Here is a 72,089-nt window from a genome sequence, read left to right on the forward strand (position 1 = left end):
TGAGAGCTCACCTGGAGTACAGGGGTGAGGAAGTCTGACTGTAATTGGAAAGGGACTTGGTGAGAGCTCACCTGGAGTACAGGGGTGAGGAAGTCTGACTGTAATTGGAAAGGGACTTGGTGAGAGCTCACCTGGAGTACAGCGGTGAGGAAGTCTGACTGTAATTGGACAGGGACTTGGTGAGAGCTCAACTGGAGTACAGGGGTGAGGACGTCTGACTGTAATTGTACAGGGACTTGGTGAGAGCTCACCTGGAGTGCAGGGGTGAGGAAGTCTGACTGTAATTGGACAGGGACTTGGTGAGAGCTCACCTGGAGTACAGGGGTGAGGAAGTCTGACAGTAATTGCACAGGGACTTGGTGAGAGCTCAACTGGAGTACAGGGGTGAGGAAGTCTGACTGTAATTGGACAGGGACTTGGTGAGAGCTCACCTGGAGTACAGGTGTGAGGAAGTCTGACTGTAATTGGACAGGGACTTGGTGAGAGCTCACCTGGAGTGCAGGGGTGAGGAAGTCTGACTGTAATTGTACAGGGACTTGGTGAGAGCTCACCTGGAGTACAGGGGTGAGGAAGTCTGACAGTAATTGCACAGGGACTTGGTGAGAGCTCACCTGGAGTACAGGAGTGAGGAAGTCTGACTGTAATTGGACAGGGACTTGGTGAGAGCTCACCTGGAGTACAGGTGTTAGGAAGTATGACTGTAATTGGACAGGGACTTGGTGAGAGCTCACCTGGAGTACAGGGGTGAGGATGTCTGACTGTAATTGGACAGGGACTTGGTGAGAGCTCAACTGGAGTACAGGGGTGAGGAAGTCTGACTGTAATTGTACAGGGACTTGGTGAGAGCTCACCTGGAGTACAGGGGTGAGGAAGTCTGACTGTAATTGGACAGGGACTTGGTGAGAGCTCACCTGTAGTACAGGGGTGAGGAAGTCTGACTGCAATTGTACAGGGACTTGGTGAGAGCTCACCTGGAGTACAGGGGTGAGGAAGTCTGACTGTAATTGGACAGGGACTTGGTGAGAGCTCACCTGGAGTACAGGGGGGAGGAAGTCTGACTGTAATTGGACAGGGACTTGGTGAGAGCTCACCTGGAGTACAGGGGTGAGGAAGTCTGACTGTAATTGTACAGGGACTTGGTGAGAGCTCACCTGGAGTACAGGGGTGAGGAAGTCTGACTGTAATTGTGCAGGGACTTGGTGAGAGCTCACCTGGAGTACAGGGGTGAGGAAGTCTGACTGTAATTGTACAAGGACTTGGTGAGAGCTCACCTGGAGTACAGGGGTGAGGAAGTCTGACTGTAATTGTACAGGGACTTGGTGAGAGCTCACCTGGAGTACAGGGGTGAGGAAGTCAGACTGTAATTGTACAGGGACTTGATGAGAGCTCACCTGGAGTACAGGGGTGAGGAAGTCTGACTGTAATTGTACAGGGACATGGTGAGAGCTCACCTGGAGTACAGGGGTGAGGAAGTCTGACTGTAATTGTACAGGGATTTGGTGAGAGCTCACCTGGAGTACAGGGGTGAGGAAGTCTGACTGTAATTGTACAGGGACTTGGTGAGAGCTCACCTGGAGTACAGGGGTGAGGAAGTCTGACTGTAATTGGACAGGGACTTGGTGAGAGCTCACCTGGAGTACAGGGGTGAGGAAGTCTGACTGTAATTGTACAGGGACTTGGTGAGAGCTCACCTGGAGTACAGGCGTGAGGAAGTGTGACTGTAATTGTACAGGGACTTGGTGAGAGCTCACCTGGAATACTGGGTACAATTCTGGTCTCCTTATCTGTGGAAACATGTACTTGGCTTCGAGGCGGTACAAAAAAAGTTCACTGGATTAATCCCTGGGATGAGAGGATTCTCCTCTGAGGAGAGATTGAGTAGAATGGGCCGATACTCTCTGGAGTTTAAAATAATGCGAGGTGATCTCATTTAAACATCGAAGATTATGAGGGGGTTTGACAGGGTCGATGCTGAGAGGCTGTTTCCCCTGGCTGGAGAGTCTCGAACAAGGGGGCATAGTCTCAGGATAAGGGGTCAGACATTTTGGACTGAGATGAGGATGAATTTTTTCACTCAGAGGGTTGTGAATCTTTGGAATTCTCTGCCCCAGAGGGCTGTGGATGCTCAGTCATTGAATATATTCAAGGCTGAGATCGATAGATTTTTGGACTCGAAGGGAAATTAAGGGATATGGGGGTCGGGCAGAAAAGTGGAGTTGAGGTTGAAGATCAGCCGTGATCTGATTGAATGGTGGAGCAGGCTCGAGGGGCCGTGAGGCCGACTCCTGCTCCTATTTCTTATGTTCTTATAGATCTCACAGGACCGTAGAATGAAACACTAACCGACCATAGAATCTGAAATCACAGGATGATAGATCGTAGAATCACATATCACAGAATCATATCGAATCTTAATCATAGAGATTTACGGCCCAGAAGGTTGCCATTCGGCCCATCGTGCCTGCGCTGGCCGAAAATGAGCTATCCAGCCTGATCCACTATCACTGAAAGTGTTAATACTCCCCACTCCATTACTGACAGTATCAATACTCCCTGTTCCATCACTGACAGTTTTAATACTCCAACGCTCCATTCCTGACGGTGTTAATACTACCCCACTTTATTACTTGCGGTATTAATAATCTCATGCTCCATTACCGAGGTAATTAATACTCCACCACTCTAATCCTGATGGTATTAATACTTCACAGCTCTAATCCTGACAGTATTCATACTCCCCATTCGATTCCTGACAGTAGTGATAATCCGCTGCTAAATCAGACTGTATTAACACACTGACAGAATGAATACGCCCCAGCTCCATTCCTTAAAGTATTAATATTAAACTGAAGAAATGTTGACGGTTTGAATACTCCCCCACTCCATTCCTGACAGTATTGATCTTCCCCGCTCCATTCCATCAGGTATCAATACGCCCCAACTCCATTCCTGACAGTATAAATACTCCCTGCTCCATCACTGACAATATTAATATTCCAACGCTCCATTCCTGATGGTATTAATACTCCCTCACTCGATTTCTGACGGTATTCATACTCCCTCACTCGATTTCTGACGGTATTAATACTCCCTCGCTCGATTTCTGACGGTATTAATACTCCCTCACTCGATTTCTGACGGTATTCATACTCCCTCGCTCGATTTCTGACGGTATTAATACTCCCTCGCTCGATTTCTGACGGTATTAATACTCCCTCACTCGATTTCTGACGGTATTAATACTCCCTCGCTCGATTTCTGACGGTATTCATACTCACTCACTCGATTTCTGACGGTATTAATACTCCCTCACTCGATTTCTGACTGTATTAATACTCCCTCGCTCGATTTCTGACGGTATTCATACTCCCTCGCTCGATTTCTGACGGTATTCATACTCCCTCGCTCGATTTCTGACGGTATTCATACTCCCTCGCTCGATTTCTGACGGTATTAATACTCCCTCGCTCGATTTCTGACGGTATTAATACTCCCTCGCTCGATTTCTGACGGTATTCATACTCACTCACTCGATTTCTGACGGTATTCATACTCACTCACTCGATTTCTGACTGTATTAATACTCCCTCGCTCGATTTCTGACGGTATTCATACTCCCTCGCTCGATTTCTGACGGTATTAATACTCCCTCGCTCGATTTCTGACGGTATTCATACTCCCTCGCTCGATTTCTGACGGTATTCATACTCCCTCGCTCGATTTCTGACGGTATTAATACTCCCTCACTCGATTTCTGACGGTATTAATACTCCCTCGCTCGATTTCTGACGGTATTCATACTCCCTCGCTCGATTTCTGACGGTATTAATACTCCCTCGCTCGATTTCTGACGGTATTCATACTCCCTTGCTCGATTTCTGACAGTATTAATACTCCCTCGCTCGATTTCTGACGGTATTCATACTCACTCACTCGATTTCTGACGGTATTCATACTCCCTCGCTCGATTTCTGACGGTATTAATACTCCCTCGCTCGATTTCTGACGGTATTCATACTCCCTTGCTCGATTTCTGACGGTATTAATACTCCCTCGCTCGATTTCTGATGGTATTAATACTCCCTCGCTCGATTTCTGATGGTATTAATTCCACCCGCTCCATTCCTGACAGTTACATTACCCCGCTCTGTTACTGAGAGCATTAATACTCTCCCTCTCCATCACTGACTGTATTAATCAAATCAAATATCACATGTCACAGAATTATGGAAATTTATGACACAGGAGGCCATTCTGCCCATCGTGCCTTTGCTGGCCGAAAATGATCAACCAGGTGACAGAAATCATCCGCGCTCCCGGCTCGCGCGGTTTCGGTTTAACGGCCGCGCAGTTTTAAAATCAGCCGTCGCGTGATCGGGGCCGCACCGCCCCCCTCGCGGTCAGTTCATCGAGCTCCGGGCAGGGGGCCGAGCCCCGATTGGTGAGCGGGGATGTCAATCAGCGGGTTCTGACCCAATCGCACGGGCGGACTCTGGTTGGGGCGTTAATTCACGGTTAATGTCCGCCGTGCGCATGCCCCGGCCTCCAATCCCCGGATGAAGCGCCGTCGGTGGAGAAGAAGGCGGTTGGAAACAAAATGGCGGCTGAGGCGGAGCGGGTGAAATGGAGAGAAAAAAAGAGTAAATGTGGGGGCCGCTCCGAGTGAGTGAGTGAGGCTGTATTCCCCTCACCCCCCGCGGACGGCCCGAGGCGCCGCCCTGTGGATGGAGGGAGCGGGCGGGTGAGTGAGGGGAGCTTGAGATGAGCGGTCGGTCGGTCTCGGTGATCTCCCCCCTCCCTCCGGAGATGGCGGGGCGCGGGGAGATCTGTGGATCGGAGATTAGATCAGCCCGGGTCCCGGGACTGAGAGCCGGAGCTCCTTTAATCAAAACCCCCGCCCCCGGGGATTGAATAAACTCCCGGGGAAAAACAATCAGAGAGAAGAAGGAACGGGGGAGGGGGGAGGGGGGATGGAGGGGGGAGGGGGGGTCTCAGTATTTGATGAACTGAGGGGGGGGTCTCAGTATTTGATGAACTGAGGGGGGGGGTCTCAGTATTTGATGAACTGAGGGGGGGGGTCTCAGTATTTGATGAACTGAGGGGGGGGGTCTCAGTATTTGATGAACTGAGGGGGGGTCTCAGTATTTGATGAACTGAGGGGGGGGGGGTCTCAGTATTTGATGAACTGAGGGGGGGTCTCAGTATTTGATGAACTGAGGGGGGGTCTCAGTATTTGATGAACGGAGGGGGGGGTCTCAGTATTTGATGAACTGAGGGGGGGGGTCTCAGTATTTGATGAACTGAGGGGGGGGGTCTCAGTATTTGATGAACTGAGGGGGGGGTCTCAGTATTTGATGAACTGAGGGGGGGTCTCAGTATTTGATGAACTGAGGGGGGGGGGGTCTCAGTATTTGATGAACTGAGGGGGGGTCTCAGTATTTGATGAACCGAGGGGGGGTCTCAGTATTTGATGAACTGAGGGGGGGGGTCTCAGTATTTGATGAACTGAGGGGGGTCTCAGTATTTGATGAACGGAGGGGGGGTCTCAGTATTTGATGAACTGAGGGGGGGGGGTCTCAGTATTTGATGAACTGAGGGGGGGGTCTCAGTATTTGATGAACTGAGGGGGGGGTCTCAGTATTTGATGAACTGAGGGGGGGGGTCTCAGTATTTGATGAACTGAGGGGGGGGGGTCTCAGTATTTGATGAACTGAGGGGGGGTCTCAGTATTTGATGAACTGAGGGGGGAAGGGTCTCAGTATTTGATGAACTGAGGGGGGGGGGTCTCAGTATTTGATGAACTGAGGGGGGGGGTCTCAGTATTTGATGAACTGAGGGGGGTTCTCGGTATTTGATGAACTGAGGGGGGTCTCAGTATTTGATGAACTGAGGGGGGGGGTCTCAGTATTTGATGAACTGAGGGGGGTCTCAGTATTTGATGAACTGAGGGGGCGGGTCTCGGTATTTGATGAACTGAGGGGGGGTCTCAGTATTTGATGAACTGAGGGGGCGGGTCTCAGTATTTGATGAACTGAGGGGGGGTCTCAGTATTTGATGAACTGAGGGGGGGTCTCAGTATTTGATGAACTGAGGGGGGGGTCTCAGTATTTGATGAACTGAGGGGGGGTCTCAGTATTTGATGAACTGAGGGGGGGTCTCAGTATTTGATGAACTGAGGGGGCGGGTCTCGGTATTTGATGAACTGAGGGGGGGGGGTCTCAGTATTTCGGATAGCTGGGGGGCGGAATCTCTGTGTTTTTCAGTCAATCGAGCGCGCGGTGGATTCCGAGTCCCGAATGGTGAGCGGGGATTTCAATCAGCTGCTTCTGACCCAATAGCAGGGGCAGACTCTGGGAGGGGGCGTTAATTGAAGCGGGTATAATGGTGACAGAGAGAGTGTGAGTGTCCTGGACTAGGGCCACTCGGAGGGAAGGATCAGGATCAGACTGTGCGGAACTGGGGGCCACTCGGAGGGAAGGATCAGGATCAGACTGTGTGGGACTGGGGGCCACTCGGAGGGAAGGATCAGGATCAGACTGTGCGGGACTGGGGGCCATTCGGAGGGAAGGTGGCGGATCAGAATCCAGAGCCAAATGTGATCCTAAAAACGGGCGGGACATGGAGAAGGAATTGCCTCAAACTGGGGAGGAGAATGAAACGATCACATATTGTGGTCGAGGTGGTGAAGGGACATGGAGTGTGGGAACAGAGTTCATCAAACAGTGTGTTAAATTTAATATTGAAGGAAAAGTGCTGATTAGATTCTCCTTCACACCGTCAATATTGGTCCCATTTTCTGCCCTGCCATAATTAGATCTCCCGGTGAATGACGGAGTGATTGAGAAAAGTCCACAGTTGGAAGTAAACAGGGATTGTAGACTGAGGAACAACAGCAGGTGAATCAGCACAGGATTGTGAGAGCAGCAACCAGAGAGAACCCTTCCGATTCAAAGAGCTTCCATAGATCGACTGGGGAGAAAGGTAAGAGAAAGTCCCATTTGCTCAGATAAACACTGGTCCTTTAGACAGTCCACAAAGGTTACAAGGTAAGGGGGGAAATGGTGAGAATGAGACTGGGAGAGTCTGATCACCGAGTACAATTATCCAGCATGAGGCCGTGCAATGAAACGTGAAGTGAGATCAGTTTCTGTCTCAAAACAGGCAGTCACAAATGAATCTTGTGTGCTTCAGAGAAAAGAGGTGACTCTAGTCCGAGGCAGAGCCCAGCAGATATACAGTGTCTCCCCGCCCCCAGCACCAACTTTATGGCCCCCATAATATCGTTATTATACCATGTGTTAATGTTGTACCAGACAGTGTTATGGAATTCAAATATATTTCATATCCAACTATCAAAATCAATCATCTTCCAATTCTGAACTGGATACTGAGTTTTACTTAATGTTATTTCCTATTCGTAAATCTATTTCTGGATTTCACAATTGCACTTGAATTAAATGATAATTTAAATATAAACTGGTGATAAAATAATACGTAAATTGTATTCTAATAATGATTTGTAAAATTTCTTCCAATTGATTATTTTGTGTTTTGCATCAGAATAATGTTCTGGGTGATCACCTGATCCAGCTCCCGGCCTCGGCTGATGGTTCTTTTTAATAAACTGAGAGCGATGTTTGTCCCGATACAATCTACATTCATTTCCATGCTCTTTCAACACAATTACCTGATTATTATGGGGATCTGCTTTTAGTAGAAAATATAAACACTGTCTTTCAGCCCTTTAAACACTAACTGGAGTTTGCAGAAATGTCGTTTATCCAAATTTTGTAACATTCCAGATGTCCAAAGAATGTGACGATCAGATGTTTCTCCATCGAATTCAATATTGTGGCAGTAATTGAAATGGTCACTTTTAATAGTTACAGGTTTAGATGATTTAAGACAGTCAGATTTACAGAGCAGACGCGGTCTGTTTCTAATAATGTGACTGTTTTATCCATGTCCTTCTGTAGATGCGGTGCCGCTTAATGTTCTGTAGAGTTGGAACTGATGGTGAATTCAGTAAATCCCCAGTATCAGGTCTTGTGGTGTAAAAAATCCGTTACTGGAATCGCAGCTTCATGGTTAGAAAAAGTGTCTGAATGTTCAGGGTTAATCTTAATCTGAACTAAACTCCAAACATGTGATGGTGGTTTTTGTTATTTCCGTTTTGTTATTTTCGTTGAGTGATTTCCTCGATTGCCAGGGTAACAATCTGCCAGATCTCAGTACAAGAGGCATTGGTACCAAATTATATCCGAAAGACCATGAAACATTCAGTGTAAACTCCTATCGATATATTCAGACCATGAAACATTCAGTGTAAACTCCTATCGATATATTCAGACCGTAAAACATTCAGTGTAAACTCCTATCGATATATTCAGACCGTGAAACATTCAGTGTAAACTCCTATCGATATATTGAGACCATGAAACATTCAGTGTAAACTCCTATTGATATATTCAGACCATGAAACATTCAGTGTAAACTCCTATCGATATGTTCAGACCATGAAATGAGGATGCCCAAATCTCTCTCAGCACCAACATTCAATAGTTTCTCATCATTTAAAAAATATTCTGTTTTTCTATTCTTCCTGCCAAAGTGAATCATCTCGTTTCCCCACAGACTCTGTGTCCTCCTCACAGCTTACTTTCCCACCTTCCTTTGTATCGTCAGCAAACTTGGATACATTACACTCAGTCCCTTCATCTGAGTCATAGAATGGTTCCAACACAGAAGGAGGCCATTCGGCCTGTCGACTCTGCGCCGGCTCTCTGCAAGAGCAATCCAGCTAGCCCCACACCCCCGCCCTATCCCCGTAGCCCTACAATTTTTTTCCCTTCAAGCGTTTATGCAATTCTCTTTTGAAGGCCATGATTGAATCTGCCTCCACCACCCCCTCGGGCAGTGCATTCCAGATCATAAACACTCACTGCGTAAAAAGGTTTTTCCTCATGTCGCTTTTGGTTCTTTTGCCAATCACCTTAAATCTATGTCCTCTGATTCTTGACCCTTCCGCCATTGGGAACAGATTCTCTCCATCCACTCTATAGACACTTCATGATTTTGAATACCTCTATCAAATCTCCTCTAAACCTTCTCTGTTCCAAGGAGAATACCCCAGCTTCTCCATTCGATCCACGTAACACTAACATAGATTGTTAATAGCTGAGGCCCAAGCACCGATCCCTGCAGCATCCCACTAGTTACAGCCTGCCAACCTGAAAATGGCCCATTTATCGCTACTCTCTGTTTTCTGTGTGTTAACTTGGGTAACAACCTTTTATGTGACACCTTATCAAATGACTTTTGGAAATCCAAGTATACTACATCCACTGGTTCCCCTTTATCTACCCTCATAGTTACATCTTCAAAGAACTCTTAGGAAAATCGTGTTTAACAAATTTATTTTCATAAAACCATGTTTACTCTGCCTAATCATGTTAATGATTTTCTAAGTGCCCTGTTATCACTGCCTTAATGAATTCCAGCATTTTCCTGATGACTGATGTCAGGCTAACTGGCCTGTCGTTCCCTGTTTTCTCTCTCCCTCCTTTCTTGAATAGCGGGGTTACATTTGCTACCTTCCAATCCGCTGGGACCGCTCGAGAATCGAGGGAATTTTGGAAGATTATAACCAATGCATCCACTCTCTCTGCAGCCACCTCTTCCAGAACCCTCGGATGTAGGCCATCAGGTCCAGGGGATTGATCAGCTTTAGTCCCATTAGTTTCTCGAGTACTTTTTCTCTACTGATATTAATTGTTTTAAGTTCCTCACTCTCATTTGCCCCTTGGTTCCTCACTATTTCTGGTATGCTTTGTGTGTCTTCTGCTGTGAAGACAGATACAGATTATCGACGCATATTAATCTTAAAAGCATTTAATAAATATATTTAATTTTACTTAGGTGTAAATAGAGGACCGTGCTTTAATGTGATTTCAAAACATCAGTGAGCGACAGGCCCTTTAGATTAATGTACAAGTCTGGCATGTCATGTAACTTTCATATTACAAAGTGATCATCATAAGTAATACCATTGTTGAGAAATGGCGGGGTTATACTATGTTCTATGGAAAACAAGTATAATTGCAGAGACACAAAGTTCAAAACACTTTTTTCCACTTGGCGTCTGTCAGTTGTCAGCAAGCTTAGGGAACAGAAATGAGATTCTGGGTGGAAACCAGATGGTGATCAGAATTAAAGATAAAACCTAATGCAGAGAATTAATCAACACCAAATGCGGGTGACCCCATTATTCTCAGATGGATGTTAGGATCGAATTGAAACCCAGTGCTCCTTTAATCAAAAAACACTGGGATTGAATAAACCTGGTAAAAAAATCAAACTGTAGGGGGAACTGAGTGGGATTCAAAATGTCTGCCCCTGAGTGACACAAATTAACAGCAAAATGCTGAAACTTGCAGAGACAGAAGCAAACGGTTTCCGTTTGTGGGAACTCACTTCCTCAAACTTTGGGTTGATATGATGAAGAGCTTTCTGCACTTTGCACATTGACACCACTTGCTGTGTCTGATCCAACCTGTGATGTGGACACGTGTCTTCTGGCAATTCAACTTGTTCAGTCCCAGTCTGTGGCGGATTTTACAAGTTGTTGATGGTTAAAGGTCAGGTTTCATCATCATGCCGCTTGTCCCCAACACAAAATACACACGGATACTCAGTCACTCACTGGTAAAGAGGCATCCTCTCTCTCTCTCTCTCTCTCTCTCTCTCTCACACACACGCACACACACACTCACTTATAAACAGAGGCATCCTCTCTCACACTCACTCACAGTCACTCACTGATGGACAGAGGCATCGTCTCTCTCTCACACACACTCACCGATATACAGAGGCATCGTCTCTCACACACACACTCACTCACTGATTTACAGGGGCATCCTCTCTCACAAACTGACTCACTATGAGTCACTCACTGATGTACAGGGGCATCCTCGCTCACACTCACTGATACACAGGGGCATCCTCGCTCACACTCACTGATATACAGGGGCATCCTCGCTCATACTCACTCACTGATATACAGGGGCATCCTCGCTCATACTCACTCTCTGATATACAGAGGCATCCTCTCACACTCACTCAGTGTCACTCACTGATGTCCAGAGGCATCCTCTCTCACACACTCACTCAGAGGCACTCACTGATATACATAGGTATCCTCTCTCACACACTCACTCAGAGCCACTCACTGATACACAGGGGCATCCTCTCCCTCACACTCACTCAGACTCACTCACTGTTCTTCAGAAGCATCCTCTTTCACACACCCACTCACTGATATACAGAGGCATCCTCTCTCTCACACACTCACTGATATACAGGGGCATCCTCTCTCTCTCACACTCACCTGAGTCACTCACTGATAGACAGAGGCATCCTCACTCACACTCATTGACATGCAGGGGCATCCTCACTCACACTCATTGATATGCAAGGGCATCCTCGCTCACACTCACGGATATGCAGGGGCATCCTCGCTCACACTCATTGATATGCAGGGGCATCCTCGCTCACACTCACTGATATGCAGGGGCATCCTTGCACACAATCACTGATATGCAGGGGCATCCTTGCACACACTCACTGATATACAGCGGCATCCTCGCTCACACTCACTGATATGAAGGGGCATCCTCACTCACACTCACATATACAGCGGCATCCTTGCTCACACTCACTCATATACAGGGGCATCCTCGCTCATACTCACTCTCTGATATACAGGGGCATCCTCGCTCATACTCACTGATATGCAGAGGCATCCTCGCTCACACTCACTCAGAGTCACTCACTGTTCTTCAGAAGCATCCTCTTTCACACACCCACTCACCCAGAGTCACTCATTGATATGCAGGGGCATCCTCTCACACACACTCACTGATATACAGGGGCATCCTCTCTCACACACTCACTGATATACAGGGGAATCCTCACTCACACACTCACTCACTGATATACAGGGGCATCCTCACTCACACACTCACTCACTGATATACAGGGGCATCCTCTCTCTCACACTCACTCACCCAGAGTCACTCACTGATATACAGGGGCATCCTCTCTCACACACACACTGATATACAGGGGCATCCTCTCTCACACACTCACTGATATACAGAGGCATCCTCTCTCACACACACACTGATATACAGGGGCATCCTCTCTCTCACACTCACTCACCCAGAGTCACTCACTGATATACAGGGGCATCCTCTCTCACACACACACTGATATACAGGGGCATCCTCTCTCACACACTCACTGATATACAGGGGCATCCTCACTCACACACTCACTGATATACAGGGGCAACCTCTCCCTCTCACACTCACTGATATCCAGAGGCATCCTCTCTCTCACACTCACTCAATCAGAGTCAATCACTGATGCACAGGGGCATCCTCTCTCACACACTCACTGAATCACTCACTGATACACAGGGGGCATCCTGTCTCTCACACACTCACTCACTCAGAGTCACTCACTGATATGCAGGGGCATCCTCTGTCACACTCACTGATGTACAGGGGCATCCTTGCACAGACTCACTGATATACAGGGGCATCCTCGCTCACACTCACTGATATGAAGGGGCATCCTCACTCACACTCACTGATATACAGGGGCATCCTCGCTCACACTCACTGATATGAAGGGGCATCCTCGCTGTCACTGACTGTTATGCAGGGGCATCCTCGCTCACACTCACTGATATACAGGGGCATCCTCGATCACACTCACTGATATGAAGGGGCATCCTCGCTCACACTCACTGATATACAGGGGCATCCTCGCTCACACTCACTGATATACAGGGGCATCCTCGCTCACACTCACTGATATACAGGGGCATCCTTGCACTCACTCACTGATATACAGGGGCATCCTCGCTCATACTCACTCACTGATATACAGGGGCATCCTCGCTCACACTCACTGATATACAGGGGCATCCTCGCTCATACTCACTCACTGATATACAGGGGCATCCTCGCTCATACTCACTAACTGATATACAGAGGCATCCTCTCCCTCACACTCACTCAGAGTCACTCACTGATATGCAGGGTCTTGCTCTCCCACTCACTCACTCACTGATAAACAGAGGCATCGTCTCTCTCTCACACACACTCACCGATATACAGAGGCATCCTCTCTCACACACTCACTCAGAGGCACTCACTGATATACATAGGCATCCTCTCTCACACACTCACTCAGAGCCACTCACTGATACACAGGGGCATCCTCTCCCTCACACTCACTCACTGATGTGCAGAGGCATCCTCTCTCTCACACTCACTCAGTGAAAAACAGAGGCATCCTCTCTCACACACTCACTCAGAGTCACTTACTGATATACAGGGGCATCCTCGCTCACACACTCACTGATACACAGGGGCATCCTCGCTCACACTCACTGATATACAGGGGCATCCTCGTTCACACTCACTGATATACAGGGGCATCCTCTCTCACGCTCACTGATATACAGGGGCATCCTTGTTCACGCTCACTGATATACAGGGGCATCCTCGCTCACACTCACTGATATACAGGGGCATCCTCTCTCACGCTCACTGATATACAGGGGCATCCTTGCTCACGCTCACTGATATACAGGGGCATCCTCGCTCACACTCACTGATATACAGGGGCATCCTCGTTCACACTCACTGATATACAGGGGCATCCTCGCTCACACTCACTGATATACAGGGGCATCCTCGCTCACACTCTGATATACAGGGGCATCCTCGCTCACACTCACTGATTTTCAGGGGCATCCTCGCTCACACTCACTGATATGCAGGGGCATCCTCGCTCACACTCACTGATATACAGGGGCATCCTCGCTCACACTCACTGATATACAGGGGCATCCTCGCTCACACTCACTCACTGATATACAGGGGCATCCTCGCTCACACACACTCACTGATATACAGGGGCATCCTCGCTCACACACACTCACTGATATACAGGGGCATCCTCGCTCACACTCACTCACTGATATACAGGTGCATCCTCGCTCATACTCACTCACTGATATACAGGGGCATCCTTTCCCTCACACTCACTCAGAGTCACTCACTGATATGCAGGGGCTTGCTCTCCCACTCACTCACTCACTGATAAACAGAGGCATCGTCTCTCTCTCACACACACTCACCGATATACAGAGGCATCCTCTCTCAGGCACTCACTGATATACATAGGCATCGTCTCTCACACACTCACTCAGAGCCACTCACTGATACACAGGGGCATCATCTCCCTCACACTCACTCAGACTCACTCACTGTTCTTCAGAAGCATCCTCTTTCACACACCCACTCACTGATATACAGAGGCATCCTCTCTCTCACACACTCACTGATATACAGAGGCATCCTCTCTCTCACACACTCACCTGAGTCACTCACTGATAGACAGAGGCATCCTCACTCACACTCATTGATATGCAGGGGCATCCTCGCTCACACTCACTGATATGCAGGGGCATCCTCGCTCACACTCATTGATATGCAGGGGCATCCTCGCTCACACTCACTGATATGCAGGGGCATCCTCGCTCACACTCACTGATATGCAGGGGCATCCTTGCACACACTCACTGATATACAGGGGCATCCGCACTCACACTCACTGATATGAAGGGGCATCCTCGCTCATACTCACATATACAGGGCCTTCGTTGATCACACTCACTGATATACAGGGGCATCCTCTCTCACACACACACTCAATCACTGATAAACAGAGGCATCCTCTCCCTCACACTCACTCAGAGTCACTCACTGTTCTTCAGAAGCATCCTCTTTCACACACCCACTCACCCAGAGTCACTCATTGATATGCAGGGGCATCCTCTCTCACACACTCACTGATAGACAGGGGCATCCTCTCTCACACACTCACTGATATATAGGGGCATCCTCTCTCACACACTCACTGATATACAGGGGCATCCTCACTCACACACTCACTCACTGATATACAGGGGCATCCTCTCTCACACACACACTGATATACAGGGGCATCCTCTCTCTCACACTCACTCACCCAGAGTCACTCACTGATATACAGGGGCATCCTCTCTCACACACACACTGATATCCAGGGGCATCCTCTCTCACACACTCACTGATAAACAGGGGCATCCTCACTCACACACTCACTGATATACAGGGGCATCCTCTCTCTCTCACACTCACTGATGTGCAGAGGCATTCTCTCTCTCACACACTCACTCAGAGTCACTCACTGATATACAGGGGCATCCTCTCCCTCACACCCTCTCTGAATCACTCACTGATACACAGGGGGCATCCTGTCTCTCTCACACTCACTCACTCAGAGTCACTCACTGATATGCAGGGGCATCCTCTGTCACACTCACTGATGTACAGGGGCATCCTCGCTGTCACTCACTGATATACAGGGGCATCCTCGCTGTCACTCACTGATATACAGGGGCATCCTCGCTCACACTCACTGATATACAGGGGCATCCTCGCTCACACTCACTGATATGAAGGGGCATCCTCGCTGTCACTCACTGATATACAGGGGCATCCTTGCTCACACTCACTGATATGAAGGGGCATCCTCGCTGTCACTCACTGTTATACAGGGGCATCCTTGCTCACACTCACTGATATACAGGGGCATCCTCGCTCACACTCACTGTTATACAGGGGCATCCTCGCTCACACTCACTGTTATACAGGGGCATCCTCGCTCACACTCACTGATATACAGGGGCATCCTCGCTCACACTCACTGATATACAGGGGCATCCTCGCTCACACTCACTGATATACAGGGGCATCCTCTCTCTCTCACACTCACTGATATCCAGAGGCATCCTCTCTCTCACACTCACTCAATCAGAGTCAATCACTGATGCACAGGGGCATCCTCTCTCTCTCACACTCACTCACTGATGTGCAGAGGCATTCTCTCTCTCACACCCTCTCTGAATCACTCACTGATACACAGGGGGCATCCTGTCTCTCTCACACTCACTCACTCAGAGTCACTCACTGATATGCAGGGGCATCCTCTGTCACACTCACTGATGTACAGGGGCATCCTTGCACACACTCACTGATGTACAGGGGCATCCTTGCACACACTCACTGATATACAGGGGCATCCTCGCTCACACTCACTGATATGAAGGGGCATCCTCACTTACACTCACTGATATACAGGGGCATCCTTGCACTCACTCACTGATATACAGGGGCATCCTCGCTCATACTCACTGATATACAGGGGCATCCTCGCTCACACTCGCTGATATACAGGGGCATCCTCGCTCATACTCACTCACTGATATACAGGGGCATCCTCGCTCATACTCACTAACTGATATACAGAGGCATCCTCTCCCTCACACTCACTCAGAGTCACTCACTGATATGCAGGGTCTTGCTCTCCCACTCACTCACTCACTGATAAACAGAGGCATCGTCTCTCTCTCACACACACTCACCGATATACAGAGGCATCCTCTCTCACACACTCACTCAGAGGCACTCACTGATATACATAGGCATCCTCTCTCACACACTCACTCAGAGCCACTCACTGATACACAGGGGCATCCTCTCCCTCACACTCACTCACTGATGTGCAGAGGCATCCTCTCTCTCACACTCACTCAGTGAAAAACAGAGGCATCCTCTCTCACACACTCACTCAGAGTCACTTACTGATATACAGGGGCATCCTCGCTCACACACTCACTGATACACAGGGGCATCCTCGCTCACACTCACTGATATACAGGGGCATCCTCTCTCACGCTCACTGATATACAGGGGCATCCTTGCTCACGCTCACTGATATACAGGGGCATCCTCGCTCACACTCACTGATATACAGGGGCATCCTCGTTCACACTCACTGATATACAGGGGCATCCTCGCTCACACTCACTGATATACAGGGGCATCCTATCTCACGCTCACTGATATACAGGGGCATCCTTGCTCACGCTCACTGATATACAGGGGCATCCTCACTCACACTCACTGATATGAAGGGGCATCCTCGCTCATACTCACATATACAGGGCCTTCGTTGATCACACTCACTGATATACAGGGGCATCCTCTCTCACACACACACTCAATCACTGATAAACAGAGGCATCCTCTCCCTCACACTCACTCAGAGTCACTCACTGTTCTTCAGAAGCATCCTCTTTCACACACCCACTCACCCAGAGTCACTCATTGATATGCAGGGGCATCCTCTCTCACACACTCACTGATAGACAGGGGCATCCTCTCTCACACACTCACTGATATATAGGGGCATCCTCTCTCACACACTCACTGATATACAGGGGCATCCTCACTCACACACTCACTGACTGATATACAGGGGCATCCTCTCTCACACACACACTGATATACAGGGGCATCCTCTCTCTCACACTCACTCACCCAGAGTCACTCACTGATATACAGGGGCATCCTCTCTCACACACACACTGATATACAGGGGCATCCTCTCTCACACACTCACTGATATACAGGGGCATCCTCACTCACACACTCACTGATATACAGGGGCATCCTCTCTCTCTCACACTCACTGATGTGCAGAGGCATTCTCTCTCTCACACACTCACTCAGAGTCACTCACTGATATACAGGGGCATCCTCTCCCTCACACCCTCTCTGAATCACTCACTGATACACAGGGGGCATCCTGTCTCTCTCACACTCACTCACTCAGAGTCACTCACTGATATGCAGGGGCATCCTCTGTCACACTCACTGATATGAAGGGGCATCCTCACTTACACTCACTGATATACAGGGGCATCCTCGCTCACACTCACTGATATGAAGGGGCATCCTCGCTGTCACTCACTGATATACAGGGGCATCCTCGCTCACACTCACTGATATACAGGGGCATCCTCGCTCACACTCACTGATATGAAGGGGCATCCTCGCTGTCACTCACTGATATACAGGGGCATCCTTGCTCACACTCACTGATATACAGGGGCATCCTCGCTCACACTCACTGATATACAGGGGCATCCTCGCTCACACTCACTGATATACAGGGGCATCCTCGCTCACACTCACTGATATACAGGGGCATCCTCGCTCACACTCACTGATATACAGGGGCATCCTCGCTCACACTCACTGATATACAGGGGCATCCTCGCTCACACTCACTGATATACAGGGGCATCCTCTCTCTCTCACACTCACTGATATCCAGAGGCATCCTCTCTCTCACACTCACTCAATCAGAGTCAATCACTGATGCACAGGGGCATCCTCTCTCTCTCACACTCACTCACTGATGTGCAGAGGCATTCTCTCTCTCACACACTCACTCAGAGTCACTCACTGATATACAGGGGCATCCTCTCCCTCACACCCTCTCTTAATCACTCACTGATACACAGGGGGCATCCTGTCTCTCTCACACTCACTCACTCAGAGTCACTCACTGATATGCAGGGGCATCCTCTGTCACACTCACTGATGTACAGGGGCATCCTTGCACACACTCACTGATATACAGGGGCATCCTCGCTCACACTCACTGATATGAAGGGGCATCCTCACTTACACTCACTGATATACAGGGGCATCCTCGCTCACACTCACTGATATGAAGGGGCATCCTCGCTGTCACTCACTGATATACAGGGGCATCCTCGCTCACACTCACTGATATACAGGGGCATCCTCGCTCACACTCACTGATATGAAGGGGCATCCTCGCTCACACTCACTGATATACAGGGGCACCCTCGCTCACACTCACTAATATACAGGGGCATCCTTGCACACACTCACTGATATACAGGGGCATCCTCGCTCATACTCACTGATGTACAGGGGCATCCTCGCTCATACTCGCTCACTGATATACAGGGGCATCCTTGCTCATACTCGCTAACTGATATACAGGGGCATCCTCGCTCATACTCACTCACTGATACACAGGGGCATCCTCGCTCATACTCACTAACTGATATACAGAGGCATCCTCTCCCTCGCACTCACTCAGAGTCACTCACTGATATGCAGGGTCTTGCTCTCCCACTCACTCACTCACTGATAAACAGAGGCATCGTCTCTCTCTCACACACACTCACCGATATACAGAGGCATCCTCTCTCACACACTCACTCAGAGGCACTCACTGATATACATAGGCATCCTCTCTCACACACTCACTCAGAGCCACTCACTGATACACAGGGGCATCCTCTCCCTCACACTCACTCACTGATGTGCAGAGGCATCCTCTCTCTCACACTCACTCAGTGAAAAACAGAGGCATCCTCTCTCACACACTCACTCAGAGTCACTTACTGATATACAGGGGCACCCTCGCTCACACTCACTGATACCCAGAGGCATCCTCGCTCACACTCACTGATATACAGGGGCATCCTTGTTCACACTCACTGATATACAGGGGCATCCTCGCTCACACTCACTGATATACAGGGGCATCCTCGCTCACACTCACTGATATACAGGGGCATCCTCGCTCACACTCACTGATATACAGAGGCATCCTCGCTCACACTCACTGATATACAGGGGCATCCTCGCTCACACTCACTGATATACAGGGGCATCCTCGCTCACACTCACTGATATACAGGGGCATCCTCGCTCACACTCACTGATATACAGGGGCATCCTCGCTCACACTCACTGATATACAGGGGCATCCTCGCTCACACTCACTGATATACAGGGGCATCCTCGCTCACACTCACTCACTGATATACGGGGGCATCCTCGCTCATACTCACTCACTGATATACAGAGGCATCCTCTCCCTCACACTCACTCAGAGTCACTCACTGATATTCAGGGGCTTGCTCTCCCAGTCACTCACTCACTGATAAACAGAGGCATCGTCTCTCTCTCACACACACTCACCGATATGCAGAGGCATCCTCTCTCAGGCACTCACTGATATACATAGGCATCCTCTCTCACACACTCACTCAGAGCCACTCACTGATACACAGGGGCATCATCTCCCTCACACTCACTCAGACTCACTCACTGTTCTTCAGAAGCATCCGCTTTCACACACCCACTCACTGATATACAGGGGCATCCTCTCTCTCACACTCACTCACTGATGTGCAGAGGCATTCTCTCTCTCACACCCTCTCTGAATCACTCACTGATACACAGGGGGCATCCTGTCTCTCTCACACTCACTCACTCAGAGTCACTCACTGATATGCAGGGGCATCCTCTGTCACACTCACTGATGTACAGGGGCATCCTTGCACACACTCACTGATGTACAGGGGCATCCTTGCACACACTCACTGATATACAGGGGCATCCTCGCTCACACTCACTGATATGAAGGGGCATCCTCACTTACACTCACTGATATACAGGGGCATCCTTGCACTCACTCACTGATATACAGGGGCATCCTCGCTCATACTCACTGATATACAGGGGCATCCTCGCTCACACTCACTGATATACAGGGGCATCCTCGCTCATACTCACTCACTGATATACAGGGGCATCCTCGCTCATACTCACTAACTGATATACAGAGGCATCCTCTCCCTCACACTCACTCAGAGTCACTCACTGATATGCAGGGTCTTGCTCTCCCACTCACTCACTCACTGATAAACAGAGGCATCGTCTCTCTCTCACACACACTCACCGATATACAGAGGCATCCTCTCTCACACACTCACTCAGAGGCACTCACTGATATACATAGGCATCCTCTCTCACACACTCACTCAGAGCCACTCACTGATACACAGGGGCATCCTCTCCCTCACACTCACTCACTGATGTGCAGAGGCATCCTCTCTCTCACACTCACTCAGTGAAAAACAGAGGCATCCTCTCTCACACACTCACTCAGAGTCACTTACTGATATACAGGGGCATCCTCGCTCACACACTCACTGATACACAGGGGCATCCTCGCTCACACTCACTGATATACAGGGGCATCCTCTCTCACGCTCACTGATATACAGGGGCATCCTTGCTCACGCTCACTGATATACAGGGGCATCCTCGCTCACACTCACTGATATACAGGGGCATCCTCGTTCACACTCACTGATATACAGGGGCATCCTCGCTCACACTCACTGATATACAGGGGCATCCTATCTCACGCTCACTGATATACAGGGGCATCCTTGCTCACGCTCACTGATATACAGGGGCATCCTCACTCACACTCACTGATATGAAGGGGCATCCTCGCTCATACTCACATATACAGGGCCTTCGTTGATCACACTCACTGATATACAGGGGCATCCTCTCTCACACACACACTCAATCACTGATAAACAGAGGCATCCTCTCCCTCACACTCACTCAGAGTCACTCACTGTTCTTCAGAAGCATCCTCTTTCACACACCCACTCACCCAGAGTCACTCATTGATATGCAGGGGCATCCTCTCTCACACACTCACTGATAGACAGGGGCATCCTCTCTCACACACTCACTGATATATAGGGGCATCCTCTCTCACACACTCACTGATATACAGGGGCATCCTCACTCACACACTCACTCACTGATATACAGGGGCATCCTCTCTCACACACACACTGATATACAGGGGCATCCTCTCTCTCACACTCACTCACCCAGAGTCACTCACTGATATACAGGGGCATCCTCTCTCACACACACACTGATATACAGGGGCATCCTCTCTCACACACTCACTGATATACAGGGGCATCCTCACTCACACACTCACTGATATACAGGGGCATCCTCTCTCTCTCACACTCACTGATGTGCAGAGGCATTCTCTCTCTCACACACTCACTCAGAGTCACTCACTGATATACAGGGGCATCCTCTCCCTCACACCCTCTCTGAATCACTCACTGATACACAGGGGGCATCCTGTCTCTCTCACACTCACTCACTCAGAGTCACTCACTGATATGCAGGGGCATCCTCTGTCACACTCACTGATATGAAGGGGCATCCTCACTTACACTCACTGATATACAGGGGCATCCTCGCTCACACTCACTGATATGAAGGGGCATCCTCGCTGTCACTCACTGATATACAGGGGCATCCTCGCTCACACTCACTGATATACAGGGGCATCCTCGCTCACACTCACTGATATGAAGGGGCATCCTCGCTGTCACTCACTGATATACAGGGGCATCCTTGCTCACACTCACTGATATACAGGGGCATCCTCGCTCACACTCACTGATATACAGGGGCATCCTCGCTCACACTCACTGATATACAGGGGCATCCTCGCTCACACTCACTGATATACAGGGGCATCCTCGCTCACACTCACTGATATACAGGGGCATCCTCGCTCACACTCACTGATATACAGGGGCATCCTCGCTCACACTCACTGATATACAGGGGCATCCTCTCTCTCTCACACTCACTGATATCCAGAGGCATCCTCTCTCTCACACTCACTCAATCAGAGTCAATCACTGATGCACAGGGGCATCCTCTCTCTCTCACACTCACTCACTGATGTGCAGAGGCATTCTCTCTCTCACACCCTCTCTGAATCACTCACTGATACACAGGGGGCATCCTGTCTCTCTCACACTCACTCACTCAGAGTCACTCACTGATATGCAGGGGCATCCTCTGTCACACTCACTGATGTACAGGGGCATCCTTGCACACACTCACTGATGTACAGGGGCATCCTTGCACACACTCACTGATATACAGGGGCATCCTCGCTCACACTCACTGATATGAAGGGGCATCCTCACTTACACTCACTGATATACAGGGGCATCCTTGCACTCACTCACTGATATACAGGGGCATCCTCGCTCATACTCACTGATATACAGGGGCATCCTCGCTCACACTCACTGATATACAGGGGCATCCTCGCTCATACTCACTCACTGATATACAGGGGCATCCTCGCTCATACTCACTAACTGATATACAGAGGCATCCTCTCCCTCACACTCACTCAGAGTCACTCACTGATATGCAGGGTCTTGCTCTCCCACTCACTCACTCACTGATAAACAGAGGCATCGTCTCTCTCTCACACACACTCACCGATATACAGAGGCATCCTCTCTCACACACTCACTCAGAGGCACTCACTGATATACATAGGCATCCTCTCTCACACACTCACTCAGAGCCACTCACTGATACACAGGGGCATCCTCTCCCTCACACTCACTCACTGATGTGCAGAGGCATCCTCTCTCTCACACTCACTCAGTGAAAAACAGAGGCATCCTCTCTCACACACTCACTCAGAGTCACTTACTGATATACAGGGGCATCCTCGCTCACACACTCACTGATACACAGGGGCATCCTCGCTCACACTCACTGATATACAGGGGCATCCTCTCTCACGCTCACTGATATACAGGGGCATCCTTGCTCACGCTCACTGATATACAGGGGCATCCTCGCTCACACTCACTGATATACAGGGGCATCCTCGTTCACACTCACTGATATACAGGGGCATCCTCGCTCACACTCACTGATATACAGGGGCATCCTATCTCACGCTCACTGATATACAGGGGCATCCTTGCTCACGCTCACTGATATACAGGGGCATCCTCACTCACACTCACTGATATGAAGGGGCATCCTCGCTCATACTCACATATACAGGGCCTTCGTTGATCACACTCACTGATATACAGGGGCATCCTCTCTCACACACACACTCAATCACTGATAAACAGAGGCATCCTCTCCCTCACACTCACTCAGAGTCACTCACTGTTCTTCAGAAGCATCCTCTTTCACACACCCACTCACCCAGAGTCACTCATTGATATGCAGGGGCATCCTCTCTCACACACTCACTGATAGACAGGGGCATCCTCTCTCACACACTCACTGATATATAGGGGCATCCTCTCTCACACACTCACTGATATACAGGGGCATCCTCACTCACACACTCACTCACTGATATACAGGGGCATCCTCTCTCACACACACACTGATATACAGGGGCATCCTCTCTCTCACACTCACTCACCCAGAGTCACTCACTGATATACAGGGGCATCCTCTCTCACACACACACTGATATACAGGGGCATCCTCTCTCACACACTCACTGATATACAGGGGCATCCTCACTCACACACTCACTGATATACAGGGGCATCCTCTCTCTCTCACACTCACTGATGTGCAGAGGCATTCTCTCTCTCACACACTCACTCAGAGTCACTCACTGATATACAGGGGCATCCTCTCCCTCACACCCTCTCTGAATCACTCACTGATACACAGGGGGCATCCTGTCTCTCTCACACTCACTCACTCAGAGTCACTCACTGATATGCAGGGGCATCCTCTGTCACACTCACTGATATGAAGGGGCATCCTCACTTACACTCACTGATATACAGGGGCATCCTCGCTCACACTCACTGATATGAAGGGGCATCCTCGCTGTCACTCACTGATATACAGGGGCATCCTCGCTCACACTCACTGATATACAGGGGCATCCTCGCTCACACTCACTGATATGAAGGGGCATCCTCGCTGTCACTCACTGATATACAGGGGCATCCTTGCTCACACTCACTGATATACAGGGGCATCCTCGCTCACACTCACTGATATACAGGGGCATCCTCGCTCACACTCACTGATATACAGGGGCATCCTCGCTCACACTCACTGATATACAGGGGCATCCTCGCTCACACTCACTGATATACAGGGGCATCCTCGCTCACACTCACTGATATACAGGGGCATCCTCGCTCACACTCACTGATATACAGGGGCATCCTCTCTCTCTCACACTCACTGATATCCAGAGGCATCCTCTCTCTCACACTCACTCAATCAGAGTCAATCACTGATGCACAGGGGCATCCTCTCTCTCTCACACTCACTCACTGATGTGCAGAGGCATTCTCTCTCTCACACACTCACTCAGAGTCACTCACTGATATACAGGGGCATCCTCTCCCTCACACCCTCTCTTAATCACTCACTGATACACAGGGGGCATCCTGTCTCTCTCACACTCACTCACTCAGAGTCACTCACTGATATGCAGGGGCATCCTCTGTCACACTCACTGATGTACAGGGGCATCCTTGCACACACTCACTGATATACAGGGGCATCCTCGCTCACACTCACTGATATGAAGGGGCATCCTCACTTACACTCACTGATATACAGGGGCATCCTCGCTCACACTCACTGATATGAAGGGGCATCCTCGCTGTCACTCACTGATATACAGGGGCATCCTCGCTCACACTCACTGATATACAGGGGCATCCTCGCTCACACTCACTGATATGAAGGGGCATCCTCGCTCACACTCACTGATATACAGGGGCACCCTCGCTCACACTCACTAATATACAGGGGCATCCTTGCACACACTCACTGATATACAGGGGCATCCTCGCTCATACTCACTGATGTACAGGGGCATCCTCGCTCATACTCGCTCACTGATATACAGGGGCATCCTTGCTCATACTCGCTAACTGATATACAGGGGCATCCTCGCTCATACTCACTCACTGATACACAGGGGCATCCTCGCTCATACTCACTAACTGATATACAGAGGCATCCTCTCCCTCGCACTCACTCAGAGTCACTCACTGATATGCAGGGTCTTGCTCTCCCACTCACTCACTCACTGATAAACAGAGGCATCGTCTCTCTCTCACACACACTCACCGATATACAGAGGCATCCTCTCTCACACACTCACTCAGAGGCACTCACTGATATACATAGGCATCCTCTCTCACACACTCACTCAGAGCCACTCACTGATACACAGGGGCATCCTCTCCCTCACACTCACTCACTGATGTGCAGAGGCATCCTCTCTCTCACACTCACTCAGTGAAAAACAGAGGCATCCTCTCTCACACACTCACTCAGAGTCACTTACTGATATACAGGGGCACCCTCGCTCACACTCACTGATACCCAGAGGCATCCTCGCTCACACTCACTGATATACAGGGGCATCCTTGTTCACACTCACTGATATACAGGGGCATCCTCGCTCACACTCACTGATATACAGGGGCATCCTCGCTCACACTCACTGATATACAGGGGCATCCTCGCTCACACTCACTGATATACAGAGGCATCCTCGCTCACACTCACTGATATACAGGGGCATCCTCGCTCACACTCACTGATATACAGGGGCATCCTCGCTCACACTCACTGATATACAGGGGCATCCTCGCTCACACTCACTGATATACAGGGGCATCCTCGCTCACACTCACTGATATACAGGGGCATCCTCGCTCACACTCACTGATATACAGGGGCATCCTCGCTCACACTCACTCACTGATATACGGGGGCATCCTCGCTCATACTCACTCACTGATATACAGAGGCATCCTCTCCCTCACACTCACTCAGAGTCACTCACTGATATTCAGGGGCTTGCTCTCCCAGTCACTCACTCACTGATAAACAGAGGCATCGTCTCTCTCTCACACACACTCACCGATATGCAGAGGCATCCTCTCTCAGGCACTCACTGATATACATAGGCATCCTCTCTCACACACTCACTCAGAGCCACTCACTGATACACAGGGGCATCATCTCCCTCACACTCACTCAGACTCACTCACTGTTCTTCAGAAGCATCCGCTTTCACACACCCACTCACTGATATACAGGGGCATCCTCTCTCTCTCACACTCACTGATGTGCAGAGGCATTCTCTCTCTCACACACTCACTCAGAGTCACTCACTGATATACAGGGGCATCCTCTCCCTCACACCCTCTCTGAATCACTCACTGATACACAGGGGGCATCCTGTCTCTCTCACACTCACTCACTCAGAGTCACTCACTGATATGCAGGGGCATCCTCTGTCACACTCACTGATATGAAGGGGCATCCTCACTTACACTCACTGATATACAGGGGCATCCTCGCTCACACTCACTGATATGAAGGGGCATCCTCGCTGTCACTCACTGATATACAGGGGCATCCTCGCTCACACTCACTGATATACAGGGGCATCCTCGCTCACACTCACTGATATGAAGGGGCATCCTCGCTGTCACTCACTGATATACAGGGGCATCCTTGCTCACACTCACTGATATACAGGGGCATCCTCGCTCACACTCACTGATATACAGGGGCATCCTCGCTCACACTCACTGATATACAGGGGCATCCTCGCTCACACTCACTGATATACAGGGGCATCCTCGCTCACACTCACTGATATACAGGGGCATCCTCGCTCACACTCACTGATATACAGGGGCATCCTCGCTCACACTCACTGATATACAGGGGCATCCTCTCTCTCTCACACTCACTGATATCCAGAGGCATCCTCTCTCTCACACTCACTCAATCAGAGTCAATCACTGATGCACAGGGGCATCCTCTCTCTCTCACACTCACTCACTGATGTGCAGAGGCATTCTCTCTCTCACACACTCACTCAGAGTCACTCACTGATATACAGGGGCATCCTCTCCCTCACACCCTCTCTTAATCACTCACTGATACACAGGGGGCATCCTGTCTCTCTCACACTCACTCACTCAGAGTCACTCACTGATATGCAGGGGCATCCTCTGTCACACTCACTGATGTACAGGGGCATCCTTGCACACACTCACTGATATACAGGGGCATCCTCGCTCACACTCACTGATATGAAGGGGCATCCTCACTTACACTCACTGATATACAGGGGCATCCTCGCTCACACTCACTGATATGAAGGGGCATCCTCGCTGTCACTCACTGATATACAGGGGCATCCTCGCTCACACTCACTGATATACAGGGGCATCCTCGCTCACACTCACTGATATGAAGGGGCATCCTCGCTCACACTCACTGATATACAGGGGCACCCTCGCTCACACTCACTGATATACAGGGGCATCCTTGCACACACTCACTGATATACAGGGGCATCCTCGCTCATACTCACTGATGTACAGGGGCATCCTCGCTCATACTCGCTCACTGATATACAGGGGCATCCTTGCTCATACTCGCTAACTGATATACAGGGGCATCCTCGCTCATACTCACTCACTGATACACAGGGGCATCCTCGCTCATACTCACTAACTGATATACAGAGGCATCCTCTCCCTCGCACTCACTCAGAGTCACTCACTGATATGCAGGGTCTTGCTCTCCCACTCACTCACTCACTGATAAACAGAGGCATCGTCTCTCTCTCACACACACTCACCGATATACAGAGGCATCCTCTCTCACACACTCACTCAGAGGCACTCACTGATATACATAGGCATCCTCTCTCACACACTCACTCAGAGCCACTCACTGATACACAGGGGCATCCTCTCCCTCACACTCACTCACTGATGTGCAGAGGCATCCTCTCTCTCACACTCACTCAGTGAAAAACAGAGGCATCCTCTCTCACACACTCACTCAGAGTCACTTACTGATATACAGGGGCACCCTCGCTCACACTCACTGATACCCAGAGGCATCCTCGCTCACACTCACTGATATACAGGGGCATCCTTGTTCACACTCACTGATATACAGGGGCATCCTCGCTCACACTCACTGATATACAGGGGCATCCTCGCTCACACTCACTGATATACAGGGGCATCCTCGCTCACACTCACTGATATACAGAGGCATCCTCGCTCACACTCACTGATATACAGGGGCATCCTCGCTCACACTCACTGATATACAGGGGCATCCTCGCTCACACTCACTGATATACAGGGGCATCCTCGCTCACACTCACTGATATACAGGGGCATCCTCGCTCACACTCACTGATATACAGGGGCATCCTCGCTCACACTCACTCACTGATATACGGGGGCATCCTCGCTCATACTCACTCACTGATATACAGAGGCATCCTCTCCCTCACACTCACTCAGAGTCACTCACTGATATTCAGGGGCTTGCTCTCCCAGTCACTCACTCACTGATAAACAGAGGCATCGTCTCTCTCTCACACACACTCACCGATATGCAGAGGCATCCTCTCTCAGGCACTCACTGATATACATAGGCATCCTCTCTCACACACTCACTCAGAGCCACTCACTGATACACAGGGGCATCATCTCCCTCACACTCACTCAGACTCACTCACTGTTCTTCAGAAGCATCCGCTTTCACACACCCACTCACTGATATACAGAGGCATCCTCTCTCTCACACACTCACTGATATACAGAGGCATCCTCTCTCTCACACACTCACCTGAGTCACTCACTGATAGACAGAGGCATCCTCACTCACACTCATTGATATGCAGGGGCATCCTCGCTCACACTCATTGATATGCAGGGGCATCCTCACTCACACTCACTGATATGCAGGGGCATCCTCGCTCACACTCACTGATATGCAGGGGCATCCTTGCACACACTCACTGATATACAGGGGCATCCTCACTCACACTCACTGATATGAAGGGGCATCCTCGCTCACACTCACATATACAGGGCCTTCGTTGATCACACTCACTGATATACAGGGGCATCCTCGCTCACACTCACTGATAAACAGAGGTATCCTCTCTCTCTCACACTCACTCACTGATGTGCAGGGCCATCCTCGCTCACACTCACATATACAGGGCCTTCGTTGATCACACTCACTGATATACAGGGGCATCCTCTCTCACACACACTCAATCACTGATAAACAGAGGCATCCTCTCTCTCTCTCACACTCACTCACTGATGTGCAGAGGCATCCTCTCCCTCACACTCACTCAGAGTCACTCACTGTTCTTCAGAAGCATCCTCTTTCACACACCCACTCACCCAGAGTCACTCATTGATATACAGGGGCATCCTCTCTCACACACACTGATATACTGGGGCATCCTCTCTCACACACTCACTGATATACAGGGGCATCCTCTCTCACACAAACACTGATATATAGGGGCATCCTCTCTCACAAACTCAATGATATACAGAGGCATCCTCTCTCTCACACTCACTCAATCAGAGTCAATCACTGATGCACAGGGGCATCCTCTCTCTCACTCTCACACTCACTCATTGATGTACAGAGGCATCCTCTCTCTCACACACTCACTCAGAGCCACTCACTGATGTGCAGAGGCATTCTCTCTCTCAAACTGACTCACTATGAGTCACTCACTGATATACAGGGGCATCCTCTCTCACACACTCACTGAATCACTCACTGATACACAGGGGGCATCCTGTCTCTCACACACTCACTCACTCTGAGTCACTCACTGATATGCAGGGGCATCCTCTCTCACACACTCACTCACTCAGAGTCACTCACTGATATCCAGGGGCATCCTCGCTCACACTCACTGATATACAGGGGCATCCTCGCTCACACTCACTGATATACAGGGGCATCCTCGCTCACACTCACTGATATACAGGGGCATCCTCGCTCACACTCACTGATCTTCAGAAGCATCCTCTTTCACACACCCACTCACCCAGAGTCACTCACTGATGTACAGAGGCATCCTCTCTCTCACACTCACTCACTGATGTGCAGAGGCATCCTCTCTCTCACACTCACTGATATACATGGGCAGCCTCGCTCACACACTCACTGATATACAGGGGCATCCTCGCTCACACTCACTGATATACAGGGGCATCCTCGCTCACACTTACTGATATACAGGGGCATCCTCGCTCACACTCACTCAATCAGAGTCAATCACTGATGCACAGGGGCATCCTCTCTCACTCTCACACTCACTCATTGGTGCGAATTCAAATACGGGCAGTAGAGTTTTGGATGAGCTGAAGTTTATGGAGGGTGGAAGATGGGAGGACGGGCAGGAGAGTATTGGAATCGTGGAGTCTGGAGGTGAGAAAGGAATGAATGAGTCTGATTAACCGTCTGATTCACACCCCCACCCGGGGGAGGATGTCGGTGGATTGAGATGATGGAGGTGGATTGAGATGATGGCGGTGGATGGGGACCGGTTGATCCTCTCCAGGGGGAGGATGGCGGTGGATTGAGATGATGGCGGTGGATGGGGACCGGTTGATCCTCTCCAGGGGGAGGATGGCGGTGGATTGAGATGATGGCGGTGGATGGGGACCGGTTGATCCTCTCCAGGGGGAGGATGGCGGTGGATTGAGATGATGGCGGTGGATGGGGACCGGTTGATCCTCTCCAGGGGGAGGATGGCGGTGGATTGTGATGATGGCGGTGGATGGGGACCGGTTGATCATCTCCAGGGGGAGGATGGCGGTGGATTGAGATGATGGCGGTGGATGGGGACCGGTTGATTATCTCCAGGGGGAGGATGGCGGTGGATTGAGATGATGGCGGTGGGTGGGGACCGGTTGATCCTCTCCAGGGGGAGGATGGCGGTGGATTGAGATGATGGCGGTGGATGGGGACCGGTTGATCCTCTCCAGGGGGAGGATGGCGGTGGATTGTGATGATGGCGGTGGATGGGGACCGGTTGATCCTCTCCAGGGTGAGGATGGCGGTGGATTGAGATGATGGCGGTGGATGGGGACCGGTTGATCCTCTCCAGGGGGAGGATGGCGGTGGATTGAGATAATGGCGGTGGATGGGGACCGGTTGATCCTCTCCAGGGGGAGGATGGCGGTGGATTGAGATGATGGCGGTGGATGGGGACCGGTTGATCCTCTCCAGGGGGAGGATGGCAGTGGATTGAGATGATGGCGGTGGATGGGGACCGGTTGATCTTCTCCAGCGGGAAGATGGCGGTGGATTGAGATGATGGAGGTGGATGGGGACCGGTTGATCCTCTCCAGGGTGAGGATGGCGGTGGATTGAGATGATGGCGGTGGATGGGGACCGGTTGATTCTCTCCAGGGGGAGGATGGCGGTGGATTGAGATGATGGCGGTGGATGGGGACCGGTTGATCTTCTCCAGCGGGAGGATGGCGGTGGATTGAGATGATGGAGGTGGATGGGGACCGGTTGATCCTCTCCAGGGGGAGGATGGCGGTGGATTGAGATGATGGCGGTGGATGGGGACCGGTTGATCCTCTCCAGGGGGAGGATGGCGGTGGATTGAGATGATGGCGGTGGATGGGGACCGGTTGATCCTCTCCAGGGGGAGGATGGCGGTGGATTGAGATGATGGCGGTGGATGGGGACCGGTTGATCTTCTCCAGCGGGAAGATGGCGGTGGATTGAGATGATGGAGGTGGATGGGGACCGGTTGATCCTCTCCAGGGTGAGGATGGCGGTGGATTGAGATGATGGCGGTGGATGGGGACCGGTTGATTCTCTCCAGGGGGAGGATGGCGGTGGATTGAGATGATGGCGGTGGATGGGGACCGGTTGATCTTCTCCAGCGGGAGGATGGCAGTGGATTGAGATGATGGAGGTGGATGGGGACCGGTTGATCCTCTCCAGGGGGAGGATGGCGGTGGATTGAGATGATGGCGGTGGATGGGGACCGGTTGATCCTCTCCAGGGGGAGGATGGCGGTGGATTGAGATGATGGCGGTGAATGGGGACCGGTTGATCATCTCCAGGGGGAGGATGGCGGTGGATTGAGATGATGGCGGTGGATGGGGACCGGTTGATCCTCTCCAGGGGGAGGATGGCGGTGGATTGAGATGATGGCGGTGGATGGGGACCGGTTGATCCTCTCCAGGGGGAGGATGGCGGTGGATTGAGATGATGGCGGTGGATGAGGACCGGTTGATCTTCTCCAGGGGGAGGATGGCGGTGGATTGAGATGATGGCGGTGGATGAGGACCGGTTGATCCTCTCCAGGGGGAGGATGGCGGTGGATTGAGATGATGGCGGTGGATGGGGACCGGTTGATTCTCTCCAGGGGGAGGATGGCGGTGGATTGAGATGATGGCGGTGGATGGGGACCGGTTGATCTTCTCCAGCGGGAGGATGGCGGTGGATTGAGATGATGGAGGTGGATGGGGACCGGTTGATCCTCTCCAGGGGGAGGATGGCGGTGGATTGAGATGATGGCGGTGGATGGGGACCGGTTGATCCTCTCCAGGGGGAGGATGGCGGTGGATTGAGATGATGGCGGTGGATGGGGACCGGTTGATCCTCTCCAGGGGGAGGATGGCGGTGGATTGAGATGATGGCGGTGGATGGGGACCGGTTGATCATCTCCAGGGGGAGGATGGCGGTGGATTGAGATGATGGCGGTGGATGGGGACCGGTTGATCCTCTCCAGGGGGAGGATGGCGGTGGATTGAGATGATGGCGGTGGATGGGGACCGGTTGATCATCTCCAGGGGGAGGATGGCGGTGGATTGAGATGATGGCGGTGGGTGGGGACCGGTTGATCCTCTCCAGGGGGAGGATGGCGGTGGATTGAGATGATGGCGGTGGATGGGGACCGGTTGATCCTCTCCAGGGGGAGGATGGCGGTGGATTGAGATGATGGCGGTGGGTGGGGACCGGTTGATCTTCTCCGGGGGGAGGATGGCGGTGGATTGAGATGATGGCGGTGGATGAGGACCCGTTGATCCTCTCCAGGGGGAGGATGGCGGTGGATTGAGATGATGGCGGTGGATGGGGACCGGTTGATCCTCTCCAGGGGGAGGATGGCGGTGGATTGAGATGATGGCGGTGGATGAGGACCGGTTGATCCTCTCCAGGGGGAGGATGGCGGTGGATTGAGATGATGGCGGTGGATGGGGACCGGTTGATCCTCTCCAGGGGCAGGATGGCGGTGGATTGTGATGATGGCGGTGGATGGGGACCGGTTGATCTTCTCCAGTCGGCTCGCGCTGTGTCGGTTTAACGGCCGCGCAGATTTAAATTCAGCCACCGACCTTCGGGTAAGCGTACTCTAACGCGGCCTTCGAGACACACGACAACGCAAAATCGTCGAGCAGAAATTGATAGCCAAGCTCCGCACCCATGAGGACGGCCTCAACCGGGATCTTGGGTTCATGTCACGCTACACGTAACCCCACCAGCGAATAAAAGTTATCTGTTTTTAATTCAACGAGTCATTTTCAGTCTTTCTCTTCCTTTCGGATGTTTCTCCCGCTCTCCCTCTCTCTCTCTGTTTTGTGTTCTGGCCGTTTGTATATTCGGTGGTCCTGTCGGTAACACCTCTCTGTCTGAACACTTTGATTGCCTTGACAACGGGCAGTTGGAATGATTATCTGTAATCACCAGGTATTGTTCTCTGAATATAAATGCGAAAGGTTCAAGGATTTCCACATTCACCTGACGAAGGAGGAAGCCTCCGAAAGCTTGTGATTTTCAAATAAAATTGTTGGACGATAACTTGGTGTTGTAAGATTGTTTACGATTGAGATGATGGCGGTGGATGGGGACCGGTTAATCGACTCCAGTCCCCTGGACTCTCCCATCAGTCGGCTGATGGCCACGCCCCTCAACACACGTCACACGCGCCGTTGCCAGGTTACGAACATCACCCACGCTCCCGGCCCGCGCTGTTTCTGTATAACTGAGTGGGGGGGGGGGTCTCAGTATTTGATGAACTGAGGGGGTGGTCTCAGTATTTGATGAACTGTGGGGGGGGTCTCAGTATTTGATGAACGGAGGGGGGGTCTCAGTATTTGATGAACTGAGGGGGGGTCTCAGTATTTGATGAACTGAGGGGGGGGTCTCGGTATTTGATGAACTGAGGGGGGGTCTCAGTATTTGATGAACGGAGGGGGGGTCTCAGTATTTGATGAACTGAGGGGGGGTCTCAGTATTTGATGAACTGAGGGGGGGTCTCGGTATTTGATGAACTGAGGGGGGGGGTCTCAGTATTTGATGAACTGAGGGGAGGGGGGGTCTCAGCATTTGATGAACTGAGGGGGGGGTCTCAGCATTTGATGAACTGAGGGGGGGGTCTCAGTATTTGATGAACTGAGGGGAGGGGGGGTCTCAGTATTTGATGAACTGAGGGGGGGGGTCTCAGTATTTGATGAACTGAGGGGGGGGTCTCAGTATTTGATGAACTGAGGGGAGGGGGTGTCTCAGCATTTGATGAACTGAGGGGGGGTCTCAGTATTTGATGAACTGAGGGGGGCGGGGTGTCAGTATTTGATTACCTGAGGGGGGCAGGGTGTCAGTATTTGATGAACTGAGTGGGGGTCTCAGTATTTGATGAAATGAGGGGGGGGTCTCAGTATTTGATGAACTGAGGGGGTGGTCTCATTATATGATGAACTGAGGGGGGGGGGTCTCAGTATTTGATGAACTGAGGGGGGGGGGTCTCAGTATTTGATGAACTGAGGGGGGGTCTCAGTATTTGATGAACTGAGGGGGGGTCTCAGTATTTGATGAACTGAGGGGGGCGGGGTGTCAGTATTTGATTAACTGAGGGGGGCGGTGAGTCAGTATTTGATGAACTGAGTGGGGGTCTCAGTATTTGATGAAATGAGGGGGGGGTCTCAGTACTTGATGAACTGAGGGGGTGGTCTCATTATATGATGAACTGAGGGGGGGTCTCAGTATTTGATGAACTGAGGGGGGGTCTCAGTATTTGATGAACTGAGGGGGGGGTCTCAGTATTTGATGAACTGAGGGGGGGTCTCAGTATTTGATGAACTGAGGGGGGTCTCATTATTTGATGAATTGAGGGGGGTCTCAGTATTTGATGAACTGAGGTGGGGGGTCTCATTATTTGATGAACTGAGGGGGGAGGTCGCAGTATTTGATGAACAGAGGGGGGGTCTCAGTATTTGATTAACTGAGGGGGGGGTCTCAGTATTTGATGAAATGAGGGGGGGTCTTGGTATTTGATGAACTGAGGGGGGGTCTCGGTATTTGATGAACTGAGAGGGGGGTCTCGGTGTTTGGTGGAACTGATGGGGGGGTCTCGGTATTTGGTGGAACTGAGGGGGGGTCTCGGTATTTGGTGGACCTGAGGGGGGGTCTAGGTATTTGGGGGAACTGATGAAACACAGTGAAAGGTTCCCGTTTGTGGGAACTCACTCTCAATCTTTGGGTCGATCTGAGGAAGAGGTTTCTGATCCTTTGCCCCGAGACACCACTTGCTGTGTCTGATCCAACCTGTTATATGGACACGTGTCTTTTGGCAATTTAACTTGTTCAGTCCCAGTCTGTGTCGGATGTTACAAGTTGTTGATGGTTAAAGGTTGGGTTTCATCATCCTGCCGCTTGTCCCCAACACAAAATACACACGGATACTCAGTCACTCACTGATATACAGAGGCATCCTCCCTCTCACACACTCACTGATATACAGAGGCATCCTCTCTCTCTCTCTCTCTCTCTCACATTCACTCAGAGTCATTCACTGAAATACAGGGGCATCCTCTCTCCCTCACACTCACTCTGAGTCACTCACTGATATACAGGGGCATCCTCGCTCACACACTCATTGATACACAGAGGCATCTTTTCTCTCTCTCTCTCACACTCACTCAGTCACTCACTGATATACAAAGGCATCCTCTCTATCTCTCCCAATACTTCAAATATAGTTTGGAGAAATTACTGATCCGAAACTTATTCACTTTTATATTTCCATAGTGGGGAAAGGAATGGACGCTGACTGATAGTTTGATTGGGCGCACATTCGTGAGACGCACAGACCACAGCGAGACACACACAGATGATTGGATAACAGCTGTGAAATCTACCACTTGAATATTTATGAGATTGTAAGACCCCTGATGACATTCTGTAAATAAATACTGTGCATCACCTAAATGTTTCAAGTTACATGATTCATAACATCATACATTAGGATTAATATTAGAACAGTGGTAAATCTCCTCACCTCCTGCAGTGTTCATTAGTGTTAATATTAGAACAGTGGTAAATCTCCTCACCTCCTGCAGTGCTCATTAGTGTTAATATTAGAACAGTGGTAAATCTCCTCACCTCCTTCAGTGCTCATTAGTGTTAATATTGGAACAGTGGTAAATCTCCTCACCTCCTGCAGTGTTCATTAGTGTTAATATTAGAACAGTGGTAAATCTCCTCACCTCCTACAGTGCTCATTAGTGTTAATATGGGAACAGTGGTAAATCTCCTCACCTCCTGCAGTGCTCATTAGTGTTAATATTAGAACAGTGGTAAATCTCCTCACCTCCTACAGTGCTCATTAGTGTTAATATTAGAACAGTGGGAAATCTCCTCACCTCCTACAGTGCTCATTAGTGTTAATATTAGAACAATGGTAAATCTCCTCACCTCCTACAGTGCTCATTAGTGTTAATATTAGAACAGTGGTAAATCTCCTCACCTCCTACAGTGCTCATTGGTATTAATATTAGAACAGTGGTAAATCTCCTCACCTCCTACGGTGCTCATTAGTGTTAATATTAGAACAGTGGTAAATCTCCTCACCTCCTACATTGCTCATTAATGTTAATATTAGAACAGTGGTAAATCTCCTCACCTCCTACAGTGCTCATTAGTGTTAATATTAGAACAGTGGCAAATCTCCTCACCTCCTACAGTGCTCAATAGTGTTAATATTGGAACAGTGGTAAATCTCCTCACCTCCTACAGTGCTCATTGGTATTAATATTAGAACAGTGGTAAATCTCCTCACCTCCTACAATGCTCATTAGTGTTAATATTTGAACAGTGGTAAATCTCCTCACCTCCTGCAGTTTTCATTAGTGTTAATATTAGAACAGTGGTAAATCTCCTCACCTCCTACAGTGCTCATTAGTGTTAATATTAGAACAGTGGTAAATCTCCTCACCTCCTACAGTGCTCATTAGTGTTAATATTAGAACAGTGGAAATCTCCTCACCTCCTGCAGTTTTCATTAGTGTTAATATTAGAACAGTGGTAAATCTCCTCACCTCCTACAGTGCTCAATTGTCATGTGCTGACAACATGAGTGATGTGGTAAATATATTCCAATAGAAGCACCAACCAGGACACATCTCCATGAACACACGGACAATATTGCTGCCCACAGCGACCAGATGAATTAAACCCAGCTATCTATTATATATGTGGATAGATATCAAATTCATAAAGTACGAGGATTTACTATCAATACTGAACAAATCAAAAATATTAAACACTTCTGTGAACAAAAAAATACACGAGCGCCAGAATGTAAAACCGAGTGAAGGGCCATTTAATTCATCATTGATGATGCTGCTTCATATTTCCTTCCAGAATGTTCACTACCTCAGGTATAAGGCTGGTTCTGCCGGCACTGTGTGAGCAAATCTTACCAATGGGCGCTCCCAGTGCAGCGTTTCGGCCGACGGGAACTGGGTTGTGGAGATCAGCGGGACTCACTGGGTTTCACTGGGCAGCTGTCTGTGTCACACCTGATGTGGAGCGTTGATCATAACAATCGAGATATGCTCGATCCCAGAACTAACGGCTGTTGTACTGATGGGGGAGGAGGGATTTGGTTTCATCTTGAGCAAGGGAACGCTCTCCTACTCATTTTAATATTTCTGTCTAACCCTCTTATTAATATTATATTTATTACAGAGCATCAGAATCTAGGAACGTCTGTCACCACCATGGCTGAAGGTTCAAACAGGGGAGAAGATCCAATATCTTCAAAAAGAATGCGAATGGACACAGGTAGGTTCAGAAAATTCATCAAAATACAATTTCTGTCCTGACAAAGGATCCAGATCACGAGCAGGAACCTGCAGCTCACACAGGAAGAGGTAACAGCACAGATACTGTGTAGATAGAGGGAAGTGAGTGACCATCGAGAGGGACAGTGCGGTCACAGGTGGAGGGATCTCCTGAGTACTGGAACTGACCAATAGATACCTGGTGTTGGGGGCTGTAAGGTGGATAGAGACAGTGACTCAGAGGATGGTCTTCCTGAGTAACAGTGTGAGACCATGGAACAGGGCGACACCCCAAGTGGGACGGGGGTGAGAGGCAGGTGGGACACATGATTAGGAGAGTGATAGTGGTGGGAGATTCGATAGTCAGGGGAATAGAGAGACTCTTCTGCAGCCCTGAGCAGGTCCCGAATAGTAAGTTGCCGCCCTGGTGCCAGAAGGAAGAGCATCCTGAAACAGGTGGGACCATCTCTGAAGGAAAGGAGAGCACTGAATAGACAGGGTCAGAACCAATAACACGGATTGAAATACGTTCATAGAGTGACTTTTAAGACTGAGGCTCTGGACATAAGACAAGGCCTCCAGGTGGTGACCTCCGGATTGTTTTACACTAGGCCACTTAAGGAGGGAAATATGAGACAGGTCAATGTGTGGCTGCAGGGCTGGAGCAGGATGGAAGGGTTCATGGTCTTGGGGACTGGAGTGAGTTCAAGGAGAAGGGAAGGGACGGTCACGGTCTGAACTGACCAAGAATGGTTTTACAGACTGGGTGAATGGAGCAGGAGGGAAGGGTTCACGGTCTTGGGGACGAGAGTGAGTTCAGGGAGAAGGGAAGGGACGGTCACGGTCTGAACTGACCAAGAATGGTTTTACAGACTGGGTGAATGGAGCAGGAGGGAAGGGTTCATGGTCTTGGGGATAGAGTGAGTTCAGGGAGAAGGGAAGGGACGGTCACGGTCTGAACCGACCAACAATGGTTTTACAGACTGGGTGAATGGAGCAGGAGGGAAGGGTTCATGGTCTTGGGGACGAGAGTGAGTTCAGGGAGAAGGGAAGGGACGGTCACGGTCTGAACCGACCAACAATGGTTTTACAGACTGGGTGAATGGAGCAGGAGGGCAGGGTTCATGGTCTTGGGGATAGAGTGAGTTCAGGGAGAAGGGAAGGGACGGTCACGATCTGAACCGACCAACAATGGTTTTACAGACTGGGTGAATGGAGCAGGAGGGAAGGGTTCATGGTCTTGGGGATAGAGTGAGTTCAGGGAGAAGGGAAGGGACGGTCACAATCTGAACCGACCAACAATGGTTTTACAGACTGGGTGAATGGAGCAGGAGGAAAGGGTTCACGGTCTTGGGGACTAGAGTGAGTTCAGGGAGAAGGGAAGGGACGGTCACTGTCTGAACCGACCAACAATGGTTTTACAGACTGGGTGAATGGAGCAGGAGGGAAGGGTTCACGGTCTTGGGGACTAGAGTGAGTTCAGGGAGAAGGGAAGGGACGGTCACGGTTTGAACCGAGCAACAATGGTTTTACAGACTGGGTGAATGGAGCAGGAGGAAAGGGTTCACGGTCTTGGGGACGAGAGTGAGTTCAGGGAGAAGGGAAGGGACGGTCACGGTCTGAACCGACCAACAATGGTTTTACAGACTGGGTGAATGGAGCAGGAGGGAAGGGTTCATGGTCTTGGGGACTAGAGTGAGTTCAGGGAGAAGGGAAGGGACGGTCACGGTCTGAACTGACCAAGAATGGTTTTACAGACTGGGTGAATGGAGCAGTAGGGAAGGGTTCACGGTCTTGGGGACGAGAGTGAGTTCAGGGAGAAGGGAAGGGACGGTCACGGTCTGAACCGACCAACAATGTTTTTACAGACTGGGTGAATGGAGCAGGAGGAAAGGGTTCACGGTCTTGGGGACTAGAGTGAGTTCAGGGAGAAGGGAAGGGACGGTCACGGTCTGAACCAACCAACAATGGTTTTACAGACTGGGTGAATGGAGCAGGAGGGAAGGGTTCACGGTCTTGGGGATAGAGTGAGTTCAGGGAGAAGGGAAGGGACGGTCACGGTCTGAACCGACCAACAATGGTTTTACAGACTGGGTGAATGGAGCAGGAGGAAAGGGTTCACGGTCTTGGGGACTAGAGTGAGTTCAGGGATAAGGGAAGGGATGTTCACGGTCTGAACCGACCAAAAGATTGGGTGAATGGAACAGTGGGAGGGTTTCAGTTAATATGACCGGAGGGTGGGGAAAGTCCGGCTCTGAGACACGAGAGTGGAATTAATAAAACTGTTGGAGCAGGAACAGAAGATTTATGAAATAGTGAAAAGTTATTAGTAGTTAAAAAGGAAGGTGGTTTTGAAATATTGAGAGAGAAAGTCACTTGATATTAAAAAAAAACAAGAAACGAAAATGGGTCAACATTACAAAAAATCAGAGTTAGGATTGTGTGTTATGTCTGTGAATAAACAAATCATTCCAAACACATTCGGAAAGACAGAAACATGACAGATGTGATCTGGTATCTGTAAGACAGGGCCTGAGTTTACACAAGGCTCAGAGCGAAATGCTCCTCATTATAACATTTTGAGCGGAGAGAAAAATACCTCTGGTCGCCAGTATTAATAAAGGTTCTATGACAGAGTTGGAACAATAACAAATTGTATTTCTGTTGCAAATTTAATGTATTAAAACGACCCAGGGTGTGTGACAGCGATTATCAAACAAAATTTGTCACTGAGTCAAATAAGGAGATATGAGGACGGGAGACCAAAAGCTTGGTCAAAGAGGTTTTAAGGAGAGTCTTAAAGGAGAACAGAGGGATGGAGAGGAGGAGAGGTTTCGAACATAAGGATGCTGCAGGGAGCTATGTTAAGATCGAATCCATATGTACACAGTTAAATAATAGGAAGGGAAATAGCACAATTTTCGGTGGGTTTTGCAGGCCAGCAATCAGTGGAGGTCAAATAGAGGGGGAAGTGGGGGAAACTAGTTGTGGATGAAGGTTTGGGGAGATACAAAATATTTCCTTTAATTTCTAAAAATGATGGTGGAAGTGAAAATGTTGGTGCACGAGAGGAGGATGTGGGCCCATAATTAGAGAAGGATTTGGATCTGAGAAACATCACCGAGGTGGATAAATCACTGGACCCAGAGATAACACACCCGAGGCTGTTAAAGGAAGTCAGAGAGGAGATAGGAGGGACTCTGATCACAATTTCTCAATCCTCGATTGTTATCAAAAATATCCAGGTGGACTGAAGGAGCCCAAGTAATGTCTCTGATAAAATAGAGAGAGAGGGTCAACGGGTAACTGGAGGCCAATTAGTCTCCGTCAGCAGTGGGCAAACCCCTTGAATCTGTAATTCCAGGTCGAATTAGTGAACATTTAGAGATACAGGGGATGATCAGGGGAGGCTGGAACTGATTCGCTGTCGACAAGCCGTATTTGACAAATCTGATACAGCTTTGTTGAGAGGTGACTTGATCGGTCGATGGAATGTAGCACAGGCGGTGTATATGGGTTTTCAGAAGGTGTTTGATAATGTGTCCACAGGAGGCTTCAGCCGTTTGGTATAAGAGGAAATGTAGCCGCCCGGATAGAAAGTCGATAATGTGTTTAATTTTCTCCATTTTTGTTCACAGATCCGAACACTGCAATCAGTGAGTTCCTGACAAAGTGCGACGATTACCAGCTGTTCCAGTTGACGAAATTCTACCGGGACAGACTAGAACAGGCTATTGAAGGAGGGGTGGACGGAGTCAGCTCGTTGTTAACATACGAGAGGCATTTCAGTGGACAGGAACATCGGGTAAGTGGGAGGGACACAGAATGAGTTTGGATTATTTAAACATCAGAGAACTAACAGGATATCAGATCTTAGAATCATAGGATGTGACACAACAGAAACAGGCCAAATAGGAAAGAAATGGATCAAACGGAAAATACAGTCAATCTGAAACAATGATCGGAAGAGGTGAAAATACCCAGTGGATCGTTCAGTGTCTCTACAAAGGACAGGGCAACGGTTCGGGTATAACTTTTCTGTGGACTGAAAACAAAAGGAAATCAGTTTAAGTGGGACTGGGAAAAGTCGGGACCAATATATTCATTATTATTCTTTACAGAAAGTCGTTGATCTCGTGGAGAAGGGAAACAGGGCGGACAGTTCCAAACTTCTCCTAAATCTGGTGATGGAGAAAGGCTCTCGGGCCCGAAGGGTGATGTGGGAATCCTTTGTGAAAATGTACCATGTGGTACCAAAGTTGGACAAAATACTGAAAGAAATACAAGAACTTGGTATGGTAAAATCACACACTGAATTCAATTTCAGATTGAAACACTGCAGAATTTACTATAATATTACACAGATCTGATTTCATGAAAGCTCATTGATTTAAACAGGTCCTGATTCATTTGATTATATGAACATCAGACGAGGTTTATCTGAAATACCCAGTCAACTGAAAGGTAAGTGATGAAATGGAGATTTCAAACTGTTTATTTCACTTCTGAGAATCAGAATGTTTCACTGTAGACTTTTGTTCAGAGATTGTCAGAATCTGGGAATCAGAAGTTGAAAGGGTGGAGGGAACAGAATAAAGTTTGATTTTGATTTGTTAATAATCTTTATCATCTGCGCGATCCGTTACTATTCGCTGTTCTCAATTATTTGCAAATTTACAAATGTTTTATTACTCCAGCTATTCCAGGTGCTGATTGCGAACAGTTCTGAAAAACCGTTCATACTTGGGAGGACCCTGATACACTGTGAATCCACATACACACCTGGCAGGATCCCGATACACTGTGAATCCCCATACACACCTGGCAGGATCCCGATACACTGGGAATCCCCATACAAACCTGGCAGTATCCCGATACACTGTGAATCCCCATAACACCTGACAGGATCCTGATACACTGTGAATCCCCATACACACCAGGCAGGATCCTGATACACTGTGAATCCCCATACACACCTGACAGGACCCTGATATATTGTGAATCCCCATACACAACTCCAATATGCCCCACAGATGCTTTCGGCTCACAATTAATGAGAAGTGCTTTCTGCAGGTTTACCTGCGCCCCTAGAAATCAGCTCACAATCACCTGTAGGGAACAAGGTGGAGAAATGCGAAATGGTAAAAATGTTATCATTTCACATACGTCAAAGTGCTCGTTCTGATCTCAGAAGATGTACAGATGTTCACACAATTGATCATTAATCCCTGGAGGATTGTGAGGGAAAGACAATTGGGAAGTTATGGGCTTGCTCCCTTATGGCAGTGAAAGAGAGAACTTATTCTACTAAAAGAATCGTCCTTTAACTCAGGGTCTTTTTAGATCCAATGGAATGACTGATGGAAACAGATTTGTAATTACCCAAACCTGCATTATAGGAAATTGAGACCAAAATGAAACAACAGAGTATAATTATTGGGAGAACAGTTGAAATGAACTGTAAATGTTTTCTGCTCTAACATTACACTGAATGATGTGGGCAGTAGTTCTAATTCTAATTGGTGATACGGCAGGACAGTTCGAAAAACACATTCAATGTAGGTGTAAAACTGCTGCAAAATTGTTCACAATTTCAGAAACGGAATATAACAGAAGAATGATTAGAGACAGGAAAAGGCCATTTGACCCACATAAGCCTGTCCCTGTTTGAGAGATGACCCCACTCACCCCTCCTCTCAGTTTGTCCACAGAAACACATCCGATTGTCTCTTGGCCCAACTTGCAAGGCCCCTTTAGTGTCCTACCCTGGTAACTGGGTCCCCCGCTCTCCAACTCTTTAGTGAGAAAATTACCCTGAATTCCCTTCTTATTTCTGACATTCAATTTTCTACGTCTCTAATTATTTTGGTGATGTGAGCCTTTTTCGTGCATTAATATTGTGAATTACGTTGAAATGATTCAATACCGAAGTCTCTTGCTCAAACAAAATACATCAAACCATCTCACCGTTCCATCAACGTAAACTCCAATACCTTAAATCGTCTTTCTGATTCCCCTCTGTACCTTCAGAATGGCAGTAATATTTATCTGTGATGAGGTGACTAAAGAAGTACAGGTAATACCCCAGATAACCTGCCCGAGGTCTGATACAATAACAGTGGAACTTCTGACCATTCATAGTCTGTCCCTCTCCCAGTGCCCGCAATATCCCAGATAACCTGCCCATGACCTGATACAATAACTGTGGAACTTCTATCCATTCACAGTCTGTCCCTCTCCCAGTGCCCAAAATATCTCCAGATAACCTGCCCAAGGTCTGATACAATAACAGTGAAACTTCTGTCCATTCACAGTCTGTCCCTCTCCCAGTGCCCACAATATCCCAGATAACCTGCCCGAGGTCTGATACAATAACAGTGGAACTTCTGTCCATTCAGAGTCTGTCCCTCTCCCAGTGCCCACAGTATCCCAGATAACCTGTCCGAGGTCTGATACAATAACAGTGGAACTTCTGTCCATTCATAGTCTGTCCCTCTCCCAGTGCCCACAATACCCCAGATAACCTGCCCACTGTCTGATACATTAGAATCACAACATTTTTATAGCACACAAGGAGTCCGTTCATCCCATCGAGCCCCTGCCGGCTCTTTGCAAGAGCTACCCAGTTAGTTGCATTCCCCCGCTCTTTCCCCGTAGCCCTGCAAAAATTTCTCTTCAAGTATTTATCCAATTCCTTTTTGAAAGCCACGATTGAATCTGCTTCCACCATCCTTTCAGAGAGAGCATTCCAGATCATTACTAATCGTTACTTAAAAAAAAGTTTATCCTCCTGTCGCCATTGCTTCTTTTGCCAATCAATTTAAATCTGTGTCCTCTGGTTCTCGAACCTCCAATGGGAACAGTTTCTCCTTATTTACTTTATCTAAACCATTCATGAATTTGAATACTTCTATCAAATCTCCTCTCAACCTTCTCTGCTCTAAGGAGAACAACTCCAGCTTCTCCAGTCTATCCACTTAACTGAAGTCCCTCATCCCTGGAACCATTCTAGTAAATCTTTTCTGCATCCTCTCTGTGGCCTTCACATCCTTTGTAAAGTGCGGTGCCCAGAATTGGACACAATACTCCAGTTGTGGCCAAACCAGGGTATTATAAAGCTTCATCATAACTTCCTTGTTTTTAAAGTCTATTCATCTATTTTTCAAGCCAAGTATCCCGTATGCTTTTTCAACCACTTTCTCAACCTGTTGTGCCACCTTCAAAGATTTGTGCACATATACCCCCAGGTCCCTTTATTCCTGAACCCTCTTCAGAATTATTCCATTTAGTTTATATTGCCTCTCCTCGTTCTTCCTGCCAAAATATATTACTTCGCACTTTTTTGCGTTAAATTGTATCTGCCACGTGTCCACCCAATCTACCAGCCTGTCTCTGTCCTCTTGAAGTCTATCACTAGCCTCCTCACTCTTTACTGCACTTTCACGTTTTGTGTCTTCTGCAAATTTTGAAATTGGGCCCTGTACACCCAAATCCAAGTCATTAATATCTATCAAAAAAGCAGTGGCCCCAGCACCGACCCCTGGGGACACCACTGTGTACCTTCCTCCAGGCAAAAAACAACCGTTCACCACTACTCTCCGTTTCCTGTTACAGAACCAATTTCGCATCCATGCTGCCATTGCCCCTTATTTTCCATGTGCTTCAACTTTGCTAACAAGCTTATTATGCGGCACTTTATAAAACCCCTTTTGAAAGTCCATATCAACATCAATCGCACTGCACTCCTCAACGCTATCTGTCACCTCATTTAACATCTCAATCAAGATAGTTAAATGCGATTTGCCTTTAACAAATTGGTACTCGCTTTATTCAACTAATCCACACTAGATCAAGTGAACATTAATTTTGTCCCGAATTATCGTTTCCAAAAGCTTCCCGACAACTGAGGTTAAACAATAGAATTCTGCCCATTCAGTCTGTCCAGTACACACAATATCCCAGATTACCTGCCCCAGACCTGATACAATAACAGTGGAACTTCTGTCCATTCACAGTCTGTCCCTCTCCCACGACACACAATACCCAAGATAACCTGCCCAAGTCCTGACGAAATGACACTGACGAGTAAAGTGATATTGAGAAATTGTTATTTTGTCAAAATAACTAACATTGAGAACCACTTTCTGTCTGTTCTAATTGAAGATGTTCAACAGAAACACAAGGAAACACTCCGGGTCCAAACTGAAACACTGAGAGTGAACACGATCCTAATAAAGGAGAAGGTTAAGATTTTCCAGCTGGTCACTCTATACGCTGAGCTAACGGTCATTTCTACTGTTCGAGATCGGACACTTGTAGAACATGAACTGCTGGCAAGAGGCCGAGACCATGAAGAATGGAGAGAGAAACATCTCCGGAGAGAATTGGAAAAAATCCAAACTGATCAATTGTTCCAGAGCAGTTTTTCCCCGACAAAATCCAGTTCTGGGAGTTCAGCAGCAGTGAGCGGAGTCACGGGGATTGGAAAAACAACAATGGTACAAAAGATTGTTTATGACTGGGCCATTGGGAAAATATACCCACACTTTCAATTTGTTTTCAGTTTTAAATTCCGGGATTTGAACGCTATTAACTGCAAAATAAACCTGAGGAATCTGATCCTGGATCTGTATCCTTACTTTGGGAATATTCTGGGAGAGCTCTGGAAGAACCCAGAGGGATTACTGTTTATATTCGATGGTTTAGATGAATTCAAGGACAGTATTGATTTTGCTGACAATCGGAGAAATACAGAACCTCAGTACATGTGCACAGATCCTGAAGACTGGTGTGAAGTGCCTGACATTGTGTACAGTTTAATACAGCACAAGCTGCTCCCAGGATGTTCAGTGCTCATGACCAGCCGCCCCACTGCATTACATTTGTTGGAAAAGGCTGAGATCAGTGTCTGGGCTGAAATCCTGGGATTTGTTGGTGAAGAACGGAAGGAATATTTCAACAAGTTTTTTGAAGATCAGGCGGTGGCAGCAGCTGTTTTCAAACATGTGGAGGAGAACGAGATCCTGTACACCATGTGTTACAACCCTTCCTACTGCTGGATCCTCGGTCTGTCACTGGGTCCCTTCTTCACACAAAGAGACAGGAAACAGCAGCGAGTTCCCAAGACCATCACCCAACTATATTCCTACTATATTTACAACATTCTGAAAAACCACGGACGAGAGATTGAATCCCCCCGTGATGTGTTACTGAAGATCGGTGAGATGGCCTTCACAGGAGTCTCCGAGAAGAAGATTGTGTTTAGAAATGGAGATTTGATCAAGTACAATCTGCAACCCTCCCAGTTCCTGTCTGGGTTCATGATGGAACTTTTGGAGAGAGATGATTCTGCCCAGAGTGTGGTTTACACATTCCCGCACCTCACCATCCAAGAGTTTGTAGCTGCACTCGCACAATTCCTGACTCCAGATCCAGGGGACATCCGGAAACTCCTCAGTGAAGCCCACAGCAAAGAAGATGGGCGATTTGAGATATTTCTCCGTTTTGTTGTTGGTCTTTCCTCCTCACAGTCAGCTCGGCCCCTGGAGGAGTTTCTGGGTCCATTTCATCATCAAACAATCTGCGGAGTGATTGACTGGGTGAAGGAGAAGGTTGAAGGAGAGATTGGAAACACAGAGAGTAAAACTGGTAAAAGGGACCTCCTGAACACATTCCACTATCTGTTTGAGTCTCAGAATACAGCACTGGCTCGGGTCACAGTGGGATCTGTGGAAACACTTAGATTTACTCGATTAGTACTGACCCCGATTGACTGCGCAATGCTGTCTCATGTCATTGGATTCTGTGATACAATAAAACACCTGGATCTGTGGAACTGCTCCATTCAGTGTGAAGGACTCCAGAGGCTGGGACCCGTACTGCACAGATGCCAGGTGTTGAGGTAACTGTTTATTTGTCTCTATCTGTTAGGCCAGTTGTAGAACAGTCACGGATTTTATTGTTGCTCCGCAATAAAGGGAAAGAAACAGTTCAGCTAAACCAGAGAGAAGCAGATTCAACACAAATATGACAAATGATAAGGAGAATCTGAATGGATCCTTGTGAACAAGTGGGGATTTTACAGTCTTCATCGGATCAGTAAATACAGGTCACTGATAGAGTCTGATAATTTAATTGCAATAAATGATTTTTATTTCTGTTTTTCTCACTGCCTGAGATACATCCATTGAAGAGGCTCCTTCTCACTGTTACTTACACGTAGACCGACACTAACTGCAGCAGTCCGTGTGTTGGAGCATCCCACCCTCTTACTGAGGTGTGGGGGCAAGTGACGGTCACCGGACTGTCAACGTGTGTAGGAGAGGGAATCAGAAACACCAAACATTCAGTAACAAAGAGCAAAACACAGCTTTCGGGCAGTCAACCATCAGTGGGCGAGCTGAGCTTTCCCCGCAGGACAGTGGTCCGTTATCTTAACTCATCAATGACACAGCCCTTCACACTCTCCAATACATCCACCATCTCATCACTCAGCTGGCAGAACTCGTGCCTCTGAGTCAGAAGGTCGTGGATTCAGGCCCCTCGCTCATTAATCCAGGCCGGCACTTCAGTGGGATTTGGGAGTTAAAATCTGCAGGTAAAAAGAGTGAAATCTATCGGGTTGTGGGGTATTAGCCCAGGAGTACAGACACACACCGGCCAGCAGTGGGGCCTCACATACAGCGGGAGGCTCCTGGGTTAACCAGGGGGCAGTGAACCCGGGAATTTCCCATAATCTGCCCCCTGTGTGTGAGTCCCCGCTCGGGGAGGGAACTTCAGAAAAATTCCTCAAAAACTGTCGAGCCATTGCACCTGAAATAAATGTAGAGCCAGTTTAATGGGAATAAAGAGAGAGAGACTCCCCTCCCCTATAAACTTGGAGTAAAGGGACATTTGACACTTGTAACCGGACAGAATAAACTCTACTTGTCACGCAAAATCCTGGGGCACGGATTTTACAGCAGCCGTTAGCGCTGTTTCACAATATAACTCACTCCGAGATATTATACAGATTAATATAATATTGCATAAAGGAGGTAATCATCACTTTATCATTTAATTCAGGGAAAATCGCCCCATTCCCATAAATCTGGGAAATTACCACCAGCAGAAATGAGACAAGTTTCCTCAAACATGACTGGACCAGTCACTGACCTCCAGGAGGGTAATTCTGATCATCAGGGAATGAGACCGGACTGAGGGACATTTAAAGGCTTCACACAGACAGCACTTTATTTAATAAATACATTTACTGAATACATGGGGAGTTGGACTGAGTGAGATTCATTGTCAGTGACAGCGAAATCTGGTTATTAATTTCCTGAAGATTTTTCAGTGTTTCCTCTAATATCAGAGAGAAATTGTGTCAGATCCAGGGTTTGATTCAGTTTGTTTCTCACTCTCTCTGTTTGTGTTTAGACTGGGGAGAAATAAACTGGGAGATTCAGGAGCGAAACTACTATCTGCGGCCCTGAGAAACCCGGACTGTAAAATACAGGAACTGGGGTAAGTATCAGACTGTGTGAGATTGTGTTTATAATAACTGGATGCTGAACACTCTGAATTAATGTCAGTATAAGAAATAATAATACAAATAAACACTGAGAAATTTCTCTGATTGCTGTTATTTCTTTCTCTGTCTCTGTCTCTCTCTGATCTCCAGGTTATGGGAAAACGGACTCACAGCTTCTTGCACTGAGGATCTCTTCTCCACTCTCAGTACAAACCGGTCACTGACGGTTCTGGACCTGAGTAATAATAAACTGGGAGATTCAGGAGTGAAACTATTGTCTGCGGCTCTGAGGAACCCAAACTGTAAAATACGGGACTTGGAGTAAGTATCAGACTGTGTGAGATTGTGTTTATAATAACTGGATGTCTGAACACGGTACATTATTATTGGTATCAGCAATAGTGTTATTAATAAACACTGGGGATTTACTATTATTTCTCTCAATTTGATCCCCAGTCTATGGGCTGTCGGTCTCACAGCTTCTTGTACCAAGGATCTCTCCTCCGCTCTCAGTACAAACCGGTCACTGACGGATCTGAACCTGAGTAATAATAAACTGGGAGATTCAGGAGTGAAACTATTGTCTGAGGCTCTGAGGAACCCGGACTGTAAAATACAGAAACTGGAGTAAGTATCAGACTGTGTGAGATTGTGTTTATAATAACTGGATGTCTGACACTACACATTATTAGTATCAGTAATCTAGTTATGAATAAAAACTGTACATTATTGTTAGTATCATTAATAGTGTTATTAATAAACACTGGGGATTTACCCTGATTCCTGTTATTTCTCTCTCTCTGATCCACAGTCTGAATGATGTTGGTCTCACAGATTCTTGCACCGAGGATCTCTCCTCCGCTCTCAGTACAAACCGGTCACTGACGGTTCTGTCCCTGGGATCAAACTCCTTCACAGACCGATCTGTCCCCGCTCTCCGCTCCCTCATACTGACCCGCAGGAATCTGGAGTGGATCAGGTGAGTGTTTGTGTTAATGTTTAATATAATGAATAAAATATCAATGGGATTCAGTCCCTTTTTTCGGTAATATTTGTCTGTAATTATTATTGAAATATTAACCCCAGTCTCCGTGTTATTTACACTGTTGTTCAATCTGTTTATTCCCTGTTTAATCTTTAATCTGTTTCAGGCTGTGGAGGAATCAGTTCAGTCCAAATGGAAAGAGACACCTGGAGTCACTGCGAGAATCCAGACCCGGACTGAGAGTGACAGTGTGAACATTTCAATTAATAACAATTCCTGGTCTCATTATATGAACATTTCAATTGATAACCATTCCTGGTCTCATTATATGAACATTTCAATTTCTAACCATTCCTGGTCTCATTATATGAACATTTCAATTTCTAACCATTCCTGGTCTCATTATATGAACATTTCAATTTCTAACCATTCCTGGTCTCATTATATGAACATTTCAATTTCTAACCATTCCTGGTCTCATTATGTGAACATTTCAATTGATAACCATTCCTGGTCTCATTATATGAACATTTCAATTTCTAACCATTCCTGGTCTCATTATATGAACATTTTTGGCCGATTCTCTGTCCCTCCCCTTTAACCGGCCAGCGCGCGCTCCAGGTTTAAATCCGAACGGCCCTTTAACGGTTTCCAGCTCGAGCTGAGCGAGCGTCGTCTCCCATTGTGACGTCAGAGGCCCAGCGACAGGGTCACGAGACTCAGTCACCCGGTCCCCCAGCGCTGATTCTGCCGGATATCCGGGACTGGATGGTCCCCAATGGGGCACGGGGTAAATGGACAGACAGGAAGGGCCCAGGGTGGGGCTCAGTCTGGGCTGCAGTGGGACACTGGGTCAATGTACGGACAGGAAGGGCCCAGGGTGGGGCTCAGTCTGGGCTGCAGTGGGACACTGGGTCAATGTACAGACAGGAAGGGCCCAGGGTGGGGCTCAGTCTGGGCTGCAGTGGGACACTGGGTCAATGTACAGACAGGAAGGGCCCAGGGTGGGGCTCAGTCTGGGCTGCAGTGGGACACTGGGTCAATGATCAAACGAGAAGTTTCCAGTGCAACAAGTGTCCCTCTGTACAGTGTAAGTCCCTCCCAGTGAGGAGTCAGACTCTGGAACAAGTATCCCTACGATCCTCCAATTTCGGGCTCTTGTACATCCCCCACTCCCTTTGCTCCACCATTGGCGGTCGTGCCTTTAACTGTCTCGGCCCTAAGCTATGAAATTAACTCCCTAAACCTCTCCGCCTCTCTCTCCTCCTTTAAAACACTTGTTAAAATCTACCTCTTTGCCCAAGCTTTTGGTCATCTGTCCGAATACCTCCTTGTGTGGCTCGGTGTCACATGATTCGCTCCTGTAAAGCACCCTGTGACGTTTTGTTGCAATGAAGGTGTTATATAAATTTAAGTTGTTGTCAGTGTGCTGTGTTAATAAAACTCCACCGCTTACTTCAGCTCAGGCCTGGTCTGGTTATTTTTTAAAATGGTTTTCGTGTTTGAAAATATTGAATAAAGGATCCTTGAAATTACATCCCTCCTCCTCCAAGCGGCATCGCAGACGTGACTGTTTGCTCTCGTGTGTGGTGGCTGGGGAGCAGGGCGGGACGGGAGGTCTTACTCGGGAGGCTGGATGTGCAGTTTGCACAAAATGGTGAGACCGACTTTGAGCAAAAGAGCTCAGCTGGGACCCCACAAAATGGCCTCCCGACATGCAACGCAAAATGGCCGCCATGCACCTGCCTCAAAATGGCTGACGTGAACCCGCCTTAAAATCACAGTGATACATCGCAAAAGGAAAAGGAAGCCATTTGGCCCATCGTGCCGGTGTCGACTCTTTTAAAATGCTAACCAGATAATCGCATTACCCTGATCTTTCCCCGTGGCCAACATATTTTTTCCTTTTCTAGTGATTATCTCATTCCCTTTTGAAAGTTCCTATTGAATCTGCTTCCACCTCCCTTTCACGCAGTGAATTGCAGATCATTACAAATCGCTGCAAAAAGAAATAATCCTTCCTCATCTCACCTCTGGCTCTTTTGCCAATTATTTTGAATCTGTGTCCCCTGGTTACCGACCCCCTGCCACTAGAAACAGTTTCTCCTTATTTACTCCATCAAAACCCCTCAAATGGCCGCTCCTTCCCCTCAAAGTTGTCCCATCTCTCCGAAACACAAGCAGCATTTAGAAATTATAACAAACCCTCGAAGCCCGCAAAGGGGTTCATGTTTCAGTCGTTAATCTCCTCTCGGCCCCTCTTTGTCTCACACTGGGTTAACGTGTTTCTGTAACATTGCAGGCCGGGCGACTTTAACCTGAGCCTTTAACCTGGTTAAATCACAATGGTCACAATCGAATAGGAACATGTTGAACCGAGGCCCCAAAACCAGGGCCCAGAGAGGAAATTAAAGCGCAGGGCAATAAACAGACCGAACTCCCGTGGGCCCTGTTTGGGTGCAGCCTGTGGAGGATAGAGTGCACGCTGGGATCCCAAATTGCACCCACTGATCCGACAGTGCACCCAGTCACTACTGAGTGAGCAGAGAGTGCATCCTGGGATCCCAAATTGCACCCACTGATCCGACAGTGCACCCAGTCACTATTGAGTGAGCCTAGAGTGCACCCTGGGATCCCAAATTGCACCCACTGATCCGACAGTGTACCCAGTCACTACTGAGTGAGCATAGAGTGCACCCTGGGATCCCAAATTTCACCCACTGATCCGACAGTGAGTGAGCATAGAGTGCACCCTGGGATCCCAAATTGCACCCACTGATCCGACAGTGCACCCAGTCACTACTGAGTGAGCATAGAGTGCACCCTAGGATGCCAAATTGCACCCACTGATCCGACAGTGCACCCACTCACTACTGAGTGAGCATAGAGTGCACCCTGGGATCCCAAATTGCACCCACTGATCCGACAGTGCACCCAGTCACTACTGAGTGAGCCTAGAGTGCACCCTGGGATCCCAAATTGCACCCACTGATCCGACAGTGCACCCAGTCACAACTGAGTGAGCACAGATTGCACCCTGGGATCACAAATTGCACCCACTGATCCGACAGTGCACCCAGTCACTACTGAGTGAGCATAGAATGCACCCTGGGATCCCAAATTGCACCCACTGATCCGACAGTGCACCCAGTCACTACTGGGTGAGCATTGAGTGCACCCTGGGATCCCAAATTGCACCCACTGATCCGACAGTGCACCCAGTCACTAGTGAGTGAGCCTAGATTGCACCCTGGGATCCCAAATTGCACCCACTGATCCGACAGTGCACGCAGTCACTACTGAGTGAGCATAGAATGCACCCTGGGATCCCAAATTGCACCCACTGATCCGACAGTGCACCCAGTCACTACTGAGTGAGCATAGAGTGCACGCTGGGATCCCAGATTGCACCCACTGATCCGACAGTGCACCCAGTCACTAGTGAGTGAGCATAGAGTGCACCCTGGGATCCCAAATTGCACCCACTGATCCGACAGTGCACCCACTCACTACTGAGTGAGTATAGAGTGCACGCTGGGATCCCAAATTGCACCCACTGATCCGACAGTGCACCCAGTCACTACTGAGTGAGCATAGAGTGCACCCTGGGATCCCAAATTGCACCCACTGATCCGACAGTGCACCCAGTCACTACTGAGTGAGCAGAGAGTGCATCCTGGGATCCCAAATTGCACCCACTGATCCGACAGTGCACCCAGTCACTACTGAGTGAGCCTAGAGTGCACCCTGGGATCCCAAATTGCACCCACTGATCCGACAGTGTACCCAGTCACTACTGAGTGAGCATAGAGTGCACCCTGGGATCCCAAATTTCACCCACTGATCCGACAGTGAGTGAGCATAGAGTGCACCCTGGGATCCCAAATTGCACCCACTGATCCGAGAGTGCACCCAGTCACTACTGAGTGAACATAGAGTGCACCCTGGGATCCCAAATTGCACCCACTGATCCGACAGTGCACCCAGTCACTACTGAGTGATCATAGAGTGCACCCTGGGTTCACAAATTGCACCCACTGATCCGACAGTGCACCCAGTCACTACTGAGTGAGCCTAGAGTGCACCCTGGGATCCCAAATTGCACCCACTGATCCGACAGTGCACCCAGTCACTACTGAGTGATCATAGAGTGCACCCTGGGTTCACAAATTGCACCCACTGATCCGACAGTGCACCCACTCACTACTGAGTGAGCATAGAGTGCACACTGGGATCCCAAATTGCACCCACTGATCCGACAGTGCACCCAGTCACTACTGAGTGAGCCTAGAGTGCACCCTGGGATCCCAAATTGCACCCACTGATCCGACAGTGCACCCAGTCACAACTGAGTGAGCACAGATTGCACCCTGGGATCACAAATTGCACCCACTGATCCGACAGTGCACCCAGTCACTACTGAGTGAGCATAGAATGCACCCTGGGATCCCAAATTGCACCCACTGATCCGACAGTGCACCCAGTCACTACTGGGTGAGCATTGAGTGCACCCTGGGATCCCAAATTGCACCCACTGATCCGACAGTGCACCCAGTCACTAGTGAGTGAGCCTAGATTGCACCCTGGGATCCCAAATTGCACCCACTGATCCGACAGTGCACGCAGTCACTACTGAGTGAGCATAGAATGCACCCTGGGATCCTAAATTGCACCCACTGATCCGACAGTGCACCCAGTCACTACTGAGTGAGCATAGAGTGCACGCTGGGATCCCAGATTGCACCCACTGATCCGACAGTGCACCCAGTCACTAGTGAGTGAGCATAGAGTGCACCCTGGGATCCCAAATTGCACCCACTGATCCGACAGTGCACCCACTCACTACTGAGTGAGTATAGATTGCACCCTGGGATCCCAAATTGCACCCACTGATCCGACAGTGCACCCAGTCACTACTGAGTGAGCCTAGAGTGCACCCTGGGATCCCAAATTGCACCCACTGATCCGACAGTGCACCCAGTCACAACTGAGTGAGCACAGATTGCACCCTGGGATCACAAATTGCACCCACTGATCCGACAGTGCACCCAGTCATTACTGAGTGAGCATAGAATGCACCCTGGGATCCCAAATTGCACCCACTGATCCGACAGTGCACCCAGTCACTACTGGGTGAGCATTGAGTGCACCCTGGGATCCCAAATTGCACCCACTGATCCGACAGTGCACGCAGTCACTACTGAGAGAGCATAGAGTGCACCCTGGGATCCCAGATTGCACCCACTGATCCGACAGTGCACCCACTCACTACTGAGTGAGCATAGAGTGCACCCTGGGATCCCAAATTGCACCCACTGATCCGACAGTGCACCCAGTCACAACTGAGTGAGCATAGAGTGCACCCTGGGATCCCAAATTGCACCCACTGATCCGACAGTGCACCCACTCACTACTGAGTGAGCATAGAGTGCACCCTGGGATCCCAAATTGCACCCACTGATCCGACAGTGCACCCAGTCACTACTGAGAGAGCATAGAGTGCACCCTGGGATCCCAAATTGCACCCACTGATCCGACAGTGCACCCAGTCACTACTGAGAGAGCATAGAGTGCACCCTGGGATCCCAAATTGCACCCACTGATCCGACAGTGCACCCAGTCACTACTGAGTGAGCATAGAGTGCACCCTGGGATCCCAAATTGCACCCACTGATCCGACAGTGCACCCACTCACTACTGAGTGAGCATAGAATGCACCCTGGGATCCCAAATTGCACCCACTGATCCGACAGTGCACCCAGTCACTACTGAGTGAGCCTAGAGTGCACCCTGGGATCCCAAATTGCACCCACTGATCCGACAGTGCACCCAGTCACAACTGAGTGAGCACAGATTGCACCCTGGGATCACAAATTGCACCCACTGATCCGACAGTGCACCCAGTCACTACTGAGTGAGCATAGAATGCACCCTGGGATCCCAAATTGCACCCACTGATCCGACAGTGCACCCAGTCACAACTGAGTGAGCACAGATTGCACCCTGGGATCACAAATTGCACCCACTGATCCGACAGTGCACCCAGTCACTACTGGGTGAGCATTGAGTGCACCCTGGGATCCCAAATTGCACCCACTGATCCGACAGTGCACCCTGTCACTACTGAGTGAGCCTAGATTGCACCCTGGGATCCCAAATTGCACCCACTGATCCGACAGTGCACGCAGTCACTACTGAGTGAGCATAGAATGCACCCTGGGATCCCAAATTGCACCCACTGATCCGACAGTGCACCCAGTCACTAGTGAGTGAGCATAGAATGCACCCTGGGATCCCAAATTGCACCCACTGATCCGACAGTGCACCCACTCACTACTGAGTGAGCATAGAGTGCACCCTGGGATCCCAAATTGCACCCACTGATCCGACAGTGCACCCAGTCACTACTGAGAGAGCATAGAGTGCACCCTGGGATCCCAGATTGCACCCACTGATCCGACAGTGCACCCACTCACTACTGAGTGAGCATAGAGTGCACCCTGGGATCCCAAATTGCACCCACTGATCCGACAGTGCACCCAGTCACAACTGATTGAGCATAGAGTGCACCCTGGGATCCCAAATTGCACCCACTGATCCGACAGTGCACCCACTCACTACTGAGTGAGCATAGAGTGCACCCTGGGATCCCAAATTGCACCCACTGATCCGACAGTGCACCCAGTCACTACTGAGAGAGCATAGAGTGCACCCTGGGATCCCAAATTGCACCCACTGATCCGACAGTGCACCCAGTCACTACTGAGTGAGCATAGAGTGCACCCTGGGATCCCAAATTGCACCCACTGATCCGACAGTGCACCCACTCACTACTGAGTGAGCATAGAGTGCACCCTGGGATCCCAAATTGCACCCACTGATCCGACAGTGCACCCAGTCACTACTGAGTGAGCATAGAGTGCACCCTGGGATCCCAAATTGCACCCACTGATCCGACAGTGCACCCAGTCACCCCAGAGTTTTCCCACAGCATTTATACGCGGTCAGCATGGCGGCAACTACAGCAGCCATTTTGGTCATGAAATCGTCAAAATCAGCTGTATTTCTAAGCTTGAAAAAGCAGTTGCTCCATTCGGTGAGGCTTCACTCCCAATGTCTCAGTGTTTCCACTTGTCCTGATATCAATGTAACATTTGAAGGGCTGCAGGTAATGAACAGTGAAACCCCTTCAGATTATCTCAGCCCAGTAAGAGAACAAACAGAATAGTAGCAGTAAGACAACAGTTTTGCTCTAAAGTCCAACCAGATCATGATTGGAAAAGAAAATAATAAATAATTCACAAATACTATACGAAACTGTGACTGAACTTTTGAACATCCTGGTTCTTTGTTGTCTTTTTCTCACAAACTATGGAAACTGTCGACTTGATGAACATTCTCAGAGATTCCAAACAGACTCACCAGTTTGAAAAAGACAGGCTGATAAATGGTTTCAAAACAGTGACTGGGAGCCAGTCATTTTAAGCAATGGTCTGTTTTATTCAAAAGAAGCTGCCACTTACGAGAAGAAATGACCCCGGAGGTTTGTATCTGAATCAAATGTTTGAATTTGCGAGGTGCAGGCTGCCTTTAAGAGGTGCAGCCTGCCTTTAAGAGGTGCAGCCTGCCTTTCAGAGGTGTTAACCACTCACGCAATATCGTGGCCCTCCTGCTGGTGAGAAGCCGCTCAACAGCGCAGCCAGGCCTGACTGCTGGCAGGAATCAGGTAAATCACCAGACAGCACCAATCTCACGGACTGTCTGCATCTCAACGACAGGGTGCAGGTTAATCACTTGGGGATTAATCGACCCACGCTCCCGGATTCGGGGGTTATCGAATTTAATCCCGTACATATCTTTATGTATATATATTACATAGAATACAGCACGACACAGAAACAGGCCATTCAGCCCATCTGGGTAAAGAAGTTCCACTGATTTCCTTATTTGACAACAACAAATTCGTGAAAATGTGGTATATTATAATATATAATATAATTATGTAGTTATATGTATTTTACATTAAATGTACAGTGCAGCACAATATAGAACAGGCCATTCTGCCCAAATGCTATTTCAATTTTACAACAACATCTTCTTGTACATATAATATATTTATCTTTAGATATATATATATATGTTTCATGGAATACAGCAGGGCACAGAAAGAGGCCATTCGGCCCATCTGGGTAAAGAAGCCTCTTCAGGATTCCCTGTTTTACTACAACAACAACAGCATTATATATATTTATACTACATAGAATTACGTCGAATGTACAGCAGAGAAACGGGTCATTCGGCCCATCTGGGTAAATAAATATCCCACAGTGTGCGCACAGTGACCAAGTGATCCCACAGTAGATCCAGTGATCGTGCCCCATTGAGCCACAGTGTCACAGTGATCCACAGTGCACCAAGTGATCCCATAATGAATCGCAGGTTGACCCAGTGATCCCACAGTACACACAGTGATGGTGCTCCATTGATCCACAGTGTCCCATTGAACACAGTGCAACCATTGATCGCACAATGATCGCAGAGTGACCCAGTGTTCCCATCGTGCGCCCAATGATAGTGACCCAGTCATGCACAGTGTCCTATTGATCCAGAGCGAATCCAGTGATCACACCGTGATCACAGAGTAACCCAGTGATCCTACAGGGCACCCAGTGATTCCACAGTGCACTCAGTGATCTCAATCTTCAAGTGATCCCACAGTGATTGCAGAGTGACCCACTGATCCCACAGTGCACCCAGTGATCTGAGTATTCAAACTGCACCTGTGTAAAAGATTGAGAGGCCGTCTTTACATACAACAACTTATGTATATAAAATAAATATATTTATATATTATATATTTATCAATTACATAGAATGGGTGAAGACGTTTCTCCTGTAACACCATGAACCTGAAACGAAATGGCGGCCAGTAAGGTGGCCACCTTAAACAAAATAGCGACTGTGCCCACTGATCCTACAGAGTTCCAGTGATCCCACAGTGTCCCAGTGATGCCGTTACATTTCATCTGCCACTTGACCGCCCATGCCACCAGCCTGTCTATTTCCTCTTGAAGTGTATCACTATCCTCTTCACTGTTTACTACCTTTCCAAGTTTTGTGTCATCTGCAAGTATTGAAATTGTGCCGTGTACACCCAAGTCATTAATATATATCCATAAAAGCAGTAGTCCCAGCACCGTCCCCTGGGGAACACCACTGTACACCGCCCTCCAGTGCGAAAAACAACCGTTCACCACTACTCTCTGTTTCCTGTCCCTCAGCCAATTCCGTGTCTATGTTGCGACTGCCTCCTTTATTCCATGGGCCATAATCTTGATGATAAGCCTATCGTGCGGCACATTATCAGACGCCTTTTGAAAGTCCCATATACACCACATCAACTGGATTGCCCTCATCTTTCCTCTCTGTTAACTCATCGAAAAACTTTTACAGGTCAGTCAAACACGATGTGCCTTTAACGAATCCGTGCTGTCTTTCCCTAATCAATCCACACTCCAAATGACTGTTAATTCGGTCCTGGATTATAGTTTATAAAAATTTGCCCACCAATGAGGTTAAACTGACTGCCTTATATTGGTTAGATTTATCCTAACACCCTTTTTTGAACAAGGGCGTAAACATTTGCAATTCTCCAGTCCGTTGGCACCACCCCCGTATCTACGGATGCTTGGAAAATTATGGCCAGTACCTCTGCAATTTCCACCCTTACTTCCCTCAGCAACGTAGGATACATCCCATCCAGACCTGGTGACTTATCTACTTTAAGTACAGCTAGCCTTTCAAGTACTCTCTTTATTACTTTTTAGCCCATCCAGTATCTCAACTATATCTTCCTTGATTGAGATTCTGGCAGCATCTTCTTCCTTGGTAAAGACAGATGCAAAGTACTCCTTTAGTATCTCAGCCATTCCTTCTGCCTCCATGAGTAGATCTCCTTTATGGTCCCTAATCGGCCCGACCCCTCCTCTTACTACCCGTTTACTGTTTACATGCCTGTAAAAGACTTTTGGGTTCCATTTTATGATGGCTGCCAGTCTATTTTCCTACTATATCTTTGCCCCTCTTATTTCCTTTTTCACTTCCCCTCTGAACTTTCTATATTCTGCCAGGTTCTCACTTATGTTTTCAACCTGACATTTGTCATACGCCCCTTGTTGCCATTTCATTTTACTCCAACTCTTTTGTCATCCAAGGAGCTCTGGCTTTATTTGCCCTACCTTTCCCCCTCGTGGGAATGTGTCGAGACTGTACCCGAACCATCTGCTCCTTAAAGACTGTTCAATTACAGTTTTGCCTGTCAATCTTTGATTCCAATTCACCCGGGCCAGAGCTGTTCTGATCCCATTGAAATTGGCCCTCATCTAATTGAATACTTTTACTTCAGAGTAGTCCGTGTCCTTTTCCATAACCTAATGACACTCTGATCGCTGCTCCCTAAATGCTCCCCCTCTGACATTTGCTCCACATGGCCCATCTCTTTCGCTAGAACCAAGTCCAGCAATGCCTCCGACCTCGTTGGGCCGGAAACGTACTGGTGACGAAAGTTGTCCTGAACACATTACAAAAATTCTTTCCCCTCTGTGCCCCTTATATTATCATTGTTCTCCCAGTCTATATTAGGACAGTTGAAGTCCCCAGTTGTCACTACTCTATAGCTTCAGCACCTCTCTGACATTTGCCTGCAAATTTGCTCCTCTAAATCCTTCCCACCAGTTGCTGGCCACGATAATACACCCAGTAATTTAATGGCACCTCTTTTATTTCTTAACTCTACCCAAATAAATTCTGTCCTTGACCCCTCCAGGACATCCTCCCTCTCCAGCACTGCAATATTCTCCTTAATATACACTGCAACCCCCTTCTTTCTTTCCCTCCCTATCTTTCCTGAACGCCTTATATCCTGGATCACTTCCTCCTCTACCCCTTAGATCCGGATCACGTTCTCCTCCTCTCCTCCTTGGACCCGGAAGAGGCGTTCCTCAATTAGACATTTAGAAAATCATAATATGATCAGGCAAAGTCAAAATAGTTTTATGAAAATGAAACCGCGTTTGACAAATCTATCAGAGATTTTTGAGAAAGTAACTAGCAGGGTAGAATAAAGGGGATCCAGTGGATGTAGTATATTTGGGTTTTCGAAAAGCATTCGATAACGTGCCACATTAAAGGTTTTTACACAAGATAAGGGTTTAGCATGGATAGAGGATTTGCTAACGTGCAGAAAGCAGTGAGAAGAGATAAACGGTCATTTTCAGGCAGGCTGTAACTCGTGGGTTGCTGCAAGGATCGGTGCTTGGGCTTCAGCTAATTACAATCTATATCAATGACTTGGATGAAAGAACCGAGTATAATATATCCAAGTTTGCTGACGATACGAAGCTAGGTGGGAAAGTAAGCTGTGAGGATGATTCAAAGAGTCTGCAAAGGGATATAATAAAAATAATTTAAATAAATAAATTTAAAACAGAAATAGACAGTTTCCGAGAAGTAAAGGGAATTAGGGGTTACGGGGATCGGGCAGGAAATTGGACATGAATTTAGATTTGAGGTTCGGATCAGATCAGCCATGATCTTATTGAATGGCGGAGCAGGCTCAAGGGGCCGATTGGCCTACTCCTGCTCCTATTTCTTATGCTCTTATGTTTTAAGTTAGTGGGCAAGAAAGTGGCAGATGGAGTTTAACGTGGGGAATTATGAGGTTATTCAATTTGGTAGGAAGAATAGAAAAACAGAATATTTTTCAAGTGGCGAAAAACTATTACATTTAGTGCTCAAAAGGATTTGGTTGTCCTTGTGCACGAAACACATAAAGTTAATATGCAGGTACAGCAAGCAATTAGGAAGGCAAATGGTATGTTTGCCTTTATTGCAAGGCTGTAGGAGTACAAGAGTAAGAAACTCATGTTGTAATTATACAGGGCTTGTGAGACCGCATTTGGAGTACTGTGTGCAGTATTGGTCTCCTTACGTATGGAAGGATATATCTGCCTTAGAGGCGGTGCAACAAATGTTCTCTAGATTGATTCCTGGGATGAGAGGGTTGTCTTATGAGCAGAGATTTTTTAGAATGGGCCTATACTCTCTGGACTTTTGAAAATGATAGGTGATCTCATTGAAACATATAAGATTCTGAGAAGGCTTAAAAGAATAGATGCTGAGAAGATGTTTCACATGGCTGGAGAGTCTAGAACGAAGGGCATCATCTCCGGATAAGTGGTCGGCCATTTAGGAGTTTGATGAGGAGGAATTTCTTCAACAAAGAGCTGTGAATCTTTGGAATTCTCTACCTCAGAGGGCTGTGGATGATGATTCATTGAATATATTCAATATTGAGATCGATAGATTTTTGGACTCTAGGGGAATTAAGGGATATGGGGATCGGGCAGGAAAGTGCAGTTGATGTCGAAGATCAGCCATGATCTGATTGAATGGCGGAGCAGGATCGAGGGGCCGAATGGCCTACTCATCCTCTTTAGTATGATGGGAGTGATTAGTGACAGTGTGGGTGCTTCTGGTTTTCTTTCGACGCGTGACGTCCACATGCGCCAAGCCACGCGATGGTTATAAACTCCGTTCATGACACCGCTTCCGATGACGTCACTCTGGTTGAATGGAATGCGCTCTCATTTAACCTCACAGCTCACATTATGTAAAATAGTCAATGCTGTAGATTGATCAAATTCAGCCTCAGAGAAATGGTTATAGCTCCCCGCATGATCTTGCAGTGCCCGTTCATGGGGCCACATGTTTGAAGGAGCCCACACGTCAATTGCCGGGTTGGCCTGGCTTGGAGAGTTTTCAGAGTCAAAGCGAGGTGGGAGGCTGCTCAATGTGGAGGCCTCACTCCCCCAGCAGACAGGAGTTTGGTGGGAGTTTTTACAGATCAAGCTGATAACATTCGACAAGGTTCCACATAAGGGACTGTTAAATGAGAGCACATGGAATTGGAGGCAACCTATTGGCTTGAATGGGGAATTGATCAGTAGGTAGGTGACAGAGAATAGGAATAATGGATATGTACTCAAATTCGCAGGATGTGACTAGTGGTGTCCCCCGATGATCTTTACTGGGGCCACAGCTTTTCACTACATTTAAAAATGACTTGGGTGAAGGAATAGCTGTATATCTAAGTTTGCTGATGACACTAAGTGAGGTGGCAAAGTAAATAGCATAGATGGGAGCAGAAAGTTGCAAAGGGAAGTAGATTGATTAAGTGGGTAGGCAAAACTGTGGAGACAGAGTTCAATGTGGGAAAGTGTGAGGTCATCCCCTTTCGGCCGAAGAAAGTTCGAAGAATGTTCTAAATGATGAGAAGCTCGGAACTGTGGATGAGCAGGGAGATTTAGGGGTCCAAGTACAGAAATCACTGAAAGCGAGTGGACTGTTACAAAAATTAATTTAAAAGGCAAATGGAATATCGGCCTTTATCTCGGGAGCTGTAATGCAAAGGGGAAGAAGTTATGTTACAGCTGTACAGAGCTCTGGTCAAACACAATCTGGAGTATTGTGTTCAGTTCTGGGCACCACACCTCAGGAAGGATATATTGGTCTTGGAGGGGGTGCAGCACAGATTCACCAGAATGATACCGGGACTAGAAGAGTTAAATTATAAGGACCGGTTGCATAGTCTAGTCTTGAGTATGAAAGATTAAGGGGTGATCTAATTAAGATGTTTAAGCTGATTAAAGGATTTGATTGGGGTCCAGAACAAGGGGTCATGACCTCAAAGTTAGAGCTAAGGAGTTCAGGGGTGATGTCAGGAAGCACTTCTTCACACAAAGGGTAGTGGGAATCTGGGACTCTCTCCCCCCTAAAAGCTGTTGAGGCTGGGGGTCAATTGATAATTTCAACACTGAGACTGATAGATTTTTGTTAGGCAATGGTATTAAAGGGTCTGGAACCAAGGCAGGTAGATAGAGTTAAGATACAGATCAACCATGATCAACAACATCAACTTGCATTTAGATCGCACCTTTAACGTAGTAAAACGTCCCAAGGTGCTTCACAGGAGCGATTATCAAACAATATTTGACACCGAGCCACATAAGGAGATATTCGGACAGGTGACCAAAAGCTGGTTCAAAGAGGTAGATTCTAAAGAGCGTATTAAAGGAGGAGACAGGGTAGAGAAGACGAGAAGTTTAGGGAGGGAATTCCAGAGCTTGGGGCCTAGGCAGCGAAATGCACGCCCTGCAATGGTGGAGTGATTTAAATCGGGGATGCAAAAGAGGCCAGAAATGGAGAAGCACAGACACCACGGAGGGTTGTAGGGCTGGAGGAGGTTACAGGGATAGGCAGGGGCGAGGCCATGAAGGGATTTGAAAACAAGGACGAGAATTTTAACATCGAGGCGTTACCGGGATTCAATGTAGGTCAGCGGGTGATGGTAGAGCATGACGTGTTATGAGTCAGGATACGGGGAGCAGAGATTGGATGAGGACAAGTTTATGGAGAGCGGAACATAGCAGACCAGCCAGGAGAGCATTGGAATAGTCAAGCCGAGAGTGAACAAAGGCATGGATGAGTGTTTTAGCAGCAGATGATCTGAGGCAGGGGCAGGGACACGCGATGAAATGGAGGTGGAAACAGGCGGTCTTGGTGATGGAGCAGAAATGTGGTCCGAAACTCATCTGAGGTCGCCAAGGTCTGGTTCAGCCTCAGGCACTGGCCAGGGAGAGGGATGGAGTCGGTGGCTAGGGAACTGAGTTTGTGGCGGGGACCAAACAAATGGCTTCAGTCTTCCTAATATTTAGTTGGAGGAAACTTTTGTTCATCTAGTACTGGATGTCGGACAAGCAATGTGAGAAATGAGAGACAGTGGAGGGGTCGAGGGAGGTGGTTGTGAGGTAGAGCTGGGCGTCGTCAGTGTACATATGGAATGATGTCGCCGAGGGGCAGCATGTAGGTGAGAAATAGGAGGGGGTCAAGGATAGATCCTTCGGGGACTCCAGAGGGAATGGTGCGGGAGTGGGAAGAGAAGCCATTGCAGGTTATTTGTTGGCTATGACTGGATAGATAAGAATGGAACCAGGCGAACTCTGTCCCACCCAGCTGGACGGCGGAGGAGAGGTGTTGGAGGAGGATGGTGTGGTCAACCGTGTCAAAGGCTGCAGACAGGTCGAGAAGGATGAGGAGGGATAGTTTACCATCGTCACCGTCACATAGGATGCCATTTGTGACTTTGATAAGGGCCGTTTCAGTGCCATGGCAGGGGCGGAAACCTGATGGGAGTGACTCACACATGGAGTTGAGAGAAAGATGGGCACGGATTTGAGAGGTGACAATACGTTCAAGGAATTTAGAGAGGAAATGGAGGTTGGAGATGGGGCGTTAATTTGCCAGGACAGAGGGTTAAGGTTGGTTTTTTTGAGGAGGGTGTTGATGACAGCATATTTGAAGCGGAGGAGGACAGTACCTGAAGAGAGGGAACCGTTAATAATATCAGCTAACATGGGGCCCAGGAAGGGAAGTTGGGTGGTCAGCAGTTTGGTGGGAATAGGTTCGAGGGAGCAGGAGGTGGGCCTCATGGTCAAGATGAGCTCGGAGAGGGTATGAGGGGAGACAGGAGAGAAACAAGAGAAAGATGTGAATTCAGGGCTTGGGCAGGGGGGAGCCGTCGGGGAAGTTTTGCTTGGTGGGCTAGGGGAAGGGAGGCAGCTGAACGGATGGTCTCAATCTTAGTGACAATGAATTCCATGAGCGACTCGCCCCTTTCGTTGAATGTGAGTGTGGAGGGGGCAGGGGTGAGGGGTTTAAGAAGATGGTTTGTAGTGGTGAAGAGAAGCCGGGGGTTATCTTTGCATTCCAGGATGATCCTGGAATAGTGAGCAGTTTTGGCAGAGGAGAGAAGGACCCGATAGTGCCCGAATGAAGGCCCAAAATAAGGAGATATTAGGAGGGATGACAAAAACTCGGAGCAAGAGATGGGTTTCATGGTCCGGACGTCTGAAAGAAGGAAAGAACTTGCCTTTATATAACGCCGTTCAAGGCCTCAGGACGTCCAGAACAGTCAATGAAGTACATTGTGAAGTGTAGTCAGTGCGGTAATGTAGGAAACGTGACAGACAATTTGCACACAGCAAGATCCCTCACACTTCACTGAGATGAATGACCAGAAAATCGGACTCAGTATTGTTGGTTGACGGATAAATATTGGCCAAGACACAGGGGAGAGCTCCCCTACACTATTTTGAATGTTGCCGGGGGAACTATTACACCTAGCTGAGAGGGCAGATGAGCCCTTGCTTTAACGTGTCCGACAAAAGTTGGCACCTCCGACATTGTTGCTCTCCCTCATTACTGTCCCTCCAAAAGTGCAACACTCGCTCAGAACTGGCACTCGTACAGCACCGTGCTCCCTCAATACTGACCCTCCAACAGTACTGTGCTCTCTCAGTACTGACCGTCCGACAGCACTGCAGTCCCTCAGTGGTGATTCTCCGACAGTACTGCACTCCCTCAATACTGACCCTCCGACAGTACTGTGCTCCCTCAATACTGACCCTCCGACAGTCGTGCACTCCCTCAGTATTGACCAATGTACCAAGTTTGCTGATGATACAAAGCTCGGTCGGAGCGTAAGCTGTGAGGAGGACACAAAGAGTCTGCAAAGGGATATCGACAGGTTAAGTGAGTGGGCAAGAAGGTGGCAGATGGAGTATAATGTGGGGAAATGTGAGGTTATTCACTATGGTAGAAAAAATAGTAAATCAGAAAATGTTTTAAATGGTGAGAAACTATTAAATGTTGGTGTTCAGACAGGTTTGGGGCACCTTGTCTACAAAACAAAAGGTTAACATACAGGTACAGCAAGCAACTAGGAAGGCAAATGGTATGTCGGCATTTATGTCTCCATATGTGGCTTTGTGTCAAGTTTTGTTTAATAACGCTCCTGTGAAGCACCTTGTGACGTTTTACTCCGTTCAAGGCGCTAAATAAATGCAGGTTGTTTTCTCTGGTTATCGACCCTCCTGCCAATGGAAACAGCTTCTCCCCATCCATTCTATCAAAACCCCCTCATAATTTTGAACACCTCTATTAAATCTCCCCTGAACCTTTTTTTGCTCTAAGGAGAACAATCCCAGCTTCTCCAGTCTCTCCACATAACCCATCCCTGGACACGATGCAAGGCGGAGGTTTGAAATCAGGTTTGCAAATTGTTGCCAGTCGGGAGCTGGACAAATCGAAAGGAACCGAAATGACAAACAGCTTTGTGAACCTGTAGATACGCTTTGGGAAACAGAATTGGAGACGAATAAGGGACTGACCAGACAGGCGGCCAAGACGCAGCTGAGTCGGCATGTCCCCCTGGAACAGTTAATCTGATGTTGTGGGTGAAATTAAGAGGTCGGAGCCTTTTAAATCGCTCCCAGTTACTGCAGATCAGGGATCAAAACCTGACATCAGCATCAGGACGCTCAGAATACTTTTTCTTTATTTGTTCATGGGATGTAGGCGTCCCTGGCGAGGCCGGCATTTATTGCCCATCCCGAATTGCCCTTGAGAAGGTGGTGGTGAGCCGCCTTCTTGAACCGCTGGAGTCCGTGTGGTGAAGGTTCTCCCACAGTGCGACTGAGTAACAGACAAAGCACCGGTGGGCGCGCCGGTTGCAGGAGAGCTGGTTGTCGGTGATATCGATGCTGTGAGCGAGACCAGACCGTTTCCATGTTTCCACAAACAATGTCCCATCATTTATTTCTGGAAAAGTAACACTGATAGTTGTCAATTGCATTTCTGTGGCTGCAACTTGTAACTTTGGCTAGGTGACACGCTGCTTTAGTGTATCTTGCAAGAATCGGTTGTCGCGTTCAGCTGTTCACCGTAAAAGTTGGTGGCTCGAGCCCACCCAGGGACACAAATTGAACCGTTTTTTTCCGACTTTCGGATTCATTGCCTCATTCTGATAGCCCTGAAGCCGGTGCCAAGTTTTAATTGCTGATCTGCAGTAACTGGGGGCACTTCAAATGGCTCCGATCTCTTAATCTCATTTCAAGTTTTCTAATGTGTGATTTGGCTGCAAGAAAACACTCTGTGAACAATGTCATCTGAGCATGCCTTATTCGCCATAATTTACACTGCGGTCAGGTATCAGGCACATGAAAAAAAAACAGTGAAATGTTTGTGTGGGCGCGATGCTCTGGGATTCCCTGCCTGACCAGCGCCACCGATCCTTCTCGGAACTGCAAGCTTCAGGTTTCCGTAGTGTCGTGGTTATCACGTTCGCCTAACACGCGAAAGGTCCCCCGTTCGAAAACGGGCATGAAGCATTTTGAAACCTTGTTCCCATTAAAAATGAGGAAATACTTAACGATTCACACTGCTGATTAAATGTGAACCAAGTCCATAACTTGCAGTCCGCTGGGAGCAGGCGATGAAAGACCCGTGATATTGGGGGTGAAGGCTGCTTCCAATACTGTCCCACACCCGGTGGGACCTGGCGGAAATTTGATAAGTCCGATCTATTCAACCAAGGTGGGATAAATGAAACGGTGTTTGAGAAACATTCATATATATATATAATAACATCCAGGATCCTGTCTTCAGAGTGCGTGGCGCAAAGGTCTGACTCCAGATCAAAAGTCTGCTTCTTCATATCACATCGGGGTCACTGTTTCTTTCACCGCTCACATGAGAGACTGGATAATTCCCGAATGAAGGTTTTAATTGCTTTTTTACAAAAAAAAACAGATGTTTGTTCCAAAGCCTGACTCAGTACCTACCGAGTGGCAGGGAGGGGAGCGCCGAATACCCTCATTTATTTCATGCAACAAACTGACACGAACACTGGTATTGATTCAAAATCGACCTGCAGATGGACACACCCAGAAAAAAGACAACCACAGAAACAGACAGCAACTACTTGCAGAATATATATATATAGCGCCTTTAACGTGGTCAGACGATTTAAGCTCGGTGAACTTGCTTCTGCTTTCTGAAATGTACTTGTCCATCCTTCAGAGTTCACGGGAAATAATTTTTTTGTCTTTCGAAAAAAGTCACGAAAAGCAGAGACATGTTTTCTTTTCAACACAGCTGGTGAAATGGCTGGACTATCATAAATTAGGAGTCGCCTTTGAAACATTTAAAGGCGACTACCTAAAAATCACTTGGTGCAAATTTAAAATCACGGTCACTATTTATTTAAGTCTGAAAGAAATAACAATAAACATGTCAGTCAGCGCCCGCGGTGAGACGGTGTCGAACTTGTTTGTTGCGAAGTTCACCGCTGGGCTAAAGTTGACGCCGTTTAAAGGACGCTAACCCACTCAATGTAAAGGATGAGCTCAGAACCAACAGGTCCCGTCAACGTCAAACACCTCCTTTCTTGTTTAATAGAGGGAGCAGAGGCGTGTTCATCATCAGACACCAGCAAATTCAAGAAATGAAAGAGATAAAGGCACAGATGCAAATTTCAAATCTTTTCAATGCAAAGTTATTTCACTTTACTTAAAGTGCCGTGAGGCTGAAAACGGGTCCCAGGTGATTTGCGTTCACTCGTGACTTGTTTTCCAGTGTTTGTCCGTCAGGTTTGCAATTCAATTTGTATTGGATATTGAAGATATTTCAGGATGATTGCACAACATACCATGTGTAAAGCAACCATCTTGATAACTTCAATCATCACACACTCTACATCGACGCTGCAGAGGCCCCAGCACCCCTTTCAATATTGTTTTTCTTAACTCACAGTTTTCAAAAGGGAATTGGATAAACGCTCGAATGGAAACATTTTCAGGGCTATGGGGAAACAGCAGGCGAGTGGGACTAACTGGACAGCTCTTTCAGAGAGCAGGCACAGGCACGATGGGCCGAATGGCAACCGAATTGCGCTGTCTTATTCTATGATTCTATTAATAGATCAATTTCCGCCTTTCACTGAGCCTCTCTAAATGGAGGGCAGTAATCGTGTCCCTGTGAAATGAGCTCCTGAACAGTAATACGGAAATTAGCGTGGCTGAGCGGTTTGAAACTCTGGTTAGGCTCCGAACAGGAAATTTCCTCTCGAAGTTTGATTAGTTTATCAATTATCTCCCCCTTTCGATCTTAAATGTCTTTGCATATTTTTTTTGTTCTCTTCTTCTACTGTCATGCCCACAATACTAGTCTCCCTGGTAAATACTGAAGCAAAGTGATTATTTAATATTTCTGCCATTTCGCTGTCATTGCCTGTGAGTTTGTCGTGTGTATCCCTTAGTGGCCCTATTCATATCCTAAATTTTCTTTGGCTGTTGATGTGTCTGCAATACTTTGCTTTTTTGATATTCCTTTTTTCCTTTCTAATAGTTCTTTCGACTTCTTTCCCAGTCTTTTCACATTCCCCTCTCTCCTTTATTGTCCAGGGTGGGTCTTTTTCTTCAGTTTCAATTTTGCCCTTATTTCTTTATTCAACCCTGGTGTGTCATTTCTGGCTAGTTTGTTCTTGCTTTTTAGTGGGATATATTTCTCCTGGACTCTATTGATCACCGTTTTAAATATTTCCCACTGCTGTTCTATTTCTTTGTCCAGGTCATTAATATGTCAAACATTTCACCGTTTGAAACTTCTCAAGTCACATTTCCACAACAAAGCCAGTTGCTTTTGTGGGAGGAGCAAATCAACTTGGTCGAAAAATCAGCTGCAGCCCAATCTACAAATAAAATATTTTCACGTCTTAGTGAAAATAAACAATGCCAGAAATGGGATTTGAACCCATGCCTCTCATCGAGACTGCGATCTGAACGCAGCGCCTTAGACCGCTCGTCCATCCTGAAAACAAATTTAAGGTTTCATCCTGCATCAATTCTGCACCGTTGGCCAGTGAACGCATCATAAAAGTTTAAAATGATACTCGCCCAACGTGGGGCTCGAACCCACGACTCTGAAATTAAGATTCTCATACTCTACCGACTGAGCGAGCCGGGCCTGAACACTCCTAACCGCCTTATCTGTTATTGCAGCAAGCAAGAGAA

At 48.3% G+C, this 72,089-nt stretch overlaps 1 protein-coding gene and 1 non-coding gene across 3 annotated transcripts; one reads left to right on the forward strand and one right to left on the reverse strand.

Moving 5' to 3' along the window:
• Positions 1 to 4,564: 4,564 nt before the first annotated feature.
• Positions 4,565 to 52,580, forward strand: LOC137310075 (NACHT, LRR and PYD domains-containing protein 3-like). 2 transcript variants are annotated; one of them, XM_067978046.1, is made up of 13 exons: positions 4,565 to 4,741; positions 6,815 to 6,981; positions 36,588 to 36,718; positions 38,529 to 38,624; positions 42,262 to 42,428; positions 42,745 to 42,916; positions 43,022 to 43,087; positions 46,787 to 48,524; positions 50,042 to 50,128; positions 50,286 to 50,456; positions 50,592 to 50,762; positions 50,947 to 51,114; positions 51,287 to 52,580. In XM_067978046.1, exons 4-13 carry the CDS (start codon positions 38,561 to 38,563, stop codon positions 51,372 to 51,374), a joined length of 2,892 nt encoding a protein of 963 aa, XP_067834147.1. In that variant the 5' UTR covers positions 4,565 to 4,741; positions 6,815 to 6,981; positions 36,588 to 36,718; positions 38,529 to 38,560; the 3' UTR covers positions 51,375 to 52,580. The 2 variants fall into 2 exon arrangements, with proteins under 2 accessions (XP_067834147.1, XP_067834146.1); XM_067978045.1 differs by lacking the exon at positions 36,588 to 36,718.
• A 19,389-nt stretch (positions 52,581 to 71,969) lies between these two features.
• Positions 71,970 to 72,042, reverse strand: trnak-cuu (transfer RNA lysine (anticodon CUU)). The gene has a single exon. It is a non-coding gene; the product is annotated as a tRNA-Lys (tRNA).
• Positions 72,043 to 72,089: the final 47 nt, after the last annotated feature.

Source organism: Heptranchias perlo, unplaced genomic scaffold (assembly GCF_035084215.1).
Source record: "Heptranchias perlo isolate sHepPer1 unplaced genomic scaffold, sHepPer1.hap1 HAP1_SCAFFOLD_214, whole genome shotgun sequence".
Lineage (NCBI taxonomy): Eukaryota > Metazoa > Chordata > Chondrichthyes > Hexanchiformes > Hexanchidae > Heptranchias > Heptranchias perlo.

Excerpts from the sequence above, each read along its gene's own strand:
- LOC137310075 (XM_067978046.1), top strand. The coding sequence starts at position 38,561 with ATGGCTGAAGGTTCAAACAGGGGAGAAGATCCAATATCTTCAAAAAGA. Across the intron at positions 42,917-43,021 it reads GAAAGAAATACAAGAACTTG|GTCCTGATTCATTTGATTAT; the intron begins GTATGGTAAAAT and ends TGATTTAAACAG. Across the intron at positions 50,129-50,285 it reads TGTAAAATACAGGAACTGGG|GTTATGGGAAAACGGACTCA; the intron begins GTAAGTATCAGA and ends TCTGATCTCCAG.